The sequence below is a fragment of the Cetorhinus maximus genome, chromosome 29 (assembly GCF_964194155.1).
Source record: "Cetorhinus maximus chromosome 29, sCetMax3.hap1.1, whole genome shotgun sequence".
NCBI lineage: Eukaryota > Metazoa > Chordata > Chondrichthyes > Lamniformes > Cetorhinidae > Cetorhinus > Cetorhinus maximus.
In genome coordinates, this window is record NC_135907.1 from 8,659,060 (window position 1) to 8,730,442 (window position 71,383).

The 71,383-nt window shown below is 49.7% G+C and overlaps 1 protein-coding gene and 1 non-coding gene across 3 annotated transcripts; one reads left to right on the forward strand and one right to left on the reverse strand.

Moving 5' to 3' along the window:
- Positions 1–9,777: 9,777 nt before the first annotated feature.
- Positions 9,778–24,340, reverse strand: f8a (coagulation factor VIII associated). Of its 2 annotated transcripts, XM_078532101.1 has the most exons (12): positions 24,222–24,340; positions 22,364–22,410; positions 19,431–19,503; positions 18,338–18,497; positions 17,112–17,180; positions 14,797–14,917; positions 14,496–14,588; positions 13,378–13,442; positions 12,429–12,510; positions 11,578–11,624; positions 10,858–10,913; positions 9,778–10,000 (listed from the first exon to the last, which is right to left on the reverse strand). In XM_078532101.1, the coding sequence occupies exons 1-12, from the start codon at positions 24,278–24,280 to the stop codon at positions 9,919–9,921; spliced, it is 954 nt and encodes a 317-aa protein (XP_078388227.1). In that variant the 5' UTR covers positions 24,281–24,340; the 3' UTR covers positions 9,778–9,918. The 2 variants fall into 2 exon arrangements, with proteins under 2 accessions (XP_078388227.1, XP_078388224.1); XM_078532098.1 differs by lacking the exon at positions 14,496–14,588 and having other exon boundaries at positions 24,222–24,327.
- A 38,463-nt stretch (positions 24,341–62,803) lies between these two features.
- trnam-cau (transfer RNA methionine (anticodon CAU)) lies at positions 62,804–62,880 on the forward strand. The gene has a single exon. It is a non-coding gene; the product is annotated as a tRNA-Met (tRNA).
- The last annotated feature ends 8,503 nt before the right edge of the window (positions 62,881–71,383 follow it).

Consider the following 71,383-nt stretch of genomic DNA (forward strand, 5'->3'; position numbering starts at 1 on the left):
GAACGAGAGTCGTTTCCGCCCGACCAGATCGATGGCCCGTGGGACCACCATCGTGACCATTGCCTGTAGGAGCTGAGGTGCGGTATCGCACACTCCTGCAGAAACAACAGGTCAGCTTTGACCTTGGCTAGGTAGTCCAAGGTCGCAACACATCGCGTAGTAGATTTAATGCTACGCACATTTATGGATACAATCTTTAAACCCATTTTAAAGCATTTATTCTCCTACCAAACCCACTGTCTCTGAGAGTCCCAGACCTTTAGTCTGCTCCTTCATACCCGTAGTGAGCTCAAATTCCTTCACTTTGGATGGGCTTAGGTAGATCTCCTTGGCCGTGTTCTGCTCCAGTGGCATCTGGAGGTTCACGTAGAGAGCGGGTTTTGAGATGACCTTTGCTGGAGAAGCTTCTCCAAAACTCACCCCCTCTGGGGTGTTGCTGTTCCCGGCTTCCTGGAGCTGGGGTGCGATGATTGCCTCACTGCTCCCAGATTCCAGGGGCTGTGGTGCAGTGGCCTCCTCAGGTTGCAGGCAAAGTTGGGGTGCGCTGGTCTCCTTGTTGTCTCCAATTTTCTGGAGCTCGGGTGTCTCGTCCTCCAACGCCCTGGAGCTTTGCCGCCTCTTCTGTCGGTGCCGCTCTGGCACTTCATCATCCGAAGAGCTGCTGCCCTTGTCATCCGTGTCGGATGGGAGACGCCTCTTGCCGCTTCTCTGGGAAACGCCTTTGCTTCTTCTTCGCTCCCTCTTACTTTTCTTGTTCTTCACCGTCCGCCACTCCCCCTGCTGCTTTTCCACTGCTGCCTCCTCCTCCATTGATTCCTGAGGACTGGGAGGTTCAGGGGGTAGTGCTGTTGATTGGCTCTCTGTTGCTTCAATCTCTTTCTCCACCTTGTCTCTCTCTGTGTCCTCCTTTGTCCCGTTGAGCTCCCTGGGGGCCTTGGTGGTTGGAGTGACACGGAACCTTTCTTCTGCTTCCCCCTGGTCGGCTTTGGCTGCCTGTGCGTAAGTACGGCAGCGTTTGGGGCAGGTCCTGTAGAGGTGACTTGCCTCGCCACACAGGTTGCAGCACTTGGCCTGTTTGCAGTCTTTTGTCTGGTGCCCTTCCTGTTTGCAGATCTTGCAGAGGGAGGCGCTGCAGTTGGCCGCCACATGGCCAGCCTTGCCGCATGAGCGACAATGCTTGGGTTGCCCAGCGTAGACCAGGTAGCCACGGTTTCCCCCGATTGCGAAACTGGAAGGAGGGTGGAAAATGGCTCCCTTACCATCGGTCTTTAGCGTGACCTTAAACAGGCGTTTGCCTGTCCAGATCCCCAAGTCGTCTCGAATCTCGGTGCCGCTCCCCACCTTATCGAAGTACCTGGTGAGGAAGGTGACCACGTCGGCGACAGGGACGAAGGGGTTGTACACATGCACCATCACCTCACGTTCCCGTTGCAACGGCAGAGAAAAGTGCGGCTCCGCCGTCAGGATCTTCATCTCCGGCAGGTCTCTCTTCTCCTCGAACACCCTCAGGAGCCGGACGCAGTCTGCCACCCGCTTGAACGTGACGTCAAAATAACCGCCTTTGCGGGAGTCGTGCAGGGTGAAGATCTCCGTAGCTTGGAAGCCGCACGCCTTCAACAGGATCCTCCTGGTGAAGAAGCCCCGATCCATAGGTGATCCTCCTTCGCTGTGGTTCACCGTGACTCGGACGGTGATAGGTAATCCAAAGGCCGAGAAAATATTTTTTTTTTTTTTTTTTTTTTTTTTTTTTTTTTTTTTTTGTAAAAATATACTTTATTCATAAAATATCTTCAATCACATTCCAAACCATTTCAAAAACAACATTACAAGGGTACAATCCAGGTTAAACTTTTACAAAATGTATCACCAGGTGCATCAGTACAAACAATATTACAGTCATTTACAGCCTTTCATTTTGATCTGTACAGCCCGAGGGGCTCTAAACAGTTCCCAGTCTCTCGGTGCGCTGTGGTAGAAAGGTCTTAGACAGCGACCCTTCCCCATTGCGCCTTTGCGGCAGCTGCCCCAAGCTTTAGTGCGTCCCTCAGCACGTAGTCCTGGACTTTGGATTGTGCCAGTCCGCAACAATCGGTCGGGGACAACTCTTTGTGCTGGAAGACCAACAAGTTTCGGGCAGACCAAAGCGCCTCTTTCACCGAGTTGATGATCCTCCAGCTGCAGTCGATGTTTGTCTCGGTGTGTGTCCCTGGGAACAGCCCGTAGAGCACAGAGTCCTGTGTCACAGAACTGCTCGGGATGAACCTCGACAGCAACCACTGCATCTCTCTCCAGACTTTCTTTGCAAAGGCACAATCCACAAGGAGGTGAACAACGGTCTCTTCCCCACCACAGCCACCTCGAGGGCATCGTGCAGAGGGGGTGAGACTCCTGGCGTGTAGGAAGGATCTGACGGGGAGGGCCTTTCTCACCACCAGCCAAGCTACGTCTTGGTGCTTGTTGGAAAGTTCTGGCGATGAGGCATTCTGCCAAATGACTTTGACAGTCTGCTCGGGGAACCATCCCACAGGGTCCACCCTCTCCTTATCCCTCAGGGCCTCTAGGACGTTACGTGCTGACCACTGCCTGATGGACTTGTGGTCAAAGGTGTTTTTCTGCATAAATTTTTCCACCAGGGACAGGTGGTACGGCACGGTCCAACTACTTGGAGCGTTCCGCGGCAGCGTGGCCAGACCCATCCTTCGCAACACCGGGGACAGGTAGAACCTCAGCACGTAGTGACACTTGGTGTTTGCGTACTGAGGGTCTACGCACCGCTTGATGCAGCCGCACACAAAGGTGGCCATCAGTATGAGGGCGATGTTGGGCACGTTTTTTCCCCCTTTATCTGGAGGCTTGTACATCGCGTCCCTGCAGACACGATCCATTTTCGACCTCCAGATAAAGCGGAAGATGGCTCGAGTGATCGCCATCGCGCAGGAGTGTGGAATGGGCCAGACCTGCGCCACGTACAGCAACAGCGAGAGTACCTCACACCTGATGACCAGGTTCTTACCCGCAATGGAGAGGGAGCGTCGCTCCCACATGCCCAGTTTCCTTTTCACCATAGCCACTCGCTCCTTCCAGTTTCTAACGCATGCCCCGGTCCCTCCGAACCATATCCCCAGCACCTTCAGGCCGTCAGCCCTGACAGTGAAGGGGACAAAGGATCGGTCAGCCCACTTCCCAAAGAACATGGCCTCGCTCTTCCCACGATTTACCTTGGCTCCCGAGGCCAGTTCGAACTGGTCGCAGACGTGCATCAGTCTGCGCACCGACAGCGGATCCGAGCAGAAGACGGCGACGTCGTCCATGTACAGGGAGGCTTTTACCTGAGTGCCTCCACTGCCTGGGATCGTCACTCCTCTTATGCCCGGATCCTTCCTGATGGACTCGGCAAAGGGTTCTATGCAGCACACAAAAAGGACAGGCGAGAGAGGGCAGCCCTGCCTGACTCCAGATTTAATCGGAAAGCTATCTGTTTCCCACCCATTGATTGAGACTGCGCTACTGATGTTAGTGTAGAGCAGTTGGATCCAATTTCGAATTCCCTCCCCAAACCCCATTTTGGAGAGCACATCCCCCATGTAGGTGTGCGATATTCTGTCAAAGGCCTTCTCCTGATCCAAGCTGATGAGGCAGGTATCCACACCCCTGTCCTGTACATAGGCAATCGTATCCCTGAGCAGCGCCAGGCTGTCAGAGATCTTCCTGCCTGGCACAGAGCAGGTCTGGTCAGGGTGAATCACCAATTCCAGAGTGGATTTGACCCGGTTGGCGATGACCTTGGACAGAATCTTATAGTCCATATTCAACAGTGAAATGGGTCGCCAATTTCTAATTTCCTCCCTTTCCCCCTTGTGCTTGTAGATGAGGGTGATGATGCCTTTCCTCATGGATTCTGACATGCTGCCGGCCAGGAGCATACTCTCGTACACTTCTAGCAGGTCTGGGCCGATCAAGTCCCACAGAGCCGAATACAACTCCGCCGGCAGGCCGTCGCTTCCGGGGGTTTTACTCTTCTCGAAGGACTCGAGGGCCTTAGTCAGTTCGTCAGGGGTTAGCGGTTTGTCTAGGCTCTCCCGAGTACTGTGGTCTAGGACCTCCGTGATAGAGGACAGGAAGGACTGGGAGGCCGTGCTGTCCGTGGGCTTCACGTCATACAGTCCGGCATAAAAGGATTTGCTGATCCTCAGAATGTCGGACCGTGATGACTTTACTGAGCCGTCTTCTTCCTTCAGGCTGCTGATCACAGAGCGCTCTCTGTGTACCTTTTGGAAGAAGAAACGTGAGCACGTCTCATCCTGCTCCACGGAGCGGACTCTGGAACGGAAGATGATCTTGGAGGCCTCCGAGGCAAAGTGCGAGGCTTGCTGGCCCTTCACCTCTTGGAGCTCCTCCTTGACATCGACCCCCATCGACCGCAGCCGGAGCAGATTCTGCATCTTTTCCTGGAGTCGGGACATTTCCCTCTGTTCCTTTCTAGCTTTCTGGGTGCCTTTGAGGATGAAAAACCTCTTGATGCTTCCCTTGATCACTTCCCACCAGTGTGTCAGGGACTCAAAGAGGGGTTTCACGGTTCTCCAACCTTTGTAATCCCTCTTGAGCTCCTCAATGTTCTCTGGGGTCAGCAGTTGCACATTTAGCTTCCATGCCCCCCTGCCCACCCTCAGGTCTTCCTCCAAGTGGCAGTCCGCCAGTAGGAGGCAGTGGTCAGAGAAGAACACCGGCTTGACCTCGGTGGATCTGACTGTGAATGCACGGGACACAAACAGGAAGTCTATCCTGGAACGAATGGACCCGTCTGGCCGCGACCAGGTGTATCTACGCTGCGCTCCGTCTGCAGGGTTGCTGAAGACGTCGTGCAGCTTGGCATCCTTAACTGTTTCCATCAGGGATCTGGACGTAGCGTCCAATCTGCTTCCGGCCCTGCCGGATCGTCCAGCCGCATCGATGATGCAGTTGAAGTCCCCGCCCAGAATGACCGGCCTGGAGGTCGCCAGCAGCAGTGGGAGCTGCTGAAAAACCTCCAGCCGCTCAGCCCCTTGTGCCGGGCCGTACACGTTAATTAACCGGAGTGGAGCGTTCTTGTACATTACGTCTGCTACCAGGAGTCGCCCGCCCACCACCTCCTTGACCTCGGAGACGGTGAAGTTGCCTCCCCGCAGCAGAATACCCAGGCCGGAGGAACGAGAGTCGTTTCCGCCCGACCAGATCGATGGCCCGTGGGACCACCATCGTGACCATTGCCTGTAGGAGCTGAGGTGCGGTATCGCACACTCCTGCAGAAACAACAGGTCAGCTTTGACCTTGGCAAGGTAGTCCAAGGTCGCAACACATCGCGTAGTAGATTTAATGCTACGCACATTTATGGATACAATCTTTAAACCCATATTAAAGCATTTATTCTCCTACCAAACCCACTGTCTCTGAGAGTCCCAGACCTTTAGTCTGCTCCTTCATACCTGTAGTGAGCTCAAATTCCTTCACTTTGGATGGGCTGAGGTAGATCTCCTTGGCCGTGTTCTGCTCCAGTGGCATCTGGAGGTTCACGTAGTGAGCGGATTTTGAGATGACCTTTGCTGGAGAAGCTTCTCCAAAACTCACCCCCTCTGGGGGGTTGCTGTTCCCGGCTTCCTGGAGCTGGGGTGCGATGATTGCCTCACTGCTCCCAGATTCCAGGGGCTGTGGTGCACTGGCCTCCTCAGGTTGCAGGCAAAGTTGGGGTGCGCTGGTCTCCTTGTTGTCTCCAATTTTCTGGAGCTCGGGTGTCTCGTCCTCCAACGCCCTGGAGCTTTGCCGCCTCTTCTGTCGGTGCCGCTCTGGCACTTCCTCATCCGAAGAGCTGCTGCCCTTGTCATCCGTGTCGGATGGGAGACGCCTCTTGCCGCTTCTCTGGGAAACGCCTTTGCTTCTTCTTCGCTCCCTCTTACTTTTCTTGTTCTTCACCGTCCGCCACTCCCCCTGCTGCTTTTCCACTGCTGCCTCCTCCTCCATTGATTCCTGAGGACTGGGAGGTTCAGGGGGTAGTGCTGTTGATTGGCTCTCTGTTGCTTCAATCTCTTTCTCCACCTTGTCTCTCTCTGTGTCCTCCTTTGTCCCGTTGAGCTCCCTGGGGGCCTTGGTGGTTGGAGTGACACGGAACATTTCTTCTGCTTCCCCCTGGTCGGCTTTGGCTGCCTGTGCGTAAGTACGGCAGCGTTTGGGGCAGGTCCTGTAGAGGTGACTTGCCTCGCCACACAGGTTGCAGCACTTGGCCTGTTTGCAGTCTTTTGTCTGGTGCCCTTCCTGTTTGCAGATCTTGCAGAGGGAGGCGCTGCAGTTGGCCGCCACATGGCCAGCCTTGCCGCATGAGCGACAATGCTTGGGTTGCCCAGCGTAGACCAGGTAGCCACGGTTTCCCCCGATTGCGAAACTGGAAGGAGGGTGGAAAATGGCTCCCTTACCATCGGTCTTTAGCGTGACCTTAAACAGGCGTTTGCCTGTCCAGATCCCCAAGTCGTCTCGAATCTCGGTGCCGCTCCCCACCTTATCGAAGTACCTGGTGAGGAAGGTGACCACGTCGGCGACAGGGACGAAGGGGTTGTACACATGCACCATCACCTCACGTTCCCGTTGCAACGGCAGAGAAAAGTGCGGCTCCGCCGTCAGGATCTTCATCTCCGGCAGGTCTCTCTTCTCCTCGAACACCCTCAGGAGCCGGACGCAGTCTGCCACCCGCTTGAACGTGACGTCAAAATAACCGCCTTTGCGGGAGTCGTGCAGGGTGAAGATCTCCGTAGCTTGGAAGCCGCACGCCTTCAACAGGATCCTCCTGGTGAAGAAGCCCCGATCCATAGGTGATCCTCCTTCGCTGTGGTTCACCGTGACTCGGACGGTGATAGGTAATCCAAAGGCCGAGAAAATATTGCACTATCAGGGGTCTTGTGCTTACTTGAAGTGTGTTGTGAACCAGAGTTGGAAGTTGACGACTAACAGTCTGGTAACTCATTTAATTCATTGTTACAAAACCTTAATCTTAAAACTCCACACAGACGCCAGCATTACATCCAACGCTCATTTGCTTAGGATTTGGCGTCACTGAACGTGAAGTAGGGATACTACACTCTTCTACCATTTTCTTTAAGGCTGGCTTCCTGCTGAATTTGACATTTTAGGACCATGCACTTGTTCAATCAGATTGCCAAACAGGGGTAAGGTTACTTTCTATGACTGCTTTCCCTGAGCCATTGCTTTAATATACAAAACGTTTGACTTGTGCCGTATAGCAACATATTACCTTATATATTGTAGCAATCTCTTACTCACCACTCCCTCGCCTGGTCCAATGGAAAGCCTGTGTTTTAATCCTAACAATCCTTTAAGCTCAATATTATTCTCCTAGCTTTTTTTATTTAATCATCTATATGTGCCTAGCTTTACAATTCATCCTCCAATATTACCAGCATCATTGAGGGGAAAAGATTGGATTTGCAAATCATTTTAAAGCTATCCTATCTGCATTACTGTTCTATCTTTGTTAGAAATAAAAATAACTTTAAAAAACATATCAATATTCCTTTTTTAAAATTGTTTAATGGGATCTGGGCGTTGCCAGTAAGGCCGGCATTTATTGCCCTAATTGCCCTTGAGAAGGTGGGGGTGAGCTGCCTTCTTGAACCGCTGCAGTCCATGTGGTGTAGGTACACCCACAGTGCTGTTAGGGAGGGCGTTTCAGGATTTTGACCCAGCGACAGTGAAGGAACGGCGACATATTTCCAAGTCAGGATGGTGTGTGGCTTGGGGGAGGACTTGCAAGTGATGGTATTCCCAAGCATCTGCCCTTGTCCTTTAGTTTGGGGAGGTCAAAGTTTTGGAAGGCTCTGTTGGATTGGTGTAGTGGTAATGTTATCCAGACCAGTGGCTCTGACTAATACTGTGGAGACACAGGTTCAAATCCCACCATGGTAGGTGGGGTAATTCAATAATAAATTTGTGATTAAAAACTAGCTTCAGTATTGATGACCATGAAACTTTGTCATTAAAATCCCATTTGGTTCACTAATGTTCTTTCAGGAAGGAAACCTGCTGTCCTTACCTGATTTGGTCTACATGTAATTCTACACCCTGAGCAATGTGGTTGACTCTTAATTGCCTAGCAAGCTGCTCAGTGGTGAGATTTATGTTACCTGTAACTTAATTGATTTCAGCCACCCAACTTGCCATTTGGTACATTCACTTTAGTTTGGACAAGACTTTAACCGATTAAAGGCAAAAGCAAAACTTTAGATAGTACATTTTTGAAAGAAGTTTATTGATCTTTTCCTCTACCATATTTAGACACCTATTTTCCAAGGCCTATGTGGCCAGAAGGTCTGTTGGCAAAGTCCCTGCCTCTGAGCCAGTAGCTCCACATTCAAGTCCCACCCCCATTGGCCACAGAAGGTGCGTTACTAATGTGGTCAAACAGGTTGATTGCCAATTTGCAAATCTTTCCAACACACACCAATGTCAGGCAGTAAGAGCTGGAGACTAAAAACAAAAAACTACTGCGGATGCTGGAAATCCAAAACAAAAACAGAATTGCCTGGAAAAACTCAGCAGGTCTGGCAGCATCGGTGGAGAAGAAAAGAGTTGACGTTTCGAGTCCTCATGACCCTTCAACAGAACTGAGTAATATTAGGAGAGGGGTGAAATATAAGCTGGTTTAAGGTGGGGGGTGGGGGTTGTAGGGACAAGCAAGCAGTGATAGGAGCAGATAATCAAAAGATGTCACAAAGGAACAAAGAGGTGTTGAAGGTGGTGATATTATCTAAGAGAATGTGCTAATTAAGAATGGATGGCAGGAGACTCCTGGTCAGCCATGGTTGATGTGGTGTGACGCCCTCAAGCTATAGCTTCAAGCTTCTGACTAAACATGTGCTTTGTCTGCTTCATGCATCTATAGACACAGGCAGTCTTTGAAGTTTAACATGTGGCCTCCTTATTCTTCCTGCCAAAGGATTCCAACTCACACTCATCCATATATTGAAGTTCAGTTGCCAGTTATGTGTCCATTTTGCAAGCTCATTAATGTTTTCCTGTTGTTTGGCATCATCTACCTCTGCTGAATACACCCCCAATTTGATCGTGTCTACACAGTTCAATATTAACCCTACCTACCTTTAACCCCTGCTATTTTCTTGCTATCCAGGGTTAGATACACCAGTCAGACATGATCAATCTGAAGAGATAGTTGACTCAGACATAGTCTCTTCAAAGTCACTGGCTGCAAATATCTTCACAAAGAATCAGCCCCCCTCAACCCCAAAGAGAAGCCACTCTTTTTTAAGCGCCTTATGTAACCTCGGAACAACATCCCAAAATGTTTCAAAGTCAATGAAGTGAAACGTGGTTACTGTTATAATATGGGAAATATGACAGCCAGTTTGTGCACAGCAAGCTCCCACAATCAACAAGCGGTGACAGGATTTTTTTAATGTATATATAGTGATGTTGGTTGAGGAATAAATATTGGTTGGGACACAGAACTCCTCTGCTTGTCTTCAGATAGTGCCATGGGATTGTTAATGTCCAACTGAGGGGGCAGATAGGGCCTCATCCAAAAGACACTTCCAACAATGTAGCATTCCCTCAGTATGGGACTGGGTGTCAGCACAAATGATGTGCTCGAGTCTCTGCAGTGCAATTTGAATCCACAATCTTTTGACTCAAGACAAGAGTGCTACCAAACGAGACCATGTCTCAGAATAAACAGCTGATTCAATGCAAGAACAAAAAAAACTCACACAAACCAGAAAATTCACATCACTTCCATCTTTATTAAATAAGCTCTGAAGTGTAGCTGCCTGGCAGGAGGGTCAGTGAGCACTGGACGATACAAATACAACTTGATATCTCTACAACGGTTAGTTACACAGTACTTGGTGGGATCGCTGGGTCTTAGACACCTCGGCCTGACGGTGACAGGACCTCCTGTAGTACCAGGTGCAGCAGGTGGTTCTGTTCTGGGGTCAGCAGTGGCCTATAGAGAGAGAGAGAGAGAGAGGAGAAGGTTACACAGCGAGTCCATTGCACTGCAAGCCCCTCACACACGAGCCTGAGAGTCCATTATATCACAAGCCCATCAATTACACATCGAGCCCATTGCACCATGAGCCCATCAGCGAGAAAATTCGTCACAGGCATGAATTTATTTTACATTAAATCACTGGGCTCCCTAAACCTGGGAACACGTCACCACATTAAGCACCAGGGACATTAGGGAGGAACAGGCAGTGTACAAACTCTGGAAAGGAACCCACGAGTGCTTGTTTAGACCAGCTGTGGACACTGGGGTATCATTCCTGATATAAATTAGGGACAGCAGGAGGCCCTTCAGCCCATTGAGCCTGTTCTGTCACTCAATTAGATCACGGCTGATCTGAACTCAAGTCCGTTTACCAGTCTTTGCTCCATATCCTTCAATACCCTGTCAAATCTGTCAAACTCGGTCTCAAAAACTCCAGTTCATTCATCGGCAGTTAGAGAGTTCTAGATCTCCACTCCCCTGAAGTGTGAAGAAGTGCTCTCACTTTCAGATTATTCTGGACTCTCACGGGAAAAATTAGCAGCAGCTCCTCCGATGGCTCAGTGGATTTAAGCAGTGAGCTGAGCCACTCAACTGGGACCCTGAAATCTTTGTAACTCTGGGCTAGGAGGGGAGTGGGGGTCCGAGGGGGGCAAGCTCCTGGATCACTTTCCTGGGGCCTGTGAGTGAACAAGGGCAGGATCAGGGTCGGCTGGGCTGCTGCTCACGGTCACAGAGTCCACAGAACTTTGCTCAGGCACTGCTTGTGAGGGATTGGAGGGCCAGGCGTTAGTAAACAACACGATCCTCACCAGAGCTCCACCTGGAGAACTTTTAAGGACTCGAGATCCTTTTCCTGGCAGGCCATCTGTGAAAATAATACAACCAGCAAGTCAGAGAGTGTCCAATATCTTCTTGTAAGCCCACACCCACGCCATCCCCTCCCTCGCACACACACACACCTGCCCATCCCCCTCACACATACACCCCACACCACACACACACCCCATCCCCTCCCTCGCACACACACACACCTGCCCATCCCCCTCACACATACACCCCACACCACACACCCTTCCACACTTTTCCCAGACACACTCTAGTCAGCTCCAACCCCTCCCAGCCCAAGGGGTAGTGGATGAAGCCCTTTGGCAGTCCCCGAACAACATGGTTGTACGGGTTCTGTGGGGAAAGATGAGGGCAGGGTGGGAATCGTGCTGGGAACATAGATTCCAGGGGCACCCTCCACTATCTGGTGCCTCACCCTCAAGCAGGAGGCTTCTGCAGGGGGAAGTCTACCGTGGGAGGAATCAGGTTAGAGCTCGATCCAGTCAGCCAGCGTCCGCCCAGAAGGATAGGGCAGGGTGCGGGGTCAGTGGGCCATGATGATCCCCAGACCATGGGGTTCTGATCCTCTTCTTCCCCACGATCATTAGCGACTTGCAGCATTGCGCTGCCCCAGTGGTGCAGTCCAGACAATACAACATTCAGCTCACATCGTCACCGAGCCACTGGGGACCCCCATCACTCACCACCACCGACTGCAGCAGCAGGAAGATGTTCTCAGGAAGGTAATTCACTGCGAGAAAGGAAGACATCAGTTAGAAACAATCTTCAACCATCCAACACCCCACAGGGAGGGTGGTGAGCAGGGAAGAGAGGGGGGAGATTTAGGGGGTCAGTGAGGGAAGGCGGGCAGGTCGAAGAGGAGAGGGAAGGAGGGTGGGCGGATCGAGGGGGAGGGAGGGGGAGGGTGGGCGGATCGAGGGGGAGGGAGGGGGAGGGTGGGCGGATCGAGGGGGAGGGTGGGCGGGTCAAGGAGGAGGGAGGGGGAGGGTGGGTGGGTCAAGGAGGAGGGAGGGGGAGGGTGGGCGGGTCAAGGAGGGAGGGGGAGGGTGGGCGGGTCAAGGAGGAGGGAGGGGGAGGGTGGGCGGGTCAAGGAGGGAGGGGGAGGGTGGGCGGGTCAAGGAGGAGGGAGGGGGAGGGTGGGTGGGTCAAGGAGGAGGGAGCGGGAGGGTGGGCGGGTCAAGGAGGAGGGAGCGGGAGGGTGGGCGGGTCAAGGAGGAGGGAGGGGGAGGGTGGGCGGGTCAAGGAGGAGGGAGGGGGAGGGTGGGCGGGTCAAGGAGGGAGGGGGAGGGTGGGCGGGTCAAGGGGGAGGGAGGGGGAGGGTGGGCGGGTCAAGGAGGGGAAGGGGGAGGGGGTGGATGGAGGAAGGGAGTGATGGAGGGAGAGCGGGTTGGGAGGGGTGCATGTCAGGGAGGGGAGAGTCGGGGGAGGGGGTTTGGGTGTAGCGGACAGGTTGGAGGGGGGAGGGAGGGAGGGAGGCTGGGTGCGGGTGGATCGAGGAGGGAGGGCGGAGAGAGGAAGGGGTTAGCCTCTCTACCTTGGCTGTGGCTGTCGAATGATTCCCAGTCATATTTCTCCAGTGTCTGAGCATGCTCCAGCAGCAACTTCTGTGGAGGAGGCTGTGGGAGAGAGAGAGAGGGAGGCAAAATGAAACTGCCCGGCTCAACGTTCCTGAACAGGTTGTCACCGTCTTAGAAGTTCATGAGTCACAAGGGGTGATTCAAATACATTAAAGGAGGTCAAAGGGCAGTGGGCAGGGGTCAAATGTTAGGGGGAGGGAGCGAAAGCTGATCCTGAACAGCTGAAAAACAGCCAAACTTGTGCCTCTGTAATTGTCCCTGTGGCAACAGCAAATAGTCAGTGCCTTTTGGCCCACATAGGGGCTGCCCTGGGTAACCTGTGATGGTACAAACGTTGGCGATCGCGTGGGTAAAAGTGTTAATGAAGCTATCGCTGAAAAACCCCACCAGTTCACTCATGTCCTTCAGCAAAGGAAACCTGCCATTCTTACTGTCTGGCCTATACGTGACTCCAGTCCCACACCAACATGTTGCCCTTTGAAAAGGTCCAGCAATGCACTCCATTGCATCAAACATGGCGACTATGGATGGGCAATAAATGCCAGCCTTGCCAGAGATGCCTAAATCCTAAAAACAAATTGAAAAAATGACAAGGAATGAAGTAGGGGATGTTCAGATCTACAGGGCCAGGAAGCAAAGGGTTGGGGTTTATAGGGGAACATTTACACATTACAGAGAGGAAGGGATTGAGAACTGGCACAGTCTGAGTGAATCTGGAAGGTAGAAAAGGGAGGAAGTTTGGTGATAGGATTAGGCCAACCAGGGAGGGAGTGAGGGCAACAGGGACACACGGTAAGGGTAGAGCTATAATCAGGGAGAGTTGAATCTGCTGGGCCATAGACTGGGATGCATAGGGAGGCATTCGGTGCGCACGTCAGAGTTTACTGTAGGTTTAAGGACCCTCACCTGGAGCAGCATCAGCAGCAGAACCCGGGAGACCTCACACCTAGCGATGACATCCATAAACGCACCTGAAAGAGCAAATCAGACCAAATTCTTTGTTACTCATTAGTGACTGAACCCAAAAGTGGCACTAACGCTGTGGCAAAACACTCAGAAATCAACTCAGTCTCTGCAGGAGGAGTAAAAGCTCCTACGCTTCCCTGTCCCACACTGAAGCGGCAGCCTGTTAGCGAGTTACTGGGGAGAACCCTGCTACTGAGGCAGGGGGCAGGGAAGCACCAGGAGTTACAATCCACAGGCATGTGGCCGGGTCACATTAACCTCCACACAACAGCCGCAATGGATCGTGTCACGTCTCCTTCATGAGGCATCTAGACACAGGTCAACAAGAGAGAAGCGTGGAGATTTATTTCAATTATTTTGAAAACACAGAGGTTCTTCACGACTTTGGAATATCAGAATCACTGCTGCAAACAGAAATCTGAACTTACAGATTAAAAATATGATGGTGGTGCACACATGTTCTTCCTCCATATGAATTCTCGTATCCACTTCCCTGTAATGGCAGCTACCAAAGTAAACATGTCACGCTGCAATGACAGTTCCCACCAGTGGAGGCGCTGTGTAATGAGTTAACACGCGCAGCTTCCGTTACATGTAAACATTCAAATTTAGTCAAAGAAACACAAATACGAACACAGACAATAAATTTAAAAAGGACCTGAATTCTTCATATTTATTCAGGGGATGGCAAGGTCTGCATTTATTGCCCATCCCTAATCGTCCTCGAGGAGGTGGAGGTGAACAGCCTTTTGGAACACATGGGGATGGTTTGCGAGGCCATTTCAGGGGCCAGTTGAAAGTCAACCACATTGCTGTGGGTCTGGAGTTACATGTGGGCCACAATGGGCAAGGATAGCAGATTGCCTTCCCTGAGGGGCATTAGTGAACCAGATGGGCTTTTGCAACAATCGGTGATCACCATGATTGAAACTAGCTCTTTAATCTCATTAAATTTAGCTGAATTATAATTTCCCCAGCTGCCATGATGGGGTTTGCGCCCATGTCTCCACATCATTTGCAGACATATGCTACTGGACTTGAATCACTCCCACACTCACCTACAGGGGTACAGGTACCTGGCACCTGTAATCCTTTCTCCTGAGCCAGAAGCTGCATTTCTGTGAAAACAGCCAATGCGCCGTCGTAATCACCTGCAAATCATCCAAGGAAAGCAGATAAAACCACCGCAAATCACACAGGAACATCACCCAACAAGAACATGGAGCCTGGAGACGCTGAGCGGGTGGAGGGGGTTAGGGTGGGGAGGGGGCCGGGAAAGTGGAGGGGGTCAGGGTGGAGGGGGCCGGGGAGGTGGAGGGGGCCGAGGTGGGGAGGTGGAGGGGGGGTCACTGTACTTACGGGTTATGATTTTGCAGGTTGCCACTTTGCCCAGGGACAGGAGACATTCAATGGGAACCTGAGACTGCAACTCAGCCGCTCGCTGGAAGTGCACAGAGGCTTCAGCCGGTTTATTCATTTCCTTTAGGGGTTTAAAGAAAAGATGGAAGATTGTTAAACAAAGGGGGAAATTAAATCCAGAGCCCCTGTAGGGGAGGAATGGGCAGCACCTGTGAGGGCCACACTGTCAGAGGGAAGGGGGCAGTACCGAGGGATGTGGGGTCTGCATTGCCAGACGGAGGGGAGGGGCAGTAATGAGGGGCATTTCACTGTCATACAGAGGGGAGCAGCGGCAGAATGTTAAGTCCTTGTTTTGAGTTGCCCGGTTTTAACTTTGATCAGTTTAACGAGTCCTGTATCTTCACTCAGCGTCGGGAGTTTTGTTTTAAAGCCGTTTTGCACTGGGTCTGAGGGAAAGCCGCGTGGCCTGATCAGCACCGTTTGAGAGTGGCCTCTGCCCCCCCCCCGACTCACCCTCTTTGCAACTCTAATTCGTGGCTTACCTCGTGCAAGTTGAAGCTGTTCTTCCTGTCTCTCGCCACTCATCTCCAAAGCCTTTGTATTGGGGGGGCGGGGGCTTGGCAGTACTGCGGGAGCGCTGCACTGCTGGTGGGAAGGGGATGGTACTGAGGGAGCTCCGCACTGTCGGAGTGAGGGGGGCAATAGTGAGGGAGCACCGCACTGTTGGAGTGAGGGGGGCAGTAGTGAGGGAGCACCGCACTGCCGGTGGGAGGGGGACGGTACTGAGGGAGCACCGCACTGTTGGAGTGAGGGGGACAGTAGTGAGGGAGCTCCGCAATGTTGGAGTGAGGGGGGCAGTAATGAGGGAGTGTCGCACTGTTGGAGTGAGGGGGGCAGTAGTGAGGGAGCTCCGCACTGTTGGAGTGAGGGGGGCAATAGTGAGGGAGCGCCGCACTGTTGGAGTGAGGGGGACAGTAGTGAGGGAGCTCCGCAATGTTGGAGTGAGGGGGGCAGTAATGAGGGAGTGTCGCACTGTTGGAGTGAGGGGGGCAGTAGTGAGGGAGCGCCGCACTGTTGGAGTGAGGGGGGCAGTAGTGAGGGACCACCGCACTGCCGGTGGGAGGGGGACGGTACTGAGGGAGCACCGCACTGTTGGAGTGAGGGGGACAGTAGTGAGGGAGCTCCGCAATGTTGGAGTGAGGGGGGCAGTAATGAGGGAGTGTCGCACTGTTGGAGTGAGGGGGGCAGTAGTGAGGGAGCGCCGCACTGTTGGAGTGAGGGGGGCAGTAGTGAGGGAGCACCGCACTGCCGGTGGGAGGGGGACGGTACTGAGGGAGCACCGCACTGTTGGAGTGAGGGGGACAGTAGTGAGGGAGCTCCGCAATGTTGGAGTGAGGGGGGCAGTAATGAGGGAGTGTCGCACTGTTGGAGTGAGAGGGGCAGTAGTGAGGGAGCTCCGCACTGTTGGAGTGAGGGGGGCAGTAGTGAGGGAGCTCCGCACTGTTGGAGTGAGGGGGGCAGTAGTGAGGGAGCTCCGCAATGTTGGAGTGAGGGGGGCAGTAATGAGGGAGTGTCGCACTGTTGGAGTGAGGGGGGCAGTAGTGAGGGAGCTCCGCACTGTTGGAGTGAGGGGGGCAGTAGTGAGGGAGCGCCGCACTGTTGGAGTGAGGGGGGCAGTAGTGAGGGAGCGCCGCACTGTTGGAGTGAGGGGGGCAGTAGTGAGGGAGCGCCGCACTGCCAGAGGGAGGGGGCAGTAGTGAGGGAGCACCGCACTGTTGGAGTGAGGGGGGCAGTAGTGAGGGAGCGCCGCACTGTTGGAGTGAGGGGGGCAGTAGTGAGGAAGCGCCGCACTGCCGGAGGGAGGGGACAGTAGTGAGGGAGCGCCGCACTGCCGGAGGGAGGGGACAGTAGTGAGGGAGCGCCGCACTGCCGGAGGGAGGGGACAGTAGTGAGGGAGTGCTGCACTGCCGGAGGGAGGGGACAGTAGTGAGGGAGCGCTGCACTGCCAGAGGGAGGGGACAGTAGTGAGGGAGCGCCGCACTGCCGGAGGGAGGGGGGCAGTAGTGAGGGAGCGCCGCATTGCCGGAGGGAGGGGACAGTAGTGAGGGAGCGCCGCACTGCCGGAGGGAGGGGACAGTAGTGAGGGAGTGCTGCACTGCCGGAGGGAGGGGACAGTAGTGAGGGAGCGCTGCACTGCCGGAGGGAGGGGACAGTAGTGAGGGAGCGCCGCACTGCCGGAGGGAGGGGACAGTAGTGAGGGAGCGCCGCACTGCCGGAGGGAGGGGACAGTACTGAGTTGTGAACGTAGTTTTTACCTTCAACGCATTTCCAAGTTCTAAACACAGACTTGCTGCCATGACTGGCTGGTTCAACTCAATATAAACCTGGAGAGAGAGAATGAGAGAGTAAGATAGAAAGAGAGTTGCTGTTATTGGTGATGATTTGCCTCTATTTGATGTGGTTGACGGTGAGGCCCTGTTGCTCCTTCAGGTTATGAGTTTATTGGGCGTTACTCCCGTTGTTGGGTCTTTGTCCGGCACTGGCTTGTGTCCAGTGTGGAGTCTGAGGTACTTTCCAGCTGCTCCCTTCCGTGTTAAGTCACTGGTTCCCACTGGGAGAGAGTTCCACAACAGGAAACTGTGCAAGTGGCAGTGGAGACCGAGTGAAGGGAGTGTTGGGAGAGGATAACACAGCCGGACAGGGTCTGCCCTCACCAATGGGAGTGTGATCTGCAGCAGGAGCCGTGATTACTTATAGCTCGACCCATTCCAATGTGACAGAAACTAACTGAATACTCCAAATGCTGCCTGGGTCTGGAGACCTGGACCCTATGGTTGACCTCTCAGATTGAGGTGGGCTGAATCTGTTAAGGCTCCTGGTCCTGATCACTATCTAGGTGCGACCTGCTCATTCGAGTGCAAGGCCAGAGGATTAGAATAGTCTGTGATGCCCCCACAGCTGATCATCCAGCCGACCCTCTCAGTGTGGTAACGCTGGACGAGGTGACAGGGATTCGCCGATGCTCAGGGAACTCTACCCCAGCGTGTCAACCCGTGAGAAAATCGAGGGAGAATCCTCGCAGATTGCATATTAATGAAGCAAAATTTCCCAGTTAATTCAGACACTGGGAAACTCCCACGCCCTGGATCCTACCCGCTCCCGCTCTGACAATCTGGGTGTCAGTCATGGCCTCAGACTGGTCATGGGTTCAAGTCCAGAGACCTCAGTGCACAAATCGGACTGACACTCCAGTGAAGTGTTGAGGGAGTGCCACACTGGCGGGGGAGCTGTCTTTTGGATTGGACCATAATCTGAGGCCCCACCTTCTCTCCCAGGAGAAAAGCAGGGGCGTTCGCTCCAGCCAATATTTATCCCCCAACAAACGTTCCTGAAACAGATCACCTGGTTAGTTATCTCAGTGTTGTTTGTGGGATCCTGCTGTGCACAGATTCACTGCCGCAGATGCTACATTATAACCGTGACCACACTTAAAAAAAAACTGTCCAGAGGTGCTATACAAATTCAAACCTTCCTTCCTCACCTTTATAGCAAAGCTGTAGCAGTTGGTTGCGGCCTGCAAATGTTCCTCAAAGCCTGGGCACTGGAGTTTCTGAGTCTCCTTCTCAGCCTGCAGAAAGAGTCGGGCTGCATCAGTCAGAGCCAGGGCTTCCCCGGGGGCGTTGAACAGCGTCTGCTCACACCTGAGGGCAGGGGGCAGAGACAGGATGACGATCGGTGCACAGGGATCCCAGCTTCATTGCAGGCTTTGCCCGGTCTCATTCAGCATTGTCCCCAGGATGACAATGAGGAAGCTGCATACAGCACAGGTAGAAACCTCACCAACTGTGTCCTCCAATACCACACTGCAGGGACCTGGCTCCATCAGGAGCTTCCCATAGGGAGGGGGAACCTCAACCAAAAAGGGCAGGAGCCTCTCGATGACCAATTGAGGCTCTGCTCCACTCTGTCACCCGGAACAGTGCAGGGAACCTGGTGAAACCCTTTCTGTCGCGATATCCAAGTCCCATTTACAGGCTGGACAATTTACAGGGAGATAGTTGACGTCCCAAAAGACAGCTCAGCCAGATTACAGAACTACCACTGCTGGAGGGTGAGGTCACACACTGGCAGCCGAATATGCAGCTGGGGACAGATCTACAAACCCTGCCACCTCCCCTCCACCCAGACCCTAACCCTAATTCCGCACCACCCACGCCCACCTCCAGTGTCCACACAGCTCCATTCCCCCACCCCCACAGACCCCATATGGCCCCCATCCTCTTCCCTCCACACGCCCCCAACCCCACCCCCAGACTCCACATGGCCCCATCCCTCACCCCCAGTCTCCACACATCCCTCACCCCCAGTCTCCACACATCCCTCACCCCCAGTCTCCACACATCCCTCACCCCCAGTCTCCACACATCCCTCACCCCCAGTCTCCACACATCCCTCACCCCCAGTCTCCACACATCCCTCATCCACCTCCCCCAGTCTCCACACATCCCTCATCCACCTCCCCCAGTCTCCACACATCCCTCATCCACCTCCCCCAGTCTCCACACAGCCCCCGCACCACCACAAGCAGCACTGGTGAAGAGGATGGGAGACCCTATTGAGGGGCACACCCTTACCTTGCCACGGCCAGGTTACAGAAGCCTGCGTACTGTAGGCACTCCTCCTGTTTCAGCTCCTTGGCCAGCTGCCCTGCAATGCAAGATATTGAAACTCAAACTCTTGAGTTTAGCTTGCGCGATTACTTCACAACTCTTTTAACCCGTGACGGAGAGCTGTCAGGCCAGGCTCAGGTCAGTCTCTGGAATAACTCGAAACCAAGAACAGAGAACGGGGAGGAGCGGAGATTTCTCTGGAGGATGGAGAGCGAGGGGGTGGGGTGTGGGGGTGAGCTCTTCAAAGGGAAGCCTCCATCTGGTGACCCCAGACAATTCTTAAACCCAAATACAGTGATTAGCAGTTTTTACTCAATGCTGATTGGTCCAAGGTCAGTGTTTAAGTTTCACCCTTCAGTCACTGAGAAGCCACTGGGAGGTCAGCGGAAGGCAATTGGCCCCCACACGAGCTCCACGCTGCTCACTGATGTATCTTGGTAGGAAGAAAGAGAGGGGAGGCAGCATAAACTAAATATTGCTGAAAAGGGAGCCATGTTTTCAAAGCTTTTCGTCTCGGACTTATCAGGACAAACACAAGAATGCCAAATTTCAGACAATTTATGCTACAGGAGAAAAGGGTGCGGATTGGTGGGTAAGTTGACTCTGATTGGTTGAGGCGTTGCCATGGAGGAAACAATGGGGCGCTATAGGCTCCCCAAGTTCTCGGGTAATTCAAAAATGATGCAAGGCTTGAACATATTCCTTTTGTTTGCAGAGAACTGGTCCCCTGTGTATGAATGCAAACGAGCCACATTCCGAGCTCGACTCAAACTAAAAGGCCCAATTTTAAAGGTGGCGCGGTAACAGAGGATTCAGACAACAGAAATATCTGAAGGTGACAGATAAAGTGAGAAGGCTGTTGAAGGGCTTTATAAGTGGTGGCAGAATGCAAGGAAGTTACACTAAGACTTTATAAATCACCCATTAGGCCTCAGCTAGTGCAGCGTTCACTTCTAAGCACCACATTTTAGGAAGGATGTGTAGGCCTTGGAGAGAGACTGCAACGGAGATTTACCAGGGATGAGCGATTACAGAGATGCGGAGAGACTGTAAAAACTGGGATTATTCTCCTTCAAGCAAACAAGGTGGAGAGAAGATTTGATAGAGATGTTCAGAATCGTGAACGGTTTTGATGGAGTAAGTAAGAGAACGCTTCCAAAGGCAGAAGAGTCAACAACCAGTTTGAAGGCACTTGGCAAAAGCAGCAGAGACAAACTGAATGGAAATTTCTTTTTATAAAGCAAATTGCTGGGAGTCAGAATGAAGGGGTGTTGGAAGCAGACATAATGACTTATACAAAACAAAAATAAAAATACCTGAAAACACTCAGCAGGTCTGGCAGCATCTGCGGAGAGGAACACAGTTAACGTTTCAGGTCCGCATGATGCTGCCAGACCTGCTGAGTGTTTTCAGGTATTTTTGTTTTGGATTTCCAGCATCTGCAGTTTTTTGCTTTTATCATAATGAGTTATACAACTCCTTTAACACAGGAAAACGTCCTGAGGAGCTTGATAGGAGCATTATAAAACAAAAATGTGATATCGAGCCACGTAAGCATGTATTAAGTCAGCTGATCAAAAGTTCAGTCAGAGGTGTAAGTTTTAAGGAGCGTCTTAAAGGAAGAAAGTGAGGTTTAGGGAGTGAATTCCAGAGCTTCAGGCCCAGGTAGCTGAAAGCAGAGCCACCAATAGTGGAGCGATTAAAATCGGGGATGTGCAAGAGGCCAGGATTAGATGAGTGAGGATCTCTCAGTGGGTTGTGAGACTGGAGGAGATTACAGAGATAGGAAGGGGTAAGGCCATGGAGAAATTTGGAAACCGGAATGAGGATTTTAAATTCAAGGCATTGTTTGACTGGGGGCACAAGGAGCGAATGGGGCTTAGTGCGGGTTATGGGGCATAGTGGGCAGCAGAGTTTCGGATGACCACAAGTTTACGGAGGGTATAATGTAGGAGGTTGGCCTGGCGTGCATTGGAATAGTCACGTCTAGAGGTAACAAAGTCATGGGTAAGGGTTTCAGTAGCAGATAAGTTGACTCGGGTACAATAGTAATTTTCAAAAAGGAATTAGATAAATACTTGAAGGGAAAAGAATTCGTAGGGCTTTAGAAAATGGGACTAGGTGGTGTGCTTCAGCCCATTGTGGCAGTGCTAGCTCTTTGAATGAGCTATCTAATGGGGCACAATGTGCTGAATGGCCTCCTTCTCTGCTCTATGATGTTACGGTCCCTTCCGCAGCACCTCTGCAATATCAGCAGCAACCAACAGATGGCAGCATCCTCTCAAGGCAAGGACTGGATATCAACATTTGGGAATTCGACAACACCCCAAAACAATGTTCAGATCCAAGTGTCTGCAAACAACAGCAAGAAACACTCGAGCCACACTATCAAACTATTCTAAATTGATGCTGTTTCCAAAGCCATGCGGGGCCAAGCAAAACCTAAAAGGATCTGATATTGTCTGTCCTGTCTGTACAACCATTCAGGCCCTAAAAGGCTGAATGGTATTAATGTTTGTGCCAAGAAAATCTGTACTTTAGAGGTTTTATCTGTTTAAAAATAAAATGAGTTTCACCTCTACACAGATGAAGGAGTTTTGCACAAACGTTTTAACTATTATTTAAATATTATTTATTTAAGACACTTCTTGTTGGTGAATATTCTTCATAATTCACAATTCTCCCCCAAAGATTCCCCTGGTTCCTCTCCCAATGCCCATTCTGCCTGTGCCAACCCAGGCTGCTGGTGGCTATTCCACAAACAGAGGCACCGCTCGAGGGGAGGGGCGAGGTTTCCACCTCGGGGGGGTGGAGGTACCGATCCACAGCGGGAAAGCAATCTGACTGGCCCTCCTCCACAGGGTCCCCATCAAGCAGCTCCACACGCCCCCACTTACCGAACTGCTCACTTGCTTCCGCCACATTTGGTTTACGGAGAAACCGCCTGTAAAATACAAGCAGAAGAGTCAGGAAAAGGACTTCCGCAAATCAAGTGCCACTTTCCTCAAACTGCCTCTTCCAGGCATGAGTCGGGCCATTAAGCATTTTTTTAAAATGCACTCACTGATGTCGGTTGAACATTAGCCAATGGAATAGTGCCACGGGATCTTTAACATCTACTCAAGAGGACAGACTCTTATCTGAAAGACAGCACTTCTGACTAGGCAGCACTCCAGCAGTACTGCACTGGAGTGTCAGCCTGGATATTGTTAGTATTTAAATGCTGCAGTTATTTAAAGTCTTTTTGGGCAATAAAAATATCTGATATATCCAATAATTAGCAATAACAATGTCTTTACTGTGGGGATGGTCTGGACTGGACCCAGACATGAAGCCACCCACAGTCGAACATCCTGCTTTGGCTCACAGAGGATGAATGTGCATCAGGGCCATACAAAAGCTCTCAGCCCAGCCACGAGGAGGGAAAGCACACCCATACGTTATAGGAACAGGGAGCTCCCAAGAAACCACAAGAACCACCCCCCCAAAAAACATCCAACAATCAGTCTAACCCTTCCCCGCAATCCTGAGTCCAAAACACCCACACTCCCCACCTGCCTTAGTCCAGCCCTCACCCTCCTTTTCACACTCAAAACCTTCCCCCCATCACAATGTTGCCACCCCCATCACTCCTCTCCCCACACTCCTTTAACTCCATCCCCACCCTCCCCCAGGCCTACTCTCCTCCACACCCACCCTATTCTCCTCTCTCCAATCCAACCTCTCCTCTCTCCCCGTCACTCCCCCATCTCCTCCCTCCTCCTCAACACTCAGCCCGTCTCCCCCAACCCCCTCACCCTCTCTGTCTGCCTCACCCCCTCCACTCCTTCCCACGCCACATCCACCTCTCCCCATCTGGCACCCCTCCCCCTCTCCTTCGTCCTCCCGATCCTCTCCCCCCATCTCTCTCTCTCCCGTCCCCCTATCTCTCTCTCCTCTCTCCTCCCCCCTCTCCACCCCACTCGCTCTGCACCCCCACACTCGATCCCCTCTCCCCTCCCAACTCACTCGATCCTCTCCCCTCCCATCTCACTCGATCCCCTCCCACCTCACTCGATCCCCTCCCCCTACCTTCCCCCACCCCCTCACTCAATCCCCTCCCCCCACAACTGCTCCCCTCCCCTCACTCCCACCCTCCACTCATCCCCCCCTCCCCCTCACCCACCCCCCTCCCCCTCCATCTCCCTCCTCCCTCCCTCCCCTTCCTCTCCCTCATCCCCCCCTTCCTCTCCCTCATCCCCCCTTCCTCTCCCTCATCCCCCTCTTCCTCTCCCTCATCCCCCCTTCCTCTCCCTCATCCCCCCCTTCCTCACCCTCACCCCCCCTTCCTCTCCCTCATCCCCCCTCCTCACCCTCACCCCCCCTTCCTCTCCCTCATCCCCCCCCTCCTCTCCCTCATCCCCCCCCCTTCCTCTCCCTCATCCCCCCCCCTTCCTCTCCCTCATCCCCCCCCTTCCTCTCCCTCATCCCCCCCCTTCCTCTCCCTCATCCCCCCCCCTTCCTCTCCCTCATCCCCCCCCCTTCCTCTCCCTCATCCCCCCCCCTTCCTCTCCCTCATCCCCCCCCCTTCCTCTCCCTCATCCCCCCCCTTCCTCTCCCTCATCCCCCCCCCTTCCTCTCCCTCATCCCCCCCCTTCCTCTCCCTCATCCCCCCCCCTTCCTCTCCCTCATCCCCCCCCCTTCCTCTCCCTCATCCCCCCCCCTTCCTCTCCCTCATCCCCCCCCCCTTCCTCTCCCTCACCCCACCCCCTCCACCTTTTCAGTTTGTTGGAAACCGCTCGGTATCGAAGCAGGAAGTCCCCCTCCGCCGCCATCTTACTGCGGGGCAAACAGGTCCGCTCATTATTGGGGACCGGGCGGCGAAAAGCTTCCGGTGGGAGATCCTGGCGCCGGTTGGAAGGTTCCGGGAGCCGCTGATAGTTTCACAAAATCCCTGGAAAATACATTTAGAAAAAACAATAATAAGCAATACAATAAAAATATTAGTTGCTACACGGCAACCCAGACACATCTTAGAAATCCAAGCAAAAATGCTGAAACGAGACAGTGAAAAGAGGAGTAGTGGCAGATTGTGATGTTTAACAAGTGATGAACACACCAAACTTCACCCATTGGGATAATCCTAGGGACACAGTCCAAGATAAACAGCAAAGACTGCTGGAGGATCATCAATTCAGACTACATGCTGAGGGGTACACTAAAGCTTGGGCCAACTGGCGCATGTGGGGAAAGACCACCATCAATATAAGATCAGTGCCTTACGCACAGTTAGAAACAGGAGATATAGAGCTGAATTAGAAAGAACACGGGAAATTAAGAAGCTGAAGAGTAGTGAATGGACTGTTGTGATTGTTCAAAAAGCAGGCAGGCCCATTCGGATTTTTGGGGAGCAACGAACAAGGTGATCGAGAATGACACTCCGCCCAACAGTGAAAATTTATTCCGTTTTAGCCAATGGTAAAATAGATTTGACAAATGCATGTTTGCAATTAGAATTAACTGACAAGAGCAAGGCATTGCTTAACCATTCATACACACAAAGGGCTGTGAAAGGTTACCATTTATCTGCTGCTCCTGCAGTGTTCCAAAGCGTCATGGGTCAAGTACTCGATGTGATGAAAGGAGTGCGCTGCTTGTTTGCTTACCTTCTAAATAGCAGTAAGACAGAGAAAGAGCACATTGTCAGGTTGAACAAAATCTTAGGTCGACTTCAAGAGTATGGCATCAATGCACGAGTGTTGCTTCATCACCTGGGTCACCAAATAGATGGTGAAGGTATCCACCCAGGGCAAGAGAAGATTGAGGGGAGTTTGAAAGCAAAGAGACCAGAAAACAAAGAACTTTACATCATAGGGATTGTTGCGCATTGTTCTAAGTTCGTCCCTGACTCCCCGTATCAACTGTTCGAAGATGGAATAGATTGGGAGTGGTCTGTGGGGTGTCGGAAAGCATTTGAAAAAGTGAAGAAAGTACTGACTAGTGATGCTGTTTTGACCCACTATGATCCCAATAAACAAATAGTTTTAGCGTGCGATGTCTCACCACAAGGGATTGGTGTGGTGTTATGTCACATAATAGAAGACGGTGTGGAGAAGCCTGTAGCATATGCTTCATGTACTCGAACAAAGTCAGAGAAAAATTACTGACAAGTTGAGAAAGAAGCATTAGCGATCATATCTGGTGTCACTAAGCTCCACAAGTACTTGCATGGCAGGAAGATCACTTTGTTAACTGACCACCAAGCTCTTAACGATCATATTTAGTTCAAAAAAGGGAGTATTTCTCATGTAGAAATGAACTGAGTGTAGATCAAGGCTGTCTCCTATGGGGTTTAAGAGTTATTATTCTGCCAATGTTTAGAAAACAATTGTTAAAGGAACTTCATTGAGAGCACATAGGGATAGTCTGTATGAAACAGTATTAAGAAGCCAATCTGGGTATTCAAAGGCCGACAGAGATATCAAAGAGTTGGCGAAAAGTTGTGAAATGTGTCTCGGAATGAGAAATGATCCAACCAAGGTTTCTTTCATTCTGTGGTCAAACACAGGAAACCTGTGGGAATGAGTTCATGTCGATTTCCTTCAAGTGGCAGGGAAAGAGTACCTTGTTTTGGTCAATAGCCATAGCAAGTTGATAAATGTTGAGTCTATGCTGAATACCACAAGTGCCAAAACTATTAAGGTTTTGAAAAGATGGTTTGCAATTTAAGGGTTGCCAGAGTGTTGGTGTCAGATAATGGAGTACAGCTGAACTTGAAATATTTCTGAGTAAGAATCATTTTTTCATTTCTTTCGTGGGATCTGGGCATCGCTGTCAAGGCGAGCATTTATTGCCCATCCCTAATTACCCTTAAGAAAGTGGTGCTGAGTCACTTCCTTGAACTACTACAGTCCATGTGTTGTAGGTCCTGTTAGGGAGGGAGTTCCAGGATTTTTATTCAGCAACAGTGAAAGAATGGCAACATAGTTCCAAGTCAGGATAGTGAGTGGCTTGGAGGGAAACTTGTAGGTGTACAGCTTGTGAAAAAGTCTTAATTTCCATGTTTCTTTTTGAAACACACTAGACAATTTTCTGTTCTGGTACAGAATAGCCCCACAATCTACAACAGGTTGCCCAGCTTATGAGGACAAGGTTTTGTTTGCTTAAATCTGATGTCAACAGCAACTTAGAGAGTTCAGTGCTGGTGCACTGTAGAGCAGTTGGTTCTAATTGCAGATTCCTTCCCCAAACCCCATTTTGGAGAGCACATCCACCATGTAGGTGTGTGATACTCTGTCAAAGGCCTTCTCCTGATCCAGGCTGATGGGGCAGGTGTCCACACCCCTGTCCTCTACATAGGCAATCGTATCCCTGAGCAGCGCGAGGCTGTCAGAGATCTTCCTGCCCGGCACAGTGCAGGTCCGGTCAGGGTGGATCACCAACTCCAGAGCGGACTTGACCCAACTGGCGATGATCTTGGACAGAATTTTATAGTCCACATTCAACAGTGAAATGGGTCGCCAATTTCTAATTTCTTCCCTTTCCCCCTTCCACTTGCAGATGAGGGTGATGATGCCTTTCCTCGTGGTTTCTGACATGCTGCCGGCCAGAAGCATACTCTCTTACACTTCTAGCAGGTCTGGGATGATCCAGTCCCACAGAACCGAATACAACTCAGCTGGTAAGCCGTCACTTCCGGGAGTTTTACTCTTCTCGAAGGACCTAATGGCCTTTGTCAGCTCATCCAGAGTTAGCGGCTCGTCCTGGTTCTGCTGTTAAACCTCCTTCTAGGGTTTACACTCTCCACAACTTGGAGTTTGAAATATCTGTCAAAACCTTTTAATATCTCACCAAATGTCATTGAGATATTAAAAGGCTTTGACAGATATTTGAAACTCCAAGTTGTGAAGAGCGCAGACCCTAGAAGGAGGTCTAGCACACCCCAATAAAGCACCAAGGCAACAAGAAACCCCACAGAGAGGCAGCTCTGCCGAGAACAACAAAAGACAGCAGAGGGAGGACAAGCAGAGACCCCAGACAGAAGGCACCAAATGACCCCAGAGAGAGGACAAAAAAAGATTGCAGAGGGAGAGCAACAGAAGACCCCAGAGCGTGAGGTAACTCAAAAGAAGCAAAACGTACAAAAAGGTCATTCGGCCCTTCGAGCCTGCTCCACAATTCCTTTTGACCGTGGTTGATCCTCCATGTTAACGCCATACTCCTGCTCGCTCCCCATATCCCTTGACACCTTTAGGGTCTAGAAATCTCTTCATTTCCTTCATAAATATATTCAGTGATTTGGCCTCCACAGCCTCCTGTGGTAGAGAATCCCACAGGCTCACCACCATCTGAGTGAAGAGGTTTCTCCTCATCTCAGTCCTAAATGGCCTGCCCCGTATCTTGAGACTGTGCTATCCTTAATTTCTTTTGTCGGCCATGGCTGGGCAGATTTTCCCATTGTGTTTTTGCACCAGAAGGGAATGTGTAACTGTTGCAATGAAGCTGTTCTACAGGAAAATGTTCGCATCAGAGCTGAACTGGAAGCTTTGAAGCACAAGATTCAGGCTGAGTATATACCGTTGAAAACGCACGATAAAATGAAGTCTTCAATGAACCAAGCTGTTTGAGATCTGAACAAACAAATTTCAGAGATGGCACAAAGGTCAGGAGGAAAAATTGACCCTGAATTACACAGTTGGCAAATCAAAGCAGGAGTCGGGGAAACTTAGCCAGATGTAGAGCCAGGCAAAACAGCAGGCAGAAAAGACAAGCAAAGAAGTTGCAAGCTTGAAAGACTCCTTGAAGAATCAATGTGTAGCAATGGAAAAAACATGAGGAGCTAAAAAGGATGTTGAATATAACTTCAGAAAAAGCTGCATTGGAACCATCAGTACAGAAACAATGCACTGAAGCCCAGAGTGAGGTCATCAAGAAAATAAATGGTTGAAAGAACAATTGATTGTCCTTCAAGATCAAATGCAAAATGAAGGTGTAACCATTCAGCGACATGAAGAAATGAAGTTTGTCTTAAACAGCAGAACGGAAGAACAGAGGAGGAAACTCGAGTCTATTGAATTACAGGAAAGCTTGAGATGAAACAAGTGAGCTTCGCAAAGACAAGTAAAACCAGCTGAAAGACTTTCACATGTTACAAGAATCCCTCAGGAAAATTACGAAGAGGAGGAAAATGAATTTAACGTCACTCTGAGCAAACTGAAGACCCCGTTGGCAGAGAAGACTCAGCAACGTTCTATATTCCAGGGAGAAACCGAAACCTACAAGAAACAGACTGAAGAACTGAAGAAGCAGCTGAATGGAAAAGAGGAGGCATTGAAATTAAACAATCACAGAACTTTCTGAATTGTGAGCAGATAATGAAGCCATGAGTAGCACGATTACAGAACTGAAACAAGTTAAGATTTTGCCGGAGACAGAGCTAGCCAACTGTGAGTCCCAAACGAAGAGTAAGAACAAAGTTCGGTTGCAGACGGAGAAAGAAAGGACAGAAATGAGATCAGAAAATGTAAACCCGACACTGAAGTACAAGCGCTGGATGTCTCAAACGTGCTAAGAATCATTGAGCTGAACAAAAAGATTCATAAGCTTGCAAAACGATTTGAAAATCAAACAGTGAACAAATGTTTGGCTGAGATTGTGAAACTAGCGGATGTGAAGGTTCCATTTGTGAAACATCAGCGTTCCACAAGAACACATCAGACACCACAGAAAGGAAAATTTGAGTCCACTCCAGGAATGAAGGGAGAGCACATTCCCTGCAGAAAGAACGGGGCAAACCCACAGTGTCCGAGAAAAGCAGATGGGTTGTTAATAAAGAGAAACAAAACTCGAAGGAGTGCAAAAAGCGAATCAAATGGAGATAGCCAAGTACCAGAAACACAGAACTATTACTACCATTCCTCCAAACGTGACAGACTGCGATGTGGAAGAACTGTCAAGCCTCTCAAGACCCGTCTGAATTTATTAAGTCAGAGACTTGAAATGGGGGAGCAGGGATAGAAAATAAAGATTGCATTGTAATACTCTATTGCAAGGGAGGAACGTTTTCTTTGGTAAAGAAAGGGGGATGTTGCATGATGTACCTGCGTGCCAATGTAATGTAAAAGTGATCAGCAGAGCAAGGGTTAACATGGGACTGGAGAATAGCACCACCCACGGTATGATGTATAGAGTCACATGATCATGCTGTAAGAGAACAGTCTAGAAACAACAACTCTGTAAGCAGGGAACATCCCCATGCACGAACAGATCTTGGAACTGTAAATAGTTAAAGATCCACAATAAAGGGTTCATGTTTAAACACACAAGTCTCAAGATCTCGTCTTTGAGACATCTAAAGACCCATAGTACAACCAGGATCAAATACTCGAGAGTGTGACTTTCAACAAAACAAGAATTATTAATTTAACAGTATGGTTATTGTAGTATTTGGGTGTTCAGGACATTAAGGGTTAATGTGGGACTGGGAAAACAGTACTGCCCACATTATGATGTAATGGAAGCAATGGGAGTAGTAGAGTGTAGGAGTGAGTCTGCTGGAAGTCAGCTTGGAGACAGCTCCCCCTCAGGACTGTATCCGATATATATGTATATAGTTATGTGTTTATTAATAAACAACTATTGTTCAACCATACGACATTCTCTAGACCTCTTCATGAGGCAACATACAATATTACAATGGCTGTAACTATGTATCTTATGCACTCAGGTTTACTTCTTACTTCCTCCAAGAATTCTCTTATAAGTTAATCAACCTTAAAGTTATTTACTTCTGTATGGACCATCCATATGTATGTCACATTTCTCCTGGAGAATTCTCCTCAGCTCTGACTATTCTCAGAGGTAAAATTTTAATTTGCCATCTCTTGACTCTGGATGCCTCAGTCCCTTGTCCTGGCTACTTTTCCAATACTTCCAAGCTAATCTGCTTGTTGCTTTCTTTGGCACAACACTCTATGAGGGCCACTGCAGCTGCTTCCACCAGTTTGAAACTAAGCAATCTTCCAGCTTCTGTTCCCTCACAAAATTCCAACTAAGCCTCGCCCACATTCCGCACGGAAGAAGTTCATTTCTTACTCTGCTTACAGCGCAGACCTAGCTAATGGTCACTTAGGGCAGGATTTTTCAGTGAGCGGGCGTGCGCATGTCCACCCACTCGAGCATAAAATGACCCGCGATGACATCGGGCGAACATCGCGACATCATCGCGCACTCGCGCGATATTTCGGTTGGTGGGTACGCGTGGGAGTCGGCAGTGCGCCCACTGACAATTAAAAGGCCTATTGAGGCCATTAACAACCCAATTGATTTAAATTTTTCACTGTCCATCCAACCTTATGGTTGGCGGGCAGGTGAAAAGGCCAAGCAGCCTTTGCATTTTTTGCAAAACCTCACCAACGGGCGGGATGAGGTTTCGCTCTGTCATTAAAAATGTTTTTAAAATTTCATCCTAATTTCTAACATGTCCCTGCTCATGTAACAGTCACATGAGGGGACATGTTTCTTAATATTTAAAAAATCTTCATGTTTTATTTTCGAAACTGTTCATCTCTTTGAGGCAGCTCTGAGCCTCAGGGAGCTTTTCCAGCTCACACCCACGCGCATGCGCTAAGTTCGAGCTCGCCCTCCCCCTCTCCTCCCACCGCCCCCCACAGGCAGCGCTGAGCACTGTAGCCCACCAGCATGAAATCGCGGTCAAGCCCTGATTACGGGCGGCAGTCGGCTTCCCGACCGCCCCCGCCTGCCCCCGCCTGATGAGGGCAAAATTTTGCTAGAGTCATAGAGTTTTACAGAACGGAAAGAGGCCCTTCAGCCCATCGTGTCCGTGCTGGTCATGAAGCCCCTATCTACTCTAATCCCATTTTCCAGCACTTGGCCCGTAGCCTTGTATGCCATGGCGTTTCAACTGTTCATCTAAATACTTCCCCTTTCCTTAAATCGATGCCCCCGGGTTATTGACCCCTCCACTAAAGGGAAAAGTTTCTTCCTGTCCACCCTATCTATGCCCCTCATAATTTTGTACACCTTAATCAGGTCCCCCCTCAGCCTTCTCTGCCCTAAGGAAAACAACCCTAGTCTATCCAGTCTCTCTTCATAGCTGAAATACTTCAGCTCAGGCAACATCCTGGTGAATCTCCTCTGCACTCTCTCCAGTGCAATCACATCCTTCCTATAGTGTGGCGACCAGAACTGCACACAGTTCTCCAGCTGTGGTCTAACTAGCGTTTTATACAGCTCCAACATAACCTCCCTGCTCTTGTATTCAATGCCTTGACTAATAAAGGCAAGTATCCCAGATGGCTTCTTAACCACCTTATCTACCTGTCCTGCTTTCGAAGATCTATGGACATGCACACCAAGGTCTCTGTGATCCTCTGTACTTCCTAGGGTCTTTACCTTTCATCGTGTATTCCCGTGCCTTGTTAGTCCTCCCAAAAATGCATCACCTCACACTTTTCAGGATTAAATTCCACTTGCCACTGTTCTGCCTATCTGACCAGCCCATCTATATATAATCCTGTAGTCTAAGGCTTTCCTCCTCGCTATTTACCACACCACCAATTTTCATGTCATCTCTGAACTTACTGATCATATCTCCTACATTCATGTCTAGATCATTAATATACACCACAAACAGCAAGGGACCCAGCACCGAACCCTGTGGTACACCACTGGACCAAGCTTCCAGTCACAAAAACAACTTTCAACTATCACCCTCTGCCTCCCGCCACTAAGCCAATTTTGGATCCAATTTGCCAAATTTCCCTGGATCCCATGGGTTCTTACCTTCTTGACCATTCTCCCATGCGAGACCTTGTCAAAAACCTTACTGAAGCCCATTTAAACTACATCAACTGCACTACCCTCATCTACACACCTAGTCACCTCCTTGAAAAATTCAATCAAATCTTTTAGACATGATCTCTCCCTGACAAAGCCATGCTGACTATCCCTGATCAATCCCTGCCTCTCCAAGTGGAGATTAATCCTGTCCCTCAGAATTTTTTCCCAAAGTTTCCCTACCACTGATGTTAGACTCACTGGCCTATAGTTCCCTGGTTTATCCCTACCACCCTTCTTGAATAATGGTACTTTGGCTGCTTTCTCTCAGTGAGCTGCAGAGTGCACATACCAGTTCCAAGCTGCACTAACTCCCCCTGCAAAACCATCTGGATAAATTGAAACCAGAAAACCTTACTAAGGCCCACCCATCTCCACAATGACTAGCCTGCTCTGAGAACATGTGTGTTGATGCTGAAGATGTGGGCAGGGTTCTCAAGAGTACTTTGTCTATGTCTTCACTAAGGAGAGAGATGATGCAGACATTCTAGTGAATGAGGAGGAATGTGAAACATGAGATACAATAAGCATAGTGAGAGAGGAAGTACTGGAGCGACTGGCATCCTTGAAGGTGGATTAGTCACCAGGGGCCGGATGGATTGTATCCCAGGCTGTTAAAGGAAGCCATGAAGGAAATAGCGGATGCTCTGAGGATTATTTTCCAATCCTCACTAGATACAGGTGAGGTGCCAGAGGATTGGAGGTCTGCAAATGTTGTACCTTTATTTAAAACAGGTGCAATGAATAGGCCAGAAAATTATAGGCTGGTCAGTCTGACTTCGGTAGTGGGCAAATTATTGGAAACAATTCTGAGAGACAAGGTAAACTGTCATTTAGAAAGGCATGAATTGATCAGGGATAGTCAGCATGGTTTTGTTAGGGGAAGATCGTACCTTACTAACTGAATAAAAGGTTTTGAGGAGGATTGATGTTGTCTACATGGATTTTAGTAAGACATTTGACAAGGTCCCACATGATCAGAAAAGTGAGATCCCATGAGATACAGGGAAAGGTGGTGAGCTGGATCCAAAATTGGCTCAGCGACAGGAACCAAAGGGTAATGGTCAATGGATGTTTTTGCAAATGGAAAACAGTTTCCAGTGGTGTTCCACAGGGCTCAGTGTGGGGGCCCTTGCTGTTTGTTGTATATATTAATGATTTGGACATAAATGTGGGAGGTATGATTGGGAAATTTGCAGATGACATAAAAATTGGCCGTGTAGTTGATAGTGAAGAGGATAGCTGTTGACTTCAGAATTATGGCAATGGTTTGGTTGAGTGGGCAAAAAAGTGGCGAATGGAATTCAACCCGGAAAAATGTGAGGTAATGTATTTGGGGAGGGCAAACAAAGCCAGGGAATACTCAGTTAACGGGAGGATACTGAAAGGGGTTGAGGAAGTGAGAGACCTTGGAGTGCATGTTCACAGGTCCCTGAAGGTGGCAGGACTGGTGGATAAGGTGGTAAAGAAAGCAGATGGAATGCTTTCCTTCATTGGACAAGGTATTGAAAACAAAAGCAGGGATGTAATGATGGAACTGTATAAAACGCTGGTTAGGCCACAGCTGGAATTTTGTGTACAGTTCTGGTCACCACATTACAGGAGGGACATAACTGGTCTGGAGAGAGTGCAGAGGAGATTTACAAGAATGCTGCCAGGGCTTGAAAATTGTAGCTATGAGGAAAGATTAGATGGGCTAGGGTTGTTTTCCTTAGGCTGAGGGGTGAGTTAATTGAGGTATACAAGATTATGAGGGGCCTAGATAGGGTAGACAGGAAAGACTTGTTTCCTCTAGCTGAGGGGTCAATTATCAGGGGGCATAGATTTAAGGTGATTGGTAGAAGGGCTAGAGGGGACATGAGGAAAAACTTTTTCACGCAGAGTGTGGTGGGTGACTGGAATTCACTGCCTGAATTGGTGGTTGAGGCTGAAACACTCAAATCATTTAAAAGGTACCTGGATCTGCACCTGAAGTGCTGTAACCTGCACGGCTACAGACCAGGGGCTGGAAAGTGTGATTAAAATGAGCAGCTAGTTTCTTTTTCATCTTTTTCAGGCCAGCACAGACATGATGGGCTGAATGGCCTCTTTCTGCGCAGTAAACTTTCTATGGTTCAAGCTGACCTTTAATTTAATTATCCCTCGTTAATAATTTTGTCTTTGATCTGACGAAGTAAATGGGTTTTACAACCTTTCAGGGTTTACTGAATGCTTTTAAACTAAGTTAGCTTTACCTTGCAAAACAAAACATGTCTCTGGCCTGCAAGCATTACAGGCATCAGGGGCAGGATATTGCCTTTGGCGGGGGTGCTCGGCGGGGCGGGCGGGGGCATTCGGGAAGCCTACAGCCGCCCGCGATCAGCTCCGTACAGCGATTTCGCGCGGGCGAGCCAATTAAGGCCCACCCTGCGTGGATCGCGAGCGGCAGTGCTGACTGCTGCCTGTGCGGGCGGGTGGGGGGGAGGATGGAGAGAGAACCTGGCCTAGCACACATTTTGCGCATGCGTGAGAGAGAGAGAGCGCCTCAATCGCCATGAGGCACGGAGCTACATCAGGGAGACTGAGGCGCTGTTATAAAGATTTAATAAAGACAGTAAAAATTTAATAAAACATGTCCCCTCCTCTGTCACGTGAGATGGGACATGTTTTTAATTCTAAAATAAATTTTTTGTTTCATGTTTATTTGCTTTAGGAAACCTCATCCTGCTCATGGATGAAGTTGCCTAAAAAATGTAAAGGCCGCTTGGCCATTTCGCCTGCCCACTCACTGTAAGGTCAGACAGGCAGTGTAAATTTGAATTGAACGAGATTGTTAATGGCCTTAATAGGCCTTTTAATTATCGGCGGGCGCGCGAGTGGGCGATGATGTTTGAACACACGCTCAACTTCATCGCGCGTCATTTGACGCTCGGGCGTGTCAGGCACATGCCCACACGCCAAGCGTAATATTCTGCCCCAGGCCTCCAGTTCCTCAGCTAAGTAAGCCCACTGGTTGTTTCATAGCTTAATCTCTTCTATTCTGGCTTCATTAAACAAACATTTTGAAATGCCATTCCTTCAGGTGTACTGGCAATCTCTAAAGCCCAATATTTAAATGACCTTACCTTTGCAACTTTAATCTTCCCAGAACTGAAAGTTACCTCTTAAAATATTAACATGAACCATGAACTAGATATTCACAAACAACACATCCATGTGGAGAAAATTGTTGCACAGAGGAGCAGAGAAAAATGTAGAATGCAGCGGTCATAGAGAATTTGATAACTGCGCGATAGACAGGCGCTTCACCAACCAGCAGCATAGGCCCCTCATGATGCAATTCCCCCCCTGGCGCCCGGGTAAAGAACATCACGGGGAGGCTGCAGGACATTTTGAAGGGTTGAAGTGGAACAGCCAGGAGTTGTTGTCCATTTGGAAACCAACGGACACAGGAAGGGAGGCAATTGAGGTTCTGCAGTCAGTGTTTCAGGAGCTGAGGATGAAATTAAAGAACAGAGCCCCAAAGGTCATAATCTCTGGATTACTCCCACTGCCACGTGAGTGACTATGGGAGTAATGTAAACAAGTTATTGAATCACCGAAAAAATGGTCCAGGAGGGAGAAATTTAGATTCCTTGGGGCATTCGCACCAGGTCTGGGTAGGAGGGACCTGGTCAAGGTGGACATTTTGAACCTCAACAGAGCTGGGACTAATATTGTCACAGGAGGGTTCACTAGTGCTATGGGTGAAGGTTTAAATTAATTTAACCAGGGGTTTGGGCACTAGGTTGAAGGGATAGACATTAAATGCTGGGCCTTGCCCACATGCTAACCTCCTCAGGAATAATAAGCAGCAGGTTCCCTTTTGGAGCTAAATGAGTGAATGAGGGATTGAAAGTTAACTGGCTTGAGTAGATGGAAATGAGGAAGGAAAAGTTCAAGCAGTCCTATCCCACTGGATGTTTCTGCCATTATGGTTCAGTTGGTATTGCCTTTGTCTCTCAGTCAGGAAGTTGTGGATTCAAGTCCCACTCCAGGATTTAAGGATAAAAGTCTTGGCTGACCCTCCATTGCAATGGGTGCTGCACTGTCAGAGGTACTGTCTTTTGGATGAGATGTTAAACCGAGGCCACGTCTGCACTCACAGATTCCATGGCTCTATACCAAATAGCAGGGAGCTATCCCTGGTAAAAGCAAAATACTGCGGATGCTGGAAATCTGAAACTAAAACAAAAATAGCTGGAAAGACTCAGCAGGTCTGACAGCATCTGCGGAGAGGAAGACAGAGTTAACGTTTTGAGTCCGTATGACTCTTCATCAGAACTGAAGAAAAATAGAAATGAGATGAAATATAAGTTGTTCGAGGGGGGTGGGACAGGTGGAGCTGGATAGAGGGCCAGAGATAGGTGGAGGCAAAGAAGAGATTGCCAAAGATGTCAAAGATAAAAGGACAAAGGGGTGTTGACGGTGGTGATATTAGCTAAAGGATGTGCTAATGGGAATATTAAGGGTAGAAAGCAGGACGAGCAAGTGACAGATAGTCCTAGTGGGGCTGGGGTAGGGGGAAGGGATCGAAATGGGCTAAAAGGTGGAGATAAAACAATGGATGGAAATAAATTTTAAAATAATAATAGAAATAGGTGGGAAAAGAAAAATATATTTTAAAAAAATATATAATGAAGTTGTTGAACTCAATATTCAGTCTGGAAGGCTGTAAAGTGCCTAGTCGGAAGATGAGGTGCTGTTCCTCCAGTTTGCGTTGAGCTTCACTGGAACAATGCAGCAGGCCAAGGACGGACATGTGGGCATGAGAGCAGGGCAGTGTGTAGAAATGTCAAGCGACAGGGATGTCTGGGTAATGCTTGCAGACAGACCGAAGGTGTTCCGCAAAGCAGTCACCCAGTCTGCGTTTGCTCTCTCCAATGTAGAGGAAACCGCATTGGGAGCAGCGAATGCAGTAGACTAAATTGAGGGAAGTGCAAGTGAAATGCTGCTTCACTTGAAAGGAGTGTTTGGGCCCTTGGACGGTGAGGAGGGGGGAAGTAAAGGGGCAGGTGTTGCACCTCCTTCGGTTGCATGGGAAGGTGCCGTGGGAGGGGGCTGAGGAGTCGGGGGTGATGGAAGAGTGGACCAGGGTGTCCCGGAGGGAACGATCCCTGCGGAATGCTGCCGGGGGGGGTGGGGGGGGAAGGGAAGATGTGTTTGGTGGTGGCATCATGCTGGAGTTGGCGGAAATGGCGGAGGATGATCCTTTGAATGCGGAGGCTGGTGGGGTGATAAGTGAGGACAAGGGGGACCCTATCATGGTTCTGGGAAGGAGGAGAAGGCGTGAGGGCGGATGCGCGGGAGATGGGCCGGACACGGTTGAGGGCCCTGTCAACCACCGTGGGCGGGAAACCTCGGTTAAGGAAGAAGGAGGACATGTCAGAGGAACTGTTTTGGAAAGTGGCATCATCAGAACAGATGCGACGGAGGCGAAGGAACTGAGAGAATGGGATGGAGTCCTTACAGGAAGCGGGGTGTGAGGAGCTGTAGTTGAGGTAGCTGTGGGAGTCATCCCCGGCCAACATTTATCCCTGAAGCAACATCACCGAAAGGATTGTCTGATCATTGCCACATTACTCTTTTGGGGAGTTTACTGGGTGTAGCTGGGCTGCTGCATTTCCTATATTATAACAGCGATGACTTCAAAAAGTACTTCGTTGAATGTAAGGCGCTTTGGGGTTTCCAGTGGGGGTGAAAGGCGCTATAAAAATGCAAGTTAAAAGCAAAATACCCGCGGATGCTGGAAATCTGAAATCTGATAAAAATGCAAGTCTCGTTTTCAGTTCCTGTTCTGATTTCCCAACAGTGGGCGGCAGCACTGAAGCAGCAGTCCCGCCCCCCCAAACCAATCCACCAATCACAATGCCGAAGCGGGCTTGGTGGCATGAGGAACAGCCAATAGCGAGCAGGGGAAGGCGGGTCCTGTTGTGATTGCTATTCATCGCGCCAATCAGCGGCTTGGACGGGAGAGGCATAACCAGCTCTCCAATTGGCCGACGGATGCGGACATGCAAATGAGGAAAGGAAGACCTTAACCGACATAAGAAACATTTCCTCATGATTCTGAGTCCGAATTATAAATTCCGTCAAAACCTTACTATTAAACAATGTTTCATGTCAAAATCTTGTGTTGAGGCGCTTGGTAAATGCGTTGTCACCTTGATGTAAAAGTGGTCCGCTCTGGGGGACATGAGACAGTATGGCTGTACATCGTCAATTTCTGGAAAAACTCAGCAATTTTTGGTGGGGAGGTGGCGGGGTTCTTTCCCCCGCGTAGAAGGAGATCGACTAGAGATTTCCTTCGTATCACCTCCCTTGTATTAGTCAAAAGAAAGTTATGAAAACACTTGACTTACTCTCGCTTAAAAGCGAGAAGTTCTGTCATACAGAGTCTGCCTGACTCTCCTGCACAGTCAGTCACTCCAGTGGCTGCATCTAGTTCTGGAGAGTGAAGTGCAGCATATCTCAGTGTGTGTGCAGTGCGCTTGTTGGAACCCTGATCATAATCACAGGTTTGCACAAGTTATGGAAAAGAACAGGAAGTAGATGTGAAAAAAAACACTTCAGTGTGCTGCAAAGAGATCTCTCTCTCTCTCTCTCCCAGGTGGATTCGGATCAAACTCTTTCGAGTTATCAACAGTCACAGATTGCAACTCTTTCGAGTACAATCACAGTTCTTGGTTTCCGGGAGTGGGACATGCACCCACAACCCTCTGGTTCAAAGGCGAGGGTGCTATGAACTGAGCCACAGCTGACACCTCGAAATATTCTGGGTGATCAAAAGTTACTCAGCAAAGGAGTCCTTAAATAGGAGGAGGTCTTCAAAGAGGAGTTAGTTTGGGTACAGAGTAAACACATTCCCATGAGGACGAAAGGAAGGTCATCCAATATTAGAGCTCCCAGGATAGCAATAGATATGGAGGATAAGAGACAGAGAAAGTGAACTTTTGACAAATGCCGGGTTCACAATAAGGTTTAGAACCGAGCTGAATATTGCACCTCTCTGCTTACCTTTTAAGGCACTGCTTAAAATCTACCTAAGTTTTTGGTCACTTTTGTCTAACTGTCTCCTGATCTGACTGTCAAATTGTGTTTGGTAATGCTCCTATAAATAGAAGGATAGGCAGCTAGGCAAAGGTAGTACTGTTAATCAAGAACAAAAATAGAATTACCTGGAAAAACTCAGCAGGTCTGGCAGCATCGGTGGAGAAGAAATCAGTTAACGTTTCGAGTCTTCATGACCCTGTAAATCAAGCATTGGTGCATTAGTTAGAGGTGACCTTGGATCAGGAGACCAGGATGTAGAATCGGTTTGGGTGGCGATGAGGAATAGTACGGGAGAGAAGTCACTAGTGGGAGAGGTCTACAGGCTCCCTAACAGGAACCACAACGTAGGACAAAGTATACAAGAAAAAATATTGGGTTCTTGTGATAAAGGGACGGCAATAATCATGGGTGATTTTAATCTACATATAAACTAGAATAATCAGTTTGGCAGTAGTAGGCTGGATGAAGAATTCATAGAATGCTTTTGAGAAGGTTTCTTAGAGCAGCACATTCTAGAACCAACCAGACAGTTGGGATTGTGTAATGTGACAGGATTAATTAATGACATCAGAGTGAAGGCACCTCTAGGTAGCAGCAACCACAATATGATTGAATTTTACAACCAGCTTGAAAGGGAGAAGAGTGGGTCTAAGACTAGTGTTTTAAATTTAAATAAGGGCAACCATGTGGGCAGAAAGTTGAGCTAGCTGAAGTGAACCGGGAGACTAGGTTACAGGATGGATCAATTAAGAAGCAGTGGCAGACCTTTAAGGGGATATTTCAGAATAAGTATATTCCTACTATAAAGAAAAAATCTAAGGGGATGACGCACCATCCGTGGTTATCTAAAGAAGTTAAGGGAAGCATCAAACCTAAGGAAAAAGATGAGTGGTGGGTCAGGTGATTGGTCAGATTATAAAGAACGGCAGAGAATGACCAAAGGGTTAATCAGGAGAAAAAAATTAGAGTATGAGAGGAAGCTAGCTAAAAGAGTAAAAATGGATAGCAGGAATTCCTGCACGTATATACAAAGGCACTGGAACGCCCTCCCTAACAGCACTGTGGGTGTACCTACACCACATGGACTGCAGCGGTTTAAGATGACAGCTCACCACCTTCTCAGGGGCAACTAGGGATGGGCAATAAATGCTGGCCCAGCCAGCGAAGCCCACATCCCATGAACGAATTTTTAAAAATTGTGCAGATGGGGTGGGACTCCTGGTGTGTAGGAAGGATCTGACGGGAAGAGCTTTGCCTTGGTGCTTGTTTGAAAGTTCTGGCGATGAGGCATTCTACCAAATAACTTTGACAGTCTGCTCAGGAAACTATCTGACAGGATCCACCATCTCCTTTTCCCATAGGGTCTCTAGGACATTACGTGCTGACCACTGCCTGATGGACTTGTGGTCAAAGGTGTTTCTCTGCATAATATTTTCCACCAGGGACAGGTGGTACATCACAGTCCAACTACTTGGAGCGTTCCGCGGCAGCGTGGCCAGACCCATCCTTCGCAACACCGGGGACAGGTAGAACCTCAGCACGTAGTGACACTTGGTGTTTGCGTACTGAGGGTCTAAGCACAGCTTGATGCAGCCACGCACAAAGGTGGCCATCAGTATGAGGGCGATGTTGGGCACGTTTTTTTTCCCCCTTATCTAGAGGCTTGTACATCGTGTCCTTGTGAACATGGTGCACAGCAGTCTCTTCCCCACCACAGCCACCTTGAGGGAAATGTCCAGACGGGGTGACGGAAGGGTGAAAGGGAGGAAATTAGAAATTGGAGACCCATTTCACTGTTGAATGTGGACTATAAGATTCTGTCCAAGGTCATCGCCAATCGGGTCAAGTCCGCTCTGGAATTGGTGATCCACCCTGACCAGACCTGCACTGTACCCGGCAGGAAGATCTCTGACAGCCTCGCGCTGCTCAGGGATACGATTGCCTCTCTACAGGACAGGGGTGTGGATACCTGCCTCATCAGCCTGGATCAGGAGAAGGCCTTTGACAGAATATCGCACACCTACATGGTGGATATGCTGTCCAAAATGGGGTTTGGGGAGGGAATTCACAACTGGATCCAACTGCTCTACACTAACATCAGTAGCGCAGTTTCAATCAATGGTTGGGAATCAGATAGCTTTCCAATTAAATCTGGAGTCAGGCAGGGCTGCCCTCTCTCCCCTGTCCTGTTTGTGTGTTGCATAGAACCCTTTGCTGAGCCCATCAGGAAGGATCCGGGCATAAGAGGAGTGACAATCCCAGGCAGTGGAGGCACTCAGGTCAAAGCCTCCCTGTACACGGACGATGTCGCCGTCTTCTGCTCAGATCCACTGTCGGTGCGCAGACTGATCCACATCTGCGACCAGTTCGAACTGGCCTCGGGAGCCAAGGTAAATCGTGGGAAGAGCGAGGCCATGTTCTTTGGGAACTGGGCTGACCGATCCTTTGTCCCCTTCACTGTCAGGGCTGACGGCCTGAAGGTGCTGGGGATATGGTTCGGAGGGACCGGGGCATGCGTTAGAAACTGGAAGGAGCGAGTGTCTATGGTGAAAAGGAAACTGGGCATGTGGGAGCGACGGTCCCTCTCCATTGCGGGTAAGAACCTGGTCATCAGGTGTGAGGCACTCTCGCTGTTGCTGTACGTGGCGCAGGTCTGGCCCATTCCACACTCCTGCGTGGTGGCGATCACCCGAGCCATCTTTCACTTTATCTGGAGGTCGAAAATGGATCGTGTTCTCAGGGACGCGATGTACAAGCCTCTAGATAAAGGGGGAAAAAACGTGCCCAACATCGCCCTCGTACTGATGGCCACCTTTGTGTGTGGCTACATCAAGCTGTGTGTAGACCCTCGGTACGCAAACACCAAGTGTCACTACGTGCTGAGGTTCTACCTGTCCCACAGAGCTGAATACAACTCAGCTGGTAAGCCATCACTTCTGGGAGTTTTACTCCTCTCAAAAGACTCCAGGGCCTTTGTCAGTTTATCCACAGGCTGTGATTTGTCCAAACTGCATCAGCAGGTCAGAAGTGGGGATGTTCGCTGATGATTACACGATGTTCAGCACCATTCACGACTCCTCAGATACTGAAGCAGTCCATGTCCAAATGCAGCAAGACCTGGACAATATCCAGGCTTGGGCTGACAAGTGGCAGATAACATTCGCGCCACACAAGTGCCAAGCAACGACCATCTCCAACAGGAGAGAGTCTAATCATCTCCCCATCACATTCAATGGCATTACCATCACTGAATCCCCCACAATCAACATCCTGGGGGTTACCATTGACCAGAAACTGAACTGACTAGCCATATAAATACTGTGGTTACAAGAGCAGGTCAGAGGCTAGGAATCCTATGGTGAGTAACTCACCTCCTGACTCCCCAAAGCCTGTCCGCCAGCTACAAGGCAGAAGTCAGGAGTGTGATAGAATATTCTCCACTTGCCTGGATGAGTGCAGCTCCAACAACACTCAAAATGCTTGACACCATCCAGGACAAAGTTTGATTGGCAGACCATCCACAAACATTCACTCCCTCCACCATCAATGCACAGTGGCAGCAGTGTGTACCAGCTACAAGATGCACTGCAGGATATCACCAAGGCTCCTCAGACAGCATGTTCCAAACCCATGATCACTGCCATTTAGAAGGACAAGGGCAGCAGATAGGTGGGAACACCACCACCTGGAAGCTCCCCTCCAAGTCACTCACGAACCTGACTTGGAAATATATCGCCGTTCCTTCACTGTCGTTGGGTCAAAATCCTGGAACTCCCTCCCTAACAGGACTGTGGGTGTACCTACACCACATGGACTGCAGTACACCACCACCTTCATAAGGGCTATTGGGGATGGGCAATAAATGCTGGCCTAACCAGCGACGCCCACATCCCATGAGTAAAGTAAATCTCTGTCACATATTGTCATCTAAAATCTCCTTGATAGAGGACTGGAAGAAGTGGGAGGCCGTGCTGTCTGTGGGCTTTATGTCACATAATCTGGCATAAAAGGATTTGCTGATCCTGAAAATGTTGGACCGCGATGATGTTACCGAGCCATCTTCTTTCTTCAAAGGCCCTCCCTGTCAGATCCTTTCTACACGCCCGGAGTCCAACCCCTTCACGTGCTGCCCTCGAGGTGGCTGTGGTGGGGAAGAGGCCGTTGTTCACCTCCTTGTGGATTGTGCCTTTGCAAAGAAGGTCTGGAGAGAGATGCAGTGGTTTCTGTCGAGGTTCATCCCGAGCAGTTCTGTGACACAGGACTCTGTGCTCTACGGGCTGTTCCCAGGGACACACACCGAGACAAACATCAACTGCAGCTGGAGGATCATCAACTCGGTGAAAGACGCGCTTTGGTCTGCCCGAAACTTGTTGGTCTTCCAGTGGGGAAAACTCACTTTATAAGACCTTTCAGCCATAATGCAACGAGGATCTGGAAAATTTGCCTAACATTGAATATGAATACAGAAGTATTAAAATTGCATTGAGGCACCTCAGAGAGGGACATGCTGTGTGAAGAAACAATAAACCCTATTGCACTTTTTGTAAATTTCAATTTGAAATGTTTTGCTCCCAGGCTGATCTGGGGTGTATATTGAAAATATCAAAAGGATTAAAATTGTGTAGGGGCACCTCAGAGTGGAACATACTGTATGGAGACAAGTCAAGTTAAATGGCACTTGCTGAAATTTTCAAGTTGAAATGTTTTGTCAGGTACTTTTTATGAATGAGGCATATTTTTGGAAAAAAGAAGAGTGAGGATGGGGTTTTTCCCTCCTGTTGGTGCCCTCACCACCTGCTGCAGACCCAGTCTAGCAGCTATGTCCTTCAGGGTTTGGCCAATTGGTAATGGTGCCACTGAGCCACTCTTGGTGATGAATTACCCCCATCCAGAGTACGTTCTGTGCCCTTGACACCCTCAGTGCTTCTTCCAATTGGCATTCAACACAGAGGAGCACTGATTCATCAGCTGTGCGGTTGGGAGAGGGGGCGATGCAGTCAGTGGAGGATTCTTTTCTCATTTTTGGTCTAATGCCATGGGGTCCATGGAGTCAACATTGAGGACTTCCTTGATAACTCCCCCTTGACTGTGTACCATTGTGCCACCACCTCTGGTGATGCTGTCCTGCCAGTGGGTGTCTGGGGCATTGGCTGTAAGGTATGATTCCATGAATATGTGGACATATGTCAGGCCTTTGCCTGACAGCTCTCTCAAATTTTGCTACAAGCCTCCAGGTGAGGACTTTGCAGGCTCAACTTGCTGTTGTCGTTTCCAGTGCCTAGGTGAATGCTAGGTGACATTGGTGGTTTCATTCCTTTTGTAACACTTTGATGTAGCTGAGTGGCTTGCTAAACCATTTCAAAGTTGTGGGGGTGGAGTCACATGCAGGCCAGGTAAGGGTGGTAGATTTCCTTTCCTTCCTATGACAATCCACAATGGCTTCATGGTCATCACTATCTTTTCTAACGCAGACTTTAGTAATGATCAGATTGGAACCCATATCCCCAGAGGATTAAGTCTCTGGATTACTAGTCCAGTGATATTACCATTACGTCACTATCTCCCCAATGACTGCAGCGGTTTAAGAAAAAGATACATCACCACTTCTCAAGGGACAGTAGGGATGGGCAATAAATGCTGGTCTTGCACACACACTAATGTCCTCAGAATTCTTAAAGAGCAGATCGCCTTTTGGAGCTAAATGAGTGAATCTGGCTGCAGGCCCCCCCTCTGCTGCTGTTGTGGTTCAGTATGTTGTGGTATCAGTCTTATCTCTGAGTCAGGAAGTTGAGCTCAAATCCAACTCTAGGACTTCGGTGCGAAAATCGTGGCTGACATTCCAGTGTGAAACTGAGGGAATGCTGCACTGTCAGATGATATGTTAAACCAGCGATGGGCAACCTAGACTAGTGATTGGCCCTCCTGGGTCTCAGTGGGCTGCAAGTTTGAAATCGGGCATGTGCGCTAACCATGAATAAGGATTTGCGGGGTGTGCCGATTGAACTGGAGCAGCGCTTTGATCGGATGCAGATGGAGCGCACGGCTCTCACAGTCAATGTTGTGTACAATCAGCATGCAGCCCACTTCACGGGCCCTTGCTTTGTGTGTGTATCACTTTAGTAATACTGGTAGGGAAAAAACTATGCAGAGGGAAACCAGTGGAATCTGGCAACCCTGCGCATGGGCAACGGTCAACAGAATGTCTTGCGGGCCGCACTCAAAGCCCTGGTGGGCCATGTACAGCTTGCAAGTTGCCCACCACTGCGTTAAACCGAGGCCCCACCTGCACTCACAGATTCCATGGCTCAATGCCAAAGCAGAGCAGGAGAGTTATCACTGGCGTCCTGGCCCAACATTTATGTCTGAAACAACATCAGCAAAAAGATGAAAGGAAAATACAGCGGATGCTGTAAACCTAAATTAAAAACAGAAAATGCTGGAAAAACCCCAGCAGGTCTGACAGCATCTGAAGAAGAGTCATATGGACTCAATGTTAACTCCGTTTCTCCCTCCACAGATGCTGTCAGACCTGCTGGGTTTTTTCCCAGCATATTCTGTTTTTATTATCATCAAAAGGATTATCTGCTCATTGTCACATTACTGTATGTGGGAGTTTATTGTGTGTAGCTTGGCTGCTGCATTTCCAACGTTACGACAAAGGCCACTTCAAAATGTAATTGTCCGCAGGGAGGCGATGTACAAGCCTCTAGATAAAGGGGGAAAAAACATGCCCAACATCGCCCTCATACTGATGGTCACCTTTGTGTGCGGCTACATCAAGCTGTGCGTAGACCCTCGGTACGCAGACACCAAGTGTCACTACGTGCTGAGGTTCTACCTGTCCCCGGTGTTGCGAAGGATGGGTCTGGCCACGCTGCCGCGGAACGCTCCAAGTAGTTGGACCGTGCCGTACCACCTGTCCCTCGTGGGAAAATTTATGCAGAGAAACACCTTTGACCACAAGTCCATCAGGCAGTGGTCAGCACGTAACGTCTTAGAGGCCCTGAGGGAAAAGGAGAGGGTGGACCCTGTGGGATGGTTCCCCGAGCAGACTGTCAAAGTCATTTGGCAGAATGCCTCATCACCAGAACTTTCCAACAAGCACCAAGACGTAGCTTGGCTGGTGGTGAGAAAGGCCCTCCCCGTCAGATCCTTCCAACACACCAGGAGTCTCACCCCCTCTGCACGTTGCCCTCGAGGTGACTGTGGTGGGGAAGAGACCGTTGTTCTCCCCCTTGTGGATTGTGCCTTTGCAAAGAAGGTCTGGAGAGAGATGCAGTGGTTTCTGTCGAGGTTCATCCCGAGCAGTTCTGTGACACAGGACTCTGTGCTCTACGGGCTGTTCCCGGGGACACACACCGAGACAAACATCAACTGCAGCTGGAGGATCATCAACTCGGTGAAAGACGCTCTTTGGTCTGCCCGAAACTTGTTGGTCTTCCAGCACAAAGAGTTGTCCCCGACCGAGTGTTGCAGACTGGCACATTCTAAGGTCCAGGACTACGTGCTGAGGGACGCACTAAAGCTTGGGGCAGCCGCCGCAAAGGCGCAATGGGGAAGGGTCGCTGTCTAAGACCTTTCTGCCACAGCGCACCGAGGGACTGGGAACTGTTAAAAACCCCTCGGGCTGTACAGCTCAAAATGAATGTCTGTAAATGATTGTAATATTCATTTATTGTATTGATGCATTTTGTGATCCCTGTGTAAAAGTTGAACCTGATTGTACCTTTGTGATGGTGATTTTGAAATGTTGTTGAAGATATTTTGTGAATAAAGTATATTTTTGCAAAAAAAAAAGCCACTTCAAAAAGTAATTAAATGCAAACAGTTTGAGACTTCCAGTGGTGAAAGGCGCTATAAAAATGCACGTCTTCCTTTCCTGGTTTGACCTCTAACAGTCTGTCGGCAGCGCTGACAGCCCCGAACCAATTCACCAATCACAACGCCGCAATGTGATTGAGTGGCATTAAGAGCAGCCAATAAAGAGCAGGGAAAGGCGGGTTCCTCACGTGATTGCCATCTCTTGCGCCAATGAGCAGCTTCAGGAAGAGAGCGCTGCCGTATTGGCGAATTGGTGCGGATATGCAAATCAGGAAACGAAAACTTAAACAGATAACCTGAAATAGCTCCTCATTTATCTTGAGTCCGGATTACAAATAGCATCGAGCTCTTAGTTAGCAAAAGATTCCTGTTCAAAACACGGTTCTAGATCATTGGACAATATATAGTCACTTTGACGCAAAAGAGGTCAGCTTTGGGAGACACGGGACCGGCCAAATGATGGCAGTAATTTCTGGAAAAACTCAGCAATTTTTGGTGGGGAGGTGGCGGGGTCTTTCCCCCGCAAAGGAGGAGACTTTCCTATAGTTTCCTTCGTTTCACTTCCCTTTTCCTTATTTAAAATAAAGAAAGATTTTGTGGCAGCTTCTTTGCATTTCCCCCTCCTACTATTTCACTTGTTCAACTGATGTTGGTGGGTGAATCAATCCTCTTCCCTTTTCACCATTAATGACTACAGTGCTGGCTGTAGTTGTGGGGAATGAGTTGTGGCAAGTGGAGCCTGTTTCGGTGGGGGAGTTTTTGGGGATCAATGATCACTGATCTTGCAACAATAACGGAATAGCGAACGAGGGATGAGTAGAAGAGATCTTCCTCGGGGATTTTTTTTTTGAAAAATATACTTTATTCATAAAATATCTGGAAGAACATTCCAAACCATTTCAAAATCACCATCACAAAAGTACAATCAGATTCGACTTTTACACATGGATCACGAGGTGCATCGATACAATTAATGAATATTACAATCATTTCAATATGGTCAACGCAGACAATCAGACAATGGGATTGGAGTTATCAACATACATCATGGTGTGTAGACCCTCGGTACGCAAACACCAAGTGTCACTACGTGCTGAGGTTCTACCTGTCCCCGGTGTTGTGAAGGATGGGTCTGGCCACGCTGCCGCGGAACGCTCCAAGTAGTTGGACCGTGCCGTACCACCTGTCCCTCTTGGAAAAATTTATGCAGAGAAACACCTTTGACCACAAGTCCATCAGGCAGTGGTCGGCACGTAACGTCTTAGAGGCCCTGCGGGAAAAGGAGAGGGTGGATCCTGTGGGATGGTTCCCCGAGCAGACTGTCAAATTCATTTGGCAGAATGCCTCATCGCCAGAACTTTCCAACAAGCACCAAGATGTAGCTTGGCTGGTGGTGAGAAAGGCCCTCCCCATCAGATCCTTCCTACACGTCAGGAGTCTCACCCCCTCTGCACGTTGCCCTCGAGGTGGCTGTGGTGGGGAAGAGACCGTTGTTCACCTCCTTGTGGATTGTGCCTTTGCAAAGAAGGTCTGGAGAGAGATGCAGTGGTTTCTGTCGAGGTTCATCCCGTGACACAGGACTCTGTGCTCTACGGGCTGTTCCCAGGGACACACACCGAGACAAACATCAACTGCAGCTGGAGGATCATCAACTCGGTGAAAGACGCTCTTTGGTCTGCCCGAAACTTGTTGGTCTTCCAGCACAAAGAGTTGTCCCCGACCGAGTGTTGCAGACTGGCACATTCTAAGGTCCAGGACTACGTGCTGAGGGACGCACTAAAGCTTGGGGCAGCTGCCGCAAAGGCGCAATGGGGAAAGGTCGCTGTCTAAGACCTTTCTGCCACAGCGCACCGAGGGGCTGGGAACTGTTTAAATCCCCTCGGGCTGTACAGCTCAAAACGAAAGGCTGTAAATGATTGTAATATTGTTCGTACTGATGCACCTGGTGATACATTTTGTAAAAGTTGAACCGGATTGTACCCTTGTAACGGTGTTTTTGAAATGGTTTGGAATGTGGTTGAAGATATTTTATGAATAAAGTATATTTTTGCAAAAAAAAATGTGGCACTCTGAGGTGCTTCAATACATTTATAATACAACTATTATTCAATGCATACATTCATTTTGAGCTGTACAGCCCGAGGGGCTCTCAACAGTTCCCAGTCCCTCGGTGCACTGTGGCAGAAAGGTCTTAGACAGCGACCTTTCCCCATTGCGCCTTTGCGGCAGCTGTCCCAAGCTTCAGTGCGTCCCTCAGCACGTAGTCCTGGACTTTGGAATGTGCCAGTCTGCAACACTCGGTCGGGGACAACTCTTTGCGCTGGAAGACCAACAAGTTTCGGGCAGACCAAAGAGCGTCTTTCACCGAGTTGATGATCCTCCAGCTGCAGTTGATGTTTGTCTCGGTGTGTGTCCCTGGGAACAGCCCGTAGAGCACAGAGTCCTGTGTCACAGAACTGCTCGGGATGAACCTCGATAGAAACCACTGCATCTCTCTCCAGACCTTCTTTGCAAAGGCACATTCCACAAGGAGGTGAACAATGGTCTCGTCCCCACCACAGCCACCTCGAGGGCAACGTGCAGAGGGAGTGAGACTCCTGGTGCGTAGGAAGGATCGGACGGGGAGGGCCTTTCTCACCACCAGCCAAGCTACATCTTGGTGCTTGTTGGAAAGTTCTGGCGATGAGGCATTCTGCCAAATGAATTTGACAGTCTGCTCGGGGAACCATCCGACAGGATCCACCCTCTCCTTTTCCCGCAGGGCCTCTGAGACGTTACATGCCGACCACTGCCTGATGGGATTGTGGTCAAAAGTGTTTCTCTGCATAAACTTTTCCACGAGGGACAGGTGGTACGGCACGGTCCAACTACTTGTCCAACTAAGTACAGAGGAAATCTGAAAAAGGAATGGGGGCAAAGTGAGAATACAAGAATAAATTACTGGGTAGCATAAAGGGAACATTGGTCCAGCTGGGTGGGACTGCACTCTTCTGGTTCAATTTGTATCTCTCCAGTCGTAGCCACAGAATTATTTACAATGGCTTCTCTTCCTGCTCCTCTGCCTTTGGAGCCCTCCAAGGGTCTATTCTTGGCCTCGCCCTTAGGCCTAATCTACATGTTGCTGGACTTTGCATGATGAAACCTTCTGGATTTGAGCTTCTAATTCTCAATCATTGGTCTGAATTTTGGCAGCAATGCAAGGTGGTGACATCTGTTGGAAGGAGTTGGCATTGCAGCTTATCAGAGACTGATGGTTCCCTCAACTGTCCATTGCTGGGGATTTTCCCCGTCTCACATGTGGGCACAAATGTTGTTTGTACTGCTCCTTCTGCCAGTTCGTTAGTTGGCGGATAGTACAGTGCAATATTCATGTGGTTGATACCATTCAGGCTGACAAATCTTTCAAGTTCAGCGCTAGTAAACACAGTACCGTTATCTGAGACGATTACTTCTGGCAATCTATGGATAGAAAAGCTTTGGCCTAGTTTTTCTATAGCAGAGCCTGATGTTGGCGACTTAACCTCATAACCGTCTAACCACTTGGAATGAACATCTATAATCAGAAAAGGACTCATGTAATCTATGTACAACCTCACGCAGGGTCTACCAGGCCACTCCCATGGGTGTAATGGGGCTGCCACCGGCAACTCATATAGCTGTTGGCATTGCACACGGTGTTTAACCACCTTTGCGATATTGCTGTCCATTCCCAGCCACCAAAGATAACTTTGCGCTATCATCTTCATTCGTGAGGTTCCCAGATGGGCACTGTGTAACTCTACTAAGAGCGGTTCCCTTCCTTGTGAAGGAACTACTACTTGCGCACCCCATAATAGGATACCATCTTGATCGCTCATTTCATGTCTTCGGTTGAAAAATGGCTTCAATTCATCAGAGACAGGTTCCTGGGACCATCCATGTAACACTTGGTCTCTCACTCGAGACAGGACTGGATCACGATTTGCCCAGTTTCTTATCTGCCTGCCACAGATTGGTGAGGAATCTAGGAAATTCATCACTAGCATGAGCTCTTGGGGAATAGGTACATGGTCATTGTTCTCTTGCAAAGGAAGGCAACTTCGGGCATTGGCACTGGTTATGTGAATCCCTGGTCTATGCACAAAGGTGTATTCATATGCTGCTAAAATTAGGGCCCATCTTTGCATTCATGAAGCTATGGGAGGGATAGCCATTTCCTCGCTAAACAGACCCAAAAGTGGTTTGTGGTTTGATACTATCACCCATGCATGTATTGGTGGAATTTTTTTTACACCAAACATAATTGACAGACATTCCTTTTTGATCTGAGAATATCCTTTTTCAGCTGTGGTAAGTTTCCTGGATACATAGCCTCTCGGCCTCTCTGTACCATCGTCCATCTTGTGAGATAGTACCGCTCCCACCCCATAGAGGGCCACATCGCAGGTTAGCATCAATTCCTTTATCAGGTCGTAGTGCACTAACAAATTTGAAGAGCGCAAGAGCTATTTTACTTTCATGAAGTCTTCTTCCGGGGGTGACTCCCAAACCCAACACTGGTTTTTCTTTAGCAGTGAATGTAGAGGGGCTAGAATCATTGATAAATTTGATAGAACTCGGCCATAATAATTTACCATCCCTAAAAATGATTTAAGTTCAGAGACGTTCTTAGGTGCAGGTGCCTCTCTGATTGCTTTAACTTTCTTTTCAACAGGATGTAACCCTTGGGTATCTACCCGGTGGCCCAAATAAATGACTTCATTTGCCTGAAAAGTGCATTTTTCCTTCTTTAGGCGCACTCCTGCTTCTAAAAATCGTTTCAGGACTTCTTCTAGATTAGTTAAGTGCTCCATTTCCATGAATCCAGTTAGTACATCGTCCAGATAGACCACAACTTGAGGTAGTCCTTGTAGCAAGCTCTCCATCATCCTCTGAAAAATGGCACAGGCCGAAGAAACACCGAAGGGCAGGCGTGTGTATTCGTATAACCCTTTGCGAGTGTTTACAACACAGGATTATTCTTAAAGCTACAGTCCTATGTTTATCAGAACTATAATTACTACAGTGGAGCAGGGTATACCCGTGGGGCGGGATGTACCCATGACGTAGGGTGTACCCAAGGAGTGGGTGTACCCATCGGTAGGGTATACCCCTGGAGTGGGTGTACCCATCGGTAGGCTGTAGCCGTGGGGTGGGTGTACCCATCGGTAGGGTGTACCCATCGATAGGGTGTACCCATAGGGTGGGTGTACCCTTCGGTAGGATGTAACCATGGGGTGGATTTACCCATTGTTAGGGTGTACCCATGGGGTGGGTGTACCCATTGTTAGGGTGTATCCATGGGGTGGGTGTACCCATTGTTAGGGTGTACCCATGGGGTGGGTGTACCCATGGGGTGGATGTACCCATTGGTAGGGTGTACCCATAGGGTGGTGTGTAAAACAGAAAGCTCATTCTCCAATTTCTAGTTCATGCTATTGCCCAACTCCAGTTTCAGCGGGTTTGGGATGCCCATTCTCTCCCAGTCCTTTTCCTGAACATATACATATTTCATGATCATAAGACAATAAAACAATTCAAGCCTCAAACTGTTGTTTGGAGAATTCCTACTTTCTCTGCATTTCAAAAGGAATAAACTCTAACCTCGTCAAACAATGTCAATTTGTGTCTCTGATTTGCAGCTTGCAAAACACTTTAGACAAACTGAATTAGAAGTCCATAGCTTCAGGTGTTGCAGATCACTGGCTCTGTCATCTGCAGCTGTGTAGAGCCAACAGCACCCTGTATTTTATCTAAAATGTCAATGTTGGCCTAGGGTGAATAGTTTCCATAAATCTCAACTGCAAATGTCAGTGAAAATTGCAATTCAGTCAGTCAAAAAATATTACAGCTTCTTTTTTTTATACTTTCATGGGATGTGGGCATCACTGGCTGGGCCAGCATTTATTGCCCATCCTTAATTGTCCTTGAGAAGGTGGTAATGAGCCACCTTCTTGAACCGCTGCAATACTACGCGGTGTAGGCACACCCACAGTGTTATACATATTGCTTCATCATTGCTGGGTCAAAATCCTGAAAGCCTCAGTCTAATAGCATTGTGGGGGCACCTTCAGCGCCCGGTCTGCAGCAGTTCACGAGGAAGATGCTTTAGCAATCTTCAAGGGCAAATAGGCATGGGCAATAAATGCTGGCCTTGCCCACGCACTAACATCCCCAGAATCAATAAAGAGCTGGTCACATTTTGGAGCGAAATGAGTGAATGTGGCTCCAGGGGATTGGGTAATTGGAAAGGGGGAAGGAAAAAGTTCAGGCAGTTTCCCGCCCCTTCTCTCACCCCCACCACCCCACCCTGGCAGTTGTTGTTGTGGCTCAGCTGGTACCACCCTTGTCTCCGAGCCAGGAGGTTGGGGGTTCAACTCCCATGTGAAGACAAAAGTCTTGGCTAGCACCCCAGTGCAATGGTGCTGCACTGTCAGGGGTACTTTTGGATGAGATGTTAAACCGAGGCCCCATTTGCCCTCTCGGATTCCATGGCTGTATTTCAAAAAAGAGCCGGTGAGTTATCGACAGTGCCCTGGCCAATACTGATCGATCTCTCAACAAACATCACCAAATAGATTAAATTAAAGCAAAATACTGCGGATGCTAGAAATCTGAAATAAAAACAGAAAATGCAGGAAATACTCAGCAGGTCTGGCAACATTTATGGAGAGAGAAACCGTGTTAACATTTCAAGTCCATGTGACTCTTCTTCAGAGCTGAAAAGAGGTAGCAATGTGATGGAAAAACTCAGCAGGTCTGACAGCATCTGCGGCGAGGAATACAGTTAATGTTTCAAGTCCGTATGACTCTTCATCAGAACTGAGGAAATAGAGAAATGAGGTGAAATATAAGCTGGTTGAGGGGGGGTGGGACAGGTAGAGCCGGACAGGGGGCCAGTGGTAGGTGGAGGCAAAGGAGAGATTGCCAAAGATGTCATAGGCAAAAGGACAAAGGGGTGTTGACGGTGGTGATGTTATTTAAGGAATGTGCTAATAGGGACATTAAGGGTAGAAAGCAGGACAAGCAGGTGGCAGAGGGCCCTAGTTGGGGTGGAGTAGGGGAAAGGGATCGAAATGGGCTAAAAGGTGGAGACAAAACAATAGATCGAAATAAATTTAAAAATAGGTGGGAAAAGAAAAATATATGTTTTTAAAAATTATAAATTATTGGAAAAAGAGGGATCGAAAAGGGGGTGGGGATGGAGGAGAGAGTTCATGATCTGAAATTGTTGAACTCAATATTCAGTCTGGAAGGCTGTAAAGTGCCTAGTCGGAAGATGAGGTGCTGTTCCTCCAGTTTGCGTTGAGCTTCACTGGAACAATGCAGCAAGCCAAGAACGGACATGTGGGCATGAGAGCAGGGTGGAGTGTTGAAATGGCAAGCGACAGGGAGGTCTGGGTCATGCTTGCGGACAGACCGAAGGTGTTCCGCAAAGCGGTCACCCGGTCTGCGTTTGGTCTCTCCAATGTAGAGGAAACCGCATTGGGAGCAGCGAATGCAGTAGACTAAATTGAGGGAAGTGCAAGTGAAATGCTGCTTCACTTGAAAGGAGTGTTTGGGCCCTTGGACGGTGAGGAGGGGGGAAGTAAAGGGGCAGGTGTTGCACCTTCTGCGGTTGCATGGGAAGGTACCGTGAGAGGGGGTTGAGGTGTAGAGGATGATGGAGGAGTGGACCAGGGTGTCCCGGAGGGAATGAGCCCTGCGGAATGCCGCCGGGGGGGTAAAGGGAAGATGTGTTTGGTGGTGGCATCATGCTGGAGTTGGCGGAAATGGCGGAGGATGATCCTTTGAATGCGGAGGCTGGTGGGGTGATAAGTGAGGACAAGGGGGACCCTATCATGGATCCGGGGGGGAAAGGAAGGTGTGAGGGCAGAGGCGCGGGAGATGGGTCGGACACGGTTGAGGGCCTGTCAACCACTGTGGGTGGAAAACCTTGGTTAAGGAAGAAGGAAGACATGTCAGAGGAACTGATGATATTTGCCTAAGCCAAGAATGTGAGAGACTTCGAGGACAGGTTCCGTGATGTTCAATGCTAACTGGCTATCTAAATGGATACAGGATGGTTGGTATGAGATTCGAAATCACACTGGTGTAAGGAAGGTTCTTCTGTAAGTTCTATATCACTGTACCATGTCTCTCATCTGGGGAATGCTTGATTAGGACTGTGTGACTAAAGAAAAAAATGCTACATTTACTGTATGCTGGGCGAAAATGCACTAAAAAATGAAAGCAGTTTTCATGGCCCAGTTCTGTGGTGTTGCAAACCTTTGATGTTTGGGACTGTTTCCTTTGAACTATGACAGTTGTCTCTGTTTCCCATTCAGGGGAGGTAGTGGGAGGGGTATAGAAAGTGCGAGGGGGAAGGTGGAGGGAAGGGGAAGGCAAGAGAGGGGGTGAAGGGAGAGAGAGGGGGTTCGGGGAGAGGGGAAGGGGAGGAAGGAGGAAAGAGATGGGAGAGGGTGAGAGGGGAGGAAGGAGGAAGTAGAGGAAGGTAGAGGGGAAGGGGGCAGTGGGTGGAGAGAGAGATGGGGAGTGGGTAGAGTGGGGGGAGGGGGAGAAGGGGTAGAGAGAGCAGGGAGTAGGGGGTGGAGAGAGGGGAGTGGGGCAGTGGAGAGGAAGGCTGGGTAGAGAGTGGGAGAGCAAGAGGGAGAGGGGGAGAAAGGGAGGGAGGGGTAAAAGGAGGCTCAGAGTGGGTGAGAGAGAGGGTGAGGGGAGAGGAGGGGAAGGAGAGATGGAAGGGGGTGTCGGGAGAGAGGGAGGGAGAAGTAGGTGGGAGAGAGGGGGGTTGAGGGCTCTAGGATGTTATGTACAGACCGCTGTTTGATGGACTTGTGGTCAAAGGTGTGTAAACATTTCCATGAGGGTTTGGTGGTACGGCACGGTCCAACTACTTGGAGCATTCCGGAGCAATGTAGCCGGACCCATCCTTCACAACAGCGGGGACAGGTAGAGCCCCAGCATGTAGTGACACCTGGGGTGGAATTTTCCCTGAATTGCACCAAGTGAGGTAGTGGGCGTGAAAACTGGCGTTTTTCCCACTGGCCACAATGGCGGGTTTTCACACCGTATCATCCTTCCTGCCTCATTAATTATGCAGCCACGGGAAGCACGTCACATCACTGGCCTCTGATTGGCCTACCATGCCGTTACATCACATAGTTCTCAATGCTTGCAGCCCAGGAATACTCCAGTGAAGACATGGCCCGGGAGGCCAAGAGGACTGCAGGCCCCAGATTCAGTGGATGCTGTGGATGCTGTGGAGGCCCTGCTGTTATATCCTCTACCCCAGCTCTGGCTGCAGGAGATCCAGGGATCTCACCGCTCCGGCTTGGGAGGCGGTGGCAGTGGTGATCAGTGCCAACGCTGCACAGAAGAGGTTGGCCATTCAATGCAGAAAGAGGATGAATGATCTTATCCAGGGTAAGGCAACCATCTCATCACTCTAAACTCACACACTCACGAGCCCATCACACATTCACTGGCATCTCACTCACTGCCAGCTCAAGGGACATCACCACCCACTCTCTCTCACACGCACCCACACATCTCCATCTGTCCTCATCATCCAGTCCATGGCTCCACTCTGCACACACACACACACACACACGCCTGGCATCCTTCGCATCTGCTCTGGCATGCACCTTGTTCACACTCTCTCCATCTGTCTTTATGCTGGACAAGATCGCGCACAATAAAATGGAGAGGTCCTAGACCGGGGGGTGGAGTGCCGGACATCATGATCCTCACTTCCTTTGAAAATCGCGCTATTGAGCTGGCTGGAGAGGATGTGGGCCATGGGGTCGGCAACAAACATCCACATGAGGAACCTGCACCAGGTCATCCCTCTGTCAATGCCGCTGTGAGTGCTCGCTCCTGTTTTTAACTTGGCAGCCATGTGCTAATTATCTCTGCTTTCTTTCATAGGCAGTTCTGACAAGTGCCCAGGGCCCTCAGCCAGCCAGGCCCTCAGCTCCGGCCAGGCCCTCAGCTCCGGCCAGGCCCTCAGCTCCAGCCAGGCCCTCAGCTCCAGCCAGACCCTCAGCTCCAGCCAGGCCCTCAGCTCCGGCCAGGCCCTCAGCTCCAGCCAAGTGGACACCTCGGGTGAGGATTTATAAATAAGCAGCCTTGAAGACCCGTCACAGCGCTCACCCACACCATCCACCAGTACAGTCACGCACCTCGGTGGGACCTAGATCTAGAGTACAGCGCACAACCTGGTCCACAGCAGGCGGAGGTAGGGACATCCGAGTTTGCTGGGACTCGGAGGTCTGCTGGAGGCCAGGATTCTGCTAAGTCCATGTCCGATGCCGAGCTCTGGACTCAGTCAGTTGCAAAGAGAAGCTCAGGAACATCGGGAAGGGATGTCCGCTTCACTCCTCAGGTTGCAACGCATGATGGAGGAGCCCGTCTGCCTTCAGGCCGAGGTGATAGTGCCGGCGTGTCAATGCACCGAGGTCAACACTAGTAGGATGGTGGTTGCCATGGAGACCTTGGCCTAGGACATCGGTCTTGCACTGCTGCGGGTGCTGAGCTCCATCACCATAGCCATCAGTGGTGGCATCCAACAGTGTCGACGCAAGAGGGGTGCGGGGCAGCTCGACCTCACTCCAGCTGCCCTCTCCTCGAGGAGTCACCCAGGGGCCCTCGGGCACCCATAGGGAGGAGGATCAGCCGCTGGACACCCAGGGCCCATCCACCCAGGTGACTCCGGGAGTGTCCGACCGATCCAAATCCCCTCTTCCTGTGACCCCATCAGCTCCAGTTCCACAGGCCGAGGGGGGTGCACCTGCCCCACAGCAGGACACCCAAACCAGGCTGGGGCCCTCCAGAGGATACCCCCCAAGGTCATCACAGACAACAGGGCATTGCAGTCAGCAGGCTGTCTCCACCTCTGCTGTGGATGTGGGGGGTGCACCCAGATGTAGCGTTAGACTTAGGGAAGCCAAATACTACCAGGAGCACAATGGTGGCTTGGGTGTTCACAACATGTATATAATGTGCACAACTGTAAATACAATATCACCCATTCCACATCTCCTCTTGTGTATGCCTCCTTTTCATGATGAGCTGTGTTGCAGTCAATCAGATGACACGCCATGGTCCCTAACCCCACACAACGCAGCCCTCGCTATCATGGGCCTCTCGCCTATGTAGTCTGCTTCCATTTCACCACAATGACTGTGGCCGCTTTCAGATCATTTCCAACATCAGTGGTGCCTCGCGTGTTTGTACTTCACATGCCATGCAGGGCTATGTCATGTTCGCTCTTGGCTGTGTAACATAGAGGCTGAGGTGTTGTCCCATCTTGTCTGCATGATTGAAAGGTGAAGGGGTAGTGTCGAAGGACAGATGTGTTAACGCATGGAGAAGGGTCATAGATCCTGGAACTCAATGCACTCTGTCATCTGCCAGGGTTTTCATGCTATGAGCGCCTACTCAAGTAGTGTCCGCTCCTGTTTGGCAACTGCATTTGTGGCTTTCCGACTGTACATCGAATAAGCTGAGCAATAATTGCCGCCTCAAGTTGACAAAACTCTGGCCCTCTCATTGTTACTATTATCCTGGCGCTCGAACCGACAGCCCTGAGCGTCTCTCACGGTGCAGTTGCCTGTGTCATGGCCACAAGACTCTCGTCTCAATGTACGGATGCAGGGCTGTGCCTCCCCTCACGTGAACGCTGGCCAAGAACACTGAGGCTAACTCCAAATGGTCATATCTGGAGGGCAATGGAGTCTTTGAGCATGCCCTGGAGGCACACATTGTTGCTTCACACAATGCTGAGGGGAGCAGTGAAGGTGTAGTGAAGCAGAAGTGTGCTCTTTATTAGGAATGACACGTGACCTTGAGGGCTTCATGGTCTCTGAGCATTTTTCGGTTCGCCAGGGTCAGGGCTGGTTATGAGGGCACAATGTCTGTGTTAAAGAGGAGGCTTTTTAATGTCTGGCAGGCAACTGGTTGAACATTGTCATCCTCAGTAAGGTGAGGATAAATGTAGGCCAATATCCCTGACTGAGAGTGCCGGATGTCAATGGGATTGAGAAGAAGGTGACACAGGGGACTGGCTGATCCCTAAATAGATTCAGACCTGCGGAATGCCCTCGATTACCTATCAGTTTCCCCATCGAGGTTACACAGAGTGCATTGTCCCATTGCTGGTGATGGATCTCCTTGAGGAGTGTTGTCTCATTGAAGGCTAACACCTACAAACCCACTCAGGATAGTGGAACAGCTCCAGCCTCTTGTAGGCTGCCATTGCGACTGGGATGTTGGGGAGATGCCTGGAGGACACCCTCATCCAGTGTCCACCTCATCTCAGCAAGGACACATGTTCCCGAGGCTTCATCATCTTTCAAAGGATCAGAGCATCGTGAGCCTGATGTGGAACCACTCACTCTCATTTTGAAGTGCATTGTTGAAAAGAGAGGAACAGCAAAGCTGCTGTTCATGTTGGCCCATGATGGAGGGCACTTGTCCAAGAGGATACTCACTGCAACTAGTCATCCTCCTCCTGGAATATGGTAGCTATGAGGCCATCATGTGCATGCTGCCTCGTCCGGCCAGTGCCATGGCCTCTTCATCTGCATCCACGGCTTCCTCGACCTCATTGCGCTCGACCCCTTCAATGTCCTCCTCATTGGAGATGTGCAGCTCCTGCATGTCGGCAACTGGCAAGAACTTCCCTACTTTGGAACCCCAGGCTGTGCAGCACGCAGCAAGCCACGGTGATCCGTGAGACCTCTGAGGAGTGTGTTGGTGTGCTCCGCCAGATCTGTCCAAGCATTGGAATAGATCCTTCAGCATCTCTCTGGTGCGTTCCACCAATGTCTGGGTAGCAGCATGAGCCTCGTTGTCCCTTGTCTCTGCAGGAGTCTGAGGCTGCCGCACGGGCGTCATCAGCCATGTGCTTTGCAGGTACGCAGTGCAACCCTGGATCCTGTGTGGTCCCTCTAAGGTGTCCGGGGTCTGCGGTCTACTCAAGATGTATGAGTCGTGGGCGCTTCCAGGGTGTCAGGAGCAAGGCTGCTGGATTTGTTTGTTATGGTTGCACACCAGCTGTACATTGAGTGAGTGGAAGCCTTTCCTGTTCATATATTGGAGTGCCTGCTGGAGCTTTGATATCAACATGAGTGCAGTTGATGACTCCCTGCACCTGTGGAAACCTGGAAATCTTTGCAAAGCCCAGCGCTCTGACGTCCTGGCTTGCTTGGTCTCTGTCGAAGTTGACATAATTGTGGGCCTTGGTAAAAAGGGCACCTGTGACCTCATGTCTCCATTTGTGTGTGGATGCTCGAGAGATCCTGCAGAGGTCCCCACTGAAGCCCTGGAAGGAACCAATGGCAAAGAAGTTGAGTGAGGCTGTCACTTTCAGAGCCCCCCAGTCCCCGTGGCGCCAATTCCTGGAGAATGTGGCACATGTGAGTCACCAGATCCCTGGACACGCAGAGGGGTAGGCAACATTGTCTCTCCCTCACCTGCAGATAAGACATGTGATGTCTGTACACTCTGGGTCTAGCGAGGTGCCAACACACAACGTTCCTGCTCTCCTCATCCTCTGTGTCTGGAGGGGGCTCTGCTGCTCCTTGGCCTTGAGAGGGTTTTGCTCCTCCCTTTGGGGAACCAGCTTTCTCTGTTGCAATCACCTCCTTCTTCTCTCATGCCTGTAGGCGATTATACAGGCAGCAACGAATCCAGGCCTCATCTTCCTGGTGGCCGCAGTATCAATGAGAAACAAACAAGAGTCGGGGTTAATCTGCAAAGGTCCTCTTTCTGTCAATGACTCCTCAGCGAATGTGTGTTCAGGGGCTTTGTTCTCGTGCCGGCAAGTACTCACCTCTGGAAGGATGGGCAGTGGGGTGGGGTGGGGTGTGTATCAAGGTCCTCCCCTCCCCAGTTCACAGGAATGGCTGCTTTGAGAGATTGCTTTGGCCAGGCTCCTGGATCTGCTGCTTTCAGCCCCTCATTCACTGCACTGTAATGCCAGTGTCTTCGGAGTATACCTGAATGTCAACCTTTAGTCAGGCTGTGAGATATTTTGAGGGGGAGCCTAAGGCTTCTGTCCTGCAAATCGTCCAGCGCCCCCGCTGAAACAATGTGTAGCTGGGGTTTGGAATGCACGGCCTGGAAGTGTGGTGGAGGCAAGTTCAATGGAGGCATTTCAGAGGACATTGGATGATTATTTAAACAGAAACAACTCGCAGGGTTACGGGGAAAAGGCAGAAGATTGGCACTAAGTTAAAGTGTTCAGCGAGCCCGGTGCAGACACAATGGGCCGAATGGCCTCCTTCTACACCGGAACCATTCTGTGATTCTGTGAAAGGCGCTTCTGAAGCTTGTCCAGTTACCCAACTGCTCTGAAATTCTTTATCACGCTGGGGAATTTCCACACTGTGGGCAAGGGGTTAAACCAAGGAGATCGATCAGTGTCACTTTGTGCGATTAGTCTCGCATAAATGCACAGTGTTGCTTCATTTCGGTGATTCCCTGCAACGTCATTGAGAGACTACCAACATGTGTGCCTCTCTGCTCCTATGGGAGTGCACAGTTCAGTTGGCTTCCTCTTTAATCGCACCCCACCCGTCCACCCCCAGTGCATTCAGCTGGCCGCCAAGCTACTGCACAGCCCTCACCAGCAGGGTCTGCTCTCATTTACATTTTGTACTGCACAATCGCTGCAGGTTTGAATATGGTGGTGCTGAGCTCTCACTGCCAGACCAGCTCAGACCCTCCCTGTGTGAGAATGGAACCCCACCATCGTCACCAAGGAAGTTAACGTTAAGATTACCCTCCCTCAAAGACTCTCAGTCCTCCCCCCTGTCTCCCTCGATCCCATTGTTTTTGTGGTGGGTTATCCGTTAGTTGGCAGATGGACATTCTGAGGTGGAGGTGTGCACCTCAGCCCTGACCATCTTGAGGCCACTTACACAGTTCAACATGTGCCCTCGCACAGACCCTGGGGTACCCCCACCCTTTCCCAGTACAGCCCGAGCCCTGCAGCCATTGAGAAGCCACCCCGGCTTTACGGCTGGTCTGGTAGGTAGACACTTGCCTGTGAGCTCTCATACAAGTGATGTGGTGCTGCCTGGGAAGCCTGGCGCTGATGACTGTGAGTGCTGCCCGAAGCAAGACAGGCAAACAAACATCAAAGTCACAAGTGAAGTGCAGTTTTCCAGGTGCACATCTGCATGAATGCACACTAACATGACCTCATGATCCAGCGTGGGGGAGGATTCCGGCAAGCAGGGCTTATAACGAGATGTTAATGCATTAGGTTCTTGACGCACGGCAGTGGGAAACACGGCCCACCATTGATGGGCTGAGCGAATGATCACAAACTGGTTTTACAATGAAACCAATTTTTGCGATCTCCCACTATTGAAGCCCACCATGAACAGAGCCAGGAAATCCCAAACTTGGTCTATGGCAGTGGTGGGCAACCTTCGTTGGGTTGCCTGATTCCACTGGTTTCCGTCCGCGTAGTTTTTTTCCGACCGTTATTACTAAAGTGATACACACGCAAAGTAAGGGCACGTGGTGAGGTACGTGCTGATTGTACACAACATTGACCGTGAGAGCCGTAGAGTCCCTCTGCCTCCAATCTTAGCGCAGTAGGCAGCACGTCAGTCTCATAATCTGAAGGTCCTGAGTTCAATCCTCAGAGAGGGCAATGTGCTTGGTGTGAGGTGTCAGCTGTGGCTCAGTTCATAGCACCCTCGCCTTTGAATCAGAGGGTTGTGGGTTCGTGTCCCACTCCCGGAAACCAAGAACTGTGATTGTACTCAAAAGAGTTGCAATCTGTGACTGTTGATAACTCGAAAGAGTTTCAAAATGCACATTTCTGAGAATGATTGTCTGTCTGCCTCCAATCAAAGCGCTGCTATGGTTCAATCGGCGCACCCCGCAAATTCTTATTCATGGGGTCGTGGTTAGTGCGCATGCTGATTTCAATCTTGCGGCCCACTGAGATCCAGGAGGGCCGCTCATGCGGCCCACTCACTAGCCTAGGTTGCCATCACTGGTCTGCGGGGTCTACGCACAGCTTGCTGCAGCTGCGCACAAAGGTGGCCATCAGGATGAGGGCGATGGGTGTGCTTCCCAGTTTCTAGCGCCAGGTCCCTCCGAACCATATCCCCGGCACCTTCAGGCAGACTGACCTGACGGTGAAGGGGACAAAGGATCGGTCAGCCCAGTTCCCAAAGAACATGGCCTCCCTCTTGCAGTGATTTACCTTGGCTCCCGAGGCCAGTTCGAACTGGTCGCAGATGTTCATTGGTCTGCGCACGAACAGCGGATTTGGGCAGAAGAAGGTGACATCGTCCATGTAAAGGCCGGATTTTATTTTTGCAGAAATATACTTCATTCACAAAATATCTGATTACTGTTCACTGCCTGAAAGGGTATTAGAGGCAGAAACCCTCAACTCATTTAAACGGTGTCTGTTTATGCGTTGAAGTCCCATAACCTGCAGGGCTACAGACTAAATGCTGAGGAGTGGGATTAGGCTGGGTGGCTCGAGTTTTCGGCCAGCGCAGGGCTGAGTGGCCTGGCCTCTTTCTGTGCTCTAGACTTTCTAAGGGCGGAATTTTACAACCCGGTTGTGGCGGGGGGCAGGGCAGAAAAATGCAGCCAGCTGTTCAAAGCTCCATTGACTTCGCCCGTTGGTGGAGGGGCTATAAAGTTCTGCCCTTTGATTCTAACTATTGGTCCCTGATATGCTGCAATACCGCCCTCTTCCAACAGATGTCGCAACCTTGCATTGCTGCCAAAATTCAAACAGTGAGTGAAAAATATGAGCTCAAATCCTGGAGGGATTCATCACGCGACCACCTACCTCCACCCACCTTGACAATTCTACCATCGGTCACTCTAAACTGTCTCAGCTTTGGAGGCTGTGAGGGACGAATTGCTGAAGCGTGGGGTTTGGTTGCTCTCTGTGCAGAGGACAGAAGTCGATGGAGCTAAGAATCCAAATATCCCACTTTGAGCATAGAGACCAAGAAGCAGCCGCATAGACTTGGCTGCTCTCCTCCTGAGGACCTGGCAGTGTTGTTTGTAATGTCAGTGTCTCCAAGGCCTGAGGAGAAAAAGCCACATAGCCGAACGTTCCTCTTGGATCTCAATGCCGGGATTTTCCTAACATTGGACACTAGGCCCAACCTACACCAACCCAAAATCACTGTGGCTGTGAGCACTACTTCATACCTTTCAAAATGGGAAATGGGCTGTCATCCGACCCATGGGTCTATTGCAGTGGTCTCGAGAGCTTCTTACTTTCACCTCTGCCCTCACCATGACCCATCCGTTTTGATACCAACCTGCCCAGATAGTGGAGGAAGAGCAAAAAGACAGTGAATGTAAAGAGACAACGCCACTGGATTTCACCGTCTCAGCTCCCTGCTCAGATACTGACTTGCTCTAACTTTCTAGAGAATTGCTGAAAAGTAGGATCTGCACACGGTGAGATGTTGGGCACTGCAGCCAGTGCAGGGGAGAGGATGGCACAGGTGCCAGCTCACCAGAGGGCGATGTCACACACTTAGTTCTGCTGCAGAGCCCTCAGGTGAGGACGTCAATGGGCCAGGTTGAGGGCTGCACACCCCGAAATGCTTGTTACATTGGATAGCCTGTCAGAAAGTCTGCAGTCAATGTCAACGAGCACGGAGGAATCCAGTACCTATTTATACCTGTAATTTTGCAATCCACTGTGGCCCTCACTGAATTGAGGGCATTTGGAAGATTACAACCAAAGCATCCACTATTTCTGCAGCCACTCCTTTGAAGACCCTAGGATGGAGGCCATCAGGTCTAGGGGACTTGTCAGCCTCTAGTACCATTAGTTTGCTTTGTACTTTTTCTGTCATGATAATAATTGTTTTATTTTCCTCCCTCCCTTTTGCCCTCGATTTTCTATTATTATTGGGATGCTTTTAGTGTCTTCTACCATGAAGACAGATGCAAAATACACAAGAAATAGGGGCAGGAGTAGGCCATTCAGCCCATCGAGCCTGTTCCACCATTCAACATGATCAAGCTTCAACTCCACTTGTCCACCTGCTCATGATAGCCCTTGATGCCCTGAGAGAGCAAAAATCTGTCTATCCCAGCCTTAAATGTATTCAATGATGGAGCATCCTCAACACTGTGGGGTAGAGAATTCCAAAGATTCACAACCCTTTGAGTGAAGTAATTTCTCCTCATCTCTGTCCTAAATGATTGGCCCCTTATCCTGAGACTAGGCTCCCGTGTTTTAGATTCCTTGACAGCGGAAATCCCTATCGAGCCCCTTCAGAATCTTGTATGTTTCAATGAGATTGCCTCTCATTCTTCTAAACTCCAAAGAACATAGGCCCAATTTACTCAGCCTCTCATCATAGGGCAAGCCCCTCATCCCAGGAATCTTTGTTGTACTGCCTCCAATGCAAGTATATTTTTCCTTAAATATGGAGACCAAAATTGCACACAGTATTCCAGATGTGGTCACACCAAAGCCCTCTACAATTAAAGCAAGGCTCTTTTATTCCTGTACTTCAATCCCCTCGCAATAAAGGTCAACATGCCATTTATTGTCCTAATTGTTTGCAGTACCTGCATGCTAACTTTCTGCATTCCTTGTATGAACACACCCAAGTCTCTTCGCGCATCAACATGTACAAGTTTCACATATTAAAAAAAATATTGTGCTTTTCTATTCTTACAATCAAAATGAATAACTTCACACTTTCCCTCATTGTACGCCATCTGCCACCTTGTTTCAGACTCACTTAACCTATATCTATCTCTTTGCAGCCTCTTTGTGTCCTCCACACAGCTTACCTTTCCACCTAACTTTGTATCACCAGCAAACCTAGATACATTACTCTCTGTCTTTTCATCGAAGTCGTTAATATAGATTGTAAATAGCTGAGGCTTCAGCACTGATCCTTGCAGCACTCCACTATTCACTGCCTGTCAACTTGAAAATGCTTTGTTGCCCACTCTCTGTATCCTCTCCATTAACCAATCCTCTATCCATGCCAATACCTTACCCCCAACTCCATGGGCCTATTAATCATTTGTGTTGCGCCTTATCAAATGCCTTTTGGAAATCCAGGTGCACTACATCTACTGGTTCCCCTTTAACTGCCCTACTAGCTACATGCTGAGGAAACTCTAATTTGTCAAACAGGATTTCCCTTCTGGAAAACCATGTTGACTTCTTCTAAACATACAATACTTTTCAAAGTGCATTTTAAGACTTCCTTAATAGATTCCATGATATTTGTTTAAAGCCTCTGCCATTTTCTTATTTTACATCATTTATTCCCCAGCCTCATCAGCTGAGGGTCAATGGAGTAGGAATTGAACACACAAATCTAACTCAGAGTGTTACCAAGTTAAACACTGGGAGATGACTACATTTTTATTGTGTAATAGATCAAACAGTGATATCACGTAGCACCTACTCCACAATAACAGTTCTGCCAGGGGCACTGGGCTCCAGACTTCATTGCAGCCTTGGACTAAAGATACACATGAGGTGAGAGTGGCCCTTGCCTTTCCTGATATATATTAATGGTCTAGACTTTGGTGTACAGGGAGCAATTTCAAAATTTGCAAAGATACAAAACTTGGAAGCATTGTAAACTGTGAGGATTGTGTAGAACTTCAAAAGGACATAGACAAGTTGCTGGAATGGGTGGATAGTTGGCAGATCAATGCGGAGAAATGTGAAGTGATTCATTTTGGCAGGAAGAGCATGGAGAGACAGTATAAAATAAAGGTTACAACTTAGAATCAGAGGGACCTGGGTGTATATGTGCATAAATCGTTAAAGGTGGCAGCACAGGTTCAGAGAGCAGTTAATAAAGCATATGGTATCCTAGGCTTTATTAATAGGGGCATAGAGTGCAAGGGGAAGGAGGTTATGTTGAGCTGGTATAAACACTAGTTAGACCTTATCTGGAATACTGCGTAAAGTTTGAGGCACCACGTTTTAGGAAAGGTGTGAAGGAGAGAGTGCAGAAAAGACTCACAAGAATGATTCCATGGATGAGAAACTTCAATTCTGAAGTTGGATTGGAGAAGTTGGGACTCTTTTCCTTGGAGAAAAGAAGGCCGAAAGGAGATTTGATAGAAGATTCAAAATCATGAAGGTCCTGGACAGGATAGATAGGGAGAAACTGTTCCCATTGGTGGAAGGATTGAGAACCAGAGGGTACAGTTTTAAGGTAATTGGCAAAAGAAGCAAAAGCAATATGAGAAAAAACTTTTTCACACAGGGAGAGACCTCTTTTCAACTCACAGAAGTTATTGTTATTATTACACCTGACTATGTTTCTTGTTCACTCCCATAGTAATTGTAAACTTATATTATGATCACTATTTCCCAAAAGCTCTCCCACTGAAACATGCACTTCATTCCCCAGAACTAGACTAGATGTTGTCATTGATGATGTAAGGCAGCAGATAGATTCCGCTATTTACATATGTTGAAGAATGAAAACAACAGCAGTGCAAATAAAGAGCCTTTTGCAGTGAAACAGCAATAAGGAGTTGAATTTTTTAATAGTCCTTTTTCCCACAGATAAAGAGAAGGGTAGGTGAAGAAAAGGAAACCAATACCTGGCCTCCTCCATGTAGGGGAAAGAACTGCAACTTTTTATTTTTTTTCAAAAAATATACTTTATTCATAAAATTTCTAAAACAACATTAGAAAACATTTCAAAACGGCCATCACAGAAAGTGCAATCAGATTCAAATTTTTGCACACATCATGTTGCACCCTGAGGTGCTTCAATACAATGAAAAGAACATTAGAAACATTTCAGAATGATCCTTGCAGAAATTGCGATGATATTCAATAGATCATGTGCACTCTGAGGTGCTTCAATGCAGTTGTGATACATGTAATATTCACTGTATACATTCAATGTGAGTCATACATCCCGAGAGGTCTATATAATACCCGGCCCCTCGGTGCCCTATGGCTGAAAAGTCCAAGGTCATCGCCAATCGGGCCAAATCCACTCTGGAATTGGTGATCCACCCTGACCAGACCTGCACTGTGCCGGGCAGGAAGATCTCTGACAGCCTCGCGCTGCTCAGGGATACGATTGCCTATGTACAGGACAGGGGTGTGGATACCTGCCTCATCAGCCTGGATTAGGAGAAGGCCTTTCACAGAATATCGCACACCTACATGGTGGATGTGCTCTCCAAATTGGGGTTTGGGGAGGGAATTCGCAATTGGATCCAGTTGGATCCTACTCTACACTAACATCAGTAGCGCAGTCTCAATCAATGGGTGGGAATCAGATAGCTTTCCTATTAAATCTGGAGTCAGGCAGGGCTGCCTCTCTGGCCTGTTCTTTTCTGTGTTGCATAGAACCCTTTGCTGAGTCCATCAGGAAGGATCCGGGCATAAGAGGAGTGACGATCCCAGGCACTGGAGGCACTCAGGTCAAAGCCTCCCTGTACATGGACGATGTCGCCGTCTTCTGCTCGGATCCGCTATCGGTGCGCAGACTGATCCACATCTGCGACCAGGTCAAACTGGCCTCGGGAGCCAAGGTAAATCGTGGGAAGAGCGAGGTCATGTTCTTTGGGAACTGGGCTGACCGATCCTTTGTCCCCTTCACTGTCAGGGCTGACGGCCTGAAGGTGCTGGGGATATGGTTCAGAGGGACCAGGGCATGCGTTAGAAACTGGAAGGAGTGAGTGTCTATGGTAAAAAGGAAACTGGGCATGTGGGAGCGACGCTCCCTCTCCATTGCGGGTAAGAACCTGGTCATCAGGTGTGAGGCACTCTCGGTGTTCCTGTACGTGGCGCAGGTCTGGCCCATTCCAGACTCCTGCGCGATGGCGATCACCCGAGCCATCTTTCACTTTATCTGGAGGTCGAAAATGGATCGTGTTCGCAGGGACGTGATGTACAAGCCTCTAGATAAAGGGGGAAAAAACGTGCCCAACATCGCCCTCATCCTGATGGCCACCTTTGTGTGCGGCTGCATCAAGCTGTGCGTAGACCCTCGGTACGCAAACACCAAGTGTCACTACGTGCTGAGGTTCTACCTGTCCCCGGTGTTGTGAAGGATGGGTCTGGCCACGCTGCCGCGGAACGCTCCAAGTAGTTGGACCACCTGTCCCTGGTGGAAAAATTTATGCAGAGAAACACCTTTGACCACAAGTCCATCAGGCAGTGGTCGGCACGTAACGTCTTAGAGGCCCTGAGGGAAAAGGAGAGGGTGGATCCTGTGGGATGGTTCCCCGAGCAGACTGTCAAAGTCATTTGGCAGAATGCCTCATCGCCAGAACTTTCCAACAAGCACCAAGATGTAGCTTGGCTGATGGTGAGAAAGGCCCTCCCCGTCAGATCCTTCCAACACGCCAGGAGTCTCACCCCCTCTGCACGTTACCCTCGAGGTGGCTGTGGTGGGGAAGAGACCGTTGTTCACCTCCTTGTGGATTGTGCCTTTGCAAAGAAGGTCTGGAGAGAGATGCAGTGGTTTCTGTCGAGGTTCATCCTGAGCAGTACTGTGACACAGGACTCTGTGCTCTACGGGCTGTTCCCAGGGACACACACTGAGACAAACATCAACTGCAGCTGGAGGATCATCAACTCGGTGAAAGATGCTCTTTGGTCTGCCCGAAACTTGTTGGTCTTCCAGCACAAAGAGTTGTCCCTGACCGAGTGTTGCAGACTGTCACATTCCAAGGTCCAGGACTACATGCTGAGGGACGCACTAAAGCTTGGGGCAGCCGCCGCAAAGGCGCAATGGGGAAAGGTCGCTGTCTAAGACCTTTCAGCCACAGCGCACCGAGAGACTGGGAACTGTTTAAATCCCCTTGGGCTGTACAGCTGAAAATGAATGTCTGCAAATGATTGTAATATTCATTTATTGTATTGATGCATCTCGTGATACATGTTGTAAAAGTTGAACCTGATTGTATTTTTGTGGTGATGATTTTGAAATGTTGTTGAAGATATTTTGTGAATAAAGTATATTTTTGCAACAAAAAAAAAAGTCTTAGGCAGCGACCCTTCCCCATTGCGCATTTGCGGCGGCTGCCCCAAGCTTTAGTGCGTCCCTCAGCACGTAGTCCTGGACTTTGGAATGTGCCAGTCTGCAACACTCGGTCAGGGACAACTCTTTGTGCTGGAAGACCAACAAGTTTCGGGCAGAACAAAGAGCGTCTTTCACCGAGTTGATGATCCTCCAGCTGCAGTTGATGTTTGTCTCGGTTTGTGTCCCTGGGAACAGCCCGTAGAGCACAGAGTCCTGTGTCACAGAACTGCTCGGGATGAACCTCGACAGAAACCACTGCATCTCTCTCGAGACCTTCTTTGCAAAGGCACAATCCACAAGGAGGTGAACAACGGTCCCTTCCCCACCACAGTCACCTCGAGGGGAACGTGCAGAGAGGGTGAGACTCCTGGCGTGTTGGAAGGATCTGACGGGGAGGGACTTTCTCACCACCAGCCAAGCTACGTCTTGGTGCTTGTTGGAAAGTTCTGGCGATGAGGCATTCTGCCAAATGACTTTGACAGTCTGCTCGGATAACCATCCCACAGGATCCACCCTCTTCTTTTCCCTCAGGGCCTCTAAGACGTTACGTGCCGACCACTGCCTGATGGACTTGTGGTCAAAGGTGTTTCTCTGCATAAATATTCCCACGAGGGACAGGTGGTACGGCACGGTCCAACTACTTGGAACGTTCCGCGGCAGCGTGGCCAGGCCCATCCTTCACAACACCGGGGACAGGTAGAACCTCAGCACGTAGTGACACTTGGTGTTTGCGTACCGAGGGTCTACACACAGCTTGATGCAGCCGCACACAAAGGTGGCCATCAGGATGAGGGCGATGTTGGGCACGTTTTTTCCCCTTTATCTAGAGGCTTGTACATCGCGTCCCTGCGGACACGATCCATTTTCGACCTCCAGATAAAGCGGAAGATGGCTCGAGTGATCGCCACCACGCAGGAGTGTGGAATGGGCCAGACCTGCGCCACGTACAGCAACAGCGAGAGTGCCTCACACCTGATGACCAGGTTCTTACCCACAATGGAGAGGGAGCGTCACTCCCTCATGCCCAGTTTTCGTTTCACCATCGCCACTCGCTCCTTCCAGTTTCTAACGCATGCCCTGGTCCCTCCGAACCATATCCCCAGCACCTTCAGGCCGTCAGCCCTG

Bases quoted from the DNA above. Each gene is read 5' to 3' on its own strand.
- f8a (XM_078532101.1), bottom strand. From the start codon at position 24,280: ATGGCGGCGGAGGGGGACTTCCTGCTTCGATACCGAGCGGTTTCCAAC. The intron at 14,589-14,796 runs GTAAGTACAGTG...GATGATTTGCAG, and splicing joins AACCTGCAAAATCATAACCC to GTGATTACGACGGCGCATTG. The intron at 10,001-10,857 runs GTGAGGATCGTG...CTCTCTCTATAG, and splicing joins GTTCTCCAGGTGGAGCTCTG to GCCACTGCTGACCCCAGAAC.